General features: G+C 35.3%; 1 long non-coding RNA gene across 4 annotated transcripts; it reads left to right on the top strand.

Moving 5' to 3' along the window:
• The first annotated feature begins 25,033 nt into the window (after positions 1 to 25,033).
• Positions 25,034 to 26,916, top strand: LOC123679134. Of its 4 annotated transcripts, none has more exons than XR_006747356.1 (5): positions 25,038 to 25,257; positions 25,361 to 25,486; positions 25,549 to 25,789; positions 25,893 to 26,527; positions 26,611 to 26,916. It is a non-coding gene; the product is annotated as an uncharacterized LOC123679134 (long non-coding RNA). The 4 variants fall into 4 exon arrangements; XR_006747357.1 differs by having other exon boundaries at positions 25,041 to 25,257; positions 25,893 to 26,375; positions 26,418 to 26,916; XR_006747355.1 differs by having other exon boundaries at positions 25,042 to 25,257; positions 25,893 to 26,375; positions 26,432 to 26,916.
• The last annotated feature ends 36,470 nt before the right edge of the window (positions 26,917 to 63,386 follow it).

Here is a 63,386-nt window from a genome sequence, read left to right as displayed (position 1 = left end):
GGACAAATATTCACTTTTTCAGCTGTCACAGCTATACAGCACAAGAGAAAAATTCGCTTAATAAATGGGTCTACCACTGAGATATTTTTGACATCTTTGTCCCAAGTGGATTGGAACATACTTTCAATCGACTTTTCTACTGATGTGGACTCCTTATGGAATAAGTTTCACACAACCTTTAAACGAATATTTGATGATTCATTTCCACATATTTCAATTAAAAATAACAACAAAATTAAAATTCCTATCACGCCTAAGGTTCAACAGCTCCGTAATTATTTGAACACTTTATTTGTTTTTTCTCAACAAAATTCGAATTATAATAGTCATTATAAAAAGCTGAAATTTCGATATGACAAGGAGTTACAGAAAATGAACCAGGACTATTTCAGAAAACTGATTTCGGAGAGTGAAAATAAGTGTAAAACATCTTGGAGTATACTTCGTAGGCTAACTGGTAAAGATGTGACCAAGGGAGATGTCCTGAAACATATTGGCAACCCAGAGGTCCTTGCGAATAACTTTAATATCTATTTCGCCAGCGCGCATTCGGAATATTCACATAATTTGAATAATATATCAGATGGTACATATGGTCAATATCGCAATAATAAATCCTTTTATTATTTTCCCGTAGATGAAAGTGAGGTAATTAGTGTGGTCAATAAAATGAAGAGTAAAACCGCTTGTGGCTATGATGATATACCTATAACTGTTATCAAAAACTCGATTCATATAATTGCCACACCTCTATCACATATTATCAATCGAGCTTTTACGGAGGGTTTATTTCCATCGGCTCTCAAATCAGCTGTAATCAAACCTCTATATAAAAAAGGAGATTCAAATGATATTCACAACTATCGTCCTATCAGCTTGTTGACTGCATTTTCAAAAATTTTCGAAAAAATCCTAGTGAACCGGTTATTGAACTTCTTTCATAAATTTGGGATATTTTCAAAAAATCAACATGGTTACTTGCGCGGTAAAGGCACCACCACGGCTCTCTATGAACTAACATCGGGTATTATTGAGGCAATTGAACAAGGTGAGATGCCCATCGGACTTTTTATAGATCTCTCTAAGGCTTTTGATTGTGTGAATCACCAGAGACTTCTGAATAAATTGGAATTTTATGGTGTTCGTGACAACCAACTTGATCTGCTGCGTAGTTACCTAACTAATAGAACGCAAAGAGTTTCTGTTGGCACGGGCGACAAAGTTCACATATCCAAAGAAGAAGTGGTTAATGTAGGTGTACCGCAAGGGAGTGTTTTGGGACCCCTTCTTTTTCTTCTTTATATTAATGATCTGCCTTCATCTATATCTTCTTTACAATCAATTATCAATATACTTTTATTTGTTGACGATGCAAATGCACTCATTAAAAATAAAGACCTCAAAACTTGCATCGAACAGACGAAAACAGCTTATGATCTAATGAATATTTGGTGTAGTCAGAACGGGCTCCATCTTAATGTTGATAAAACTGAATGCGTCATGTTTAGGACTAACAGATCTAAAGAGAATTTCCCAAAGACAATAATGTTCGGCAATACCGAAGTAAAAATATCACAAACCACTAAATTTTTGGGAGTTTATGTGGACAATCAATTGAATTGGTGCGAACATATTCATCATCTATGTAAAAGACTAAATCGGGCTATTTATATGATAAGGGTGTTATCTCGACGGGCAACTTTTAAGATCCATTTATTTTGCGAATTTTGATTCTATACTCAGGTACGGAATCGTGATTTGGGGTAGTGGTTCCGATTGTAGTAAATTGTTTGTACTTCAAAAGTCTGCTTTAAGATCTATGATTGGTCTAAAATATAGAGAATCATGCAGAGGGCACTTCAGACAAAATAGAATTCTCACTTTCTTTGGGATGTTTGTTTTAGAGTGCGTTCTTTTTGTGAAAACAAGTCCCCATTATTTCGATGATCTCAAAAATATTAATAACACAAGACGTACCATTCCCTTTCACATTCCGATACATAAAATGTCATTAACTGAAAAAGGTACCAAGTATATGTGTGTTAAATTTTATAATAATCTACCCAAAAATGTATTAGACATAGTTGATATTAGAAAATTCAAGAAAAATCTCACAGACTTGATTATCAATGTGGAACCTTATTCTATTTCGGAATTTTTGAATTATTGTGGTGTAAATTCTAGGATATAGTTTGATTTTTTTCTGATATTGACGGTTTTCCATTTCTTTGTATATTTGTGTACAGGATTCAGGAAATAAAGCTATTGTTATTGTTATTGTTATTGTTACTTTATGAGCACACACAAAACTATTGTATTTTTGTCAATCCTGTACCAATTTAAATCAACATGTGATACATTTTTGGAATCAGCTCAGCTAGAATAATCGGAAAATTGAGACAAAATGGGGGTGTTCCATTTAAAAAAAAATGACTGTGACGTCATTACTCGAAAGTAATTCACCCTGTATATTAGATTATTATTTCAAAATACGGTATATTAAAATAAAAAATCGACGTGTTTCAGGATTATTTTCTCAAAATGGTCTCTTTAGCTAAAAATGAATATGTTCCATACTTTACGGACACAGTGTATGTATGAAGCATTGATCCTCGAGAGTGTAATTGACGCATGAATGAACTAACGCTCAAAAGCTCCCGAAACGTCATTTTTTGGCATATCATAGTTATTATTATATGAACATGAAATATCTTGTAAACAACATATAAAGGGTGTTTTTTTTTGAGCTATAGAACTTTAAATTGCAATAAAACAACGATGGATTATTCGATTGAAATGAATTTTATTTATCCGCAGGATAATCTTGTGGCATTACATTTTAAATATGATTTCTGGCATATGACCGCCACGGCTGGCTCGGATGTAGTCCAATCTGGACGTGCAATTTTCGATGACTTTTTCCAAAATTTGTGGCCGTATATCAGCAATAACACGGCTAATGTTGTCTTCCAAATGGTCAAGGGTTTGTGGCTCATCCGCATAGATAAATGACTTTACATAGCCCCACAGAAAGTAGTCTAGTGGTGTTAAATCACAAGATCTTGGAGGCCAAATCACAGGTCTAAAACGTGAAATTAGGCGGTCACCAAACGTGTCTTTCAATAAATCGATTGTGGCACGAGCTGTGTGACATGTTACGCCGTCTTGTTGGAACCACAGCTCCTGGACATCATGGTTGTTCAATTCAGGAATGAAAAAGTTAGTAATCATGGCTCTATACCGATCACCATTGACTGTAACGTTCTGGCCATCATCGTTTTTGAAGAAGTACGGACCAATGATTCCACCAGCCCATAAAGCACACTAAACAGTAAGTTTTTCTGGATGTAACGGTGTTTTGACATACACTAGAGGATTAGCTTCACTCCTAATGCGGCAGTTTTGTTTGTTGACGTAGCCATTCAACCAGAAGTGCGCTTCATCGCTAATGGACGTAGTGCGCAATACGTATTCCGCACAGAACCATTATTTTCGAAATGAAATTGCACTATTTGCAAGCGTTGTTCAGGCATGAGTCTATTCATGATGGATTGCCAAACCAAACTGAGAATAAATCACTTGACAGCTGTTAAATCGGTCGCCATCTTGAACATAATGCCAACTTAAAGTTATATACCTCGAAAAAAAAACACCCTATATAAAATCATTGACGCATGAATGAACGAACGCTCAAAAGCTCCCGGCACGCCATTTTTTGGCATATCATAGTGATTATGAACATGAAATATCTCGTTAACAACACATACAAAGATTTTGTGAGACTAGACCCATCTATGCAAATCTAACCTCACTTTTCGCCAAATTCACATAACGTGCATTTCTCTTGAAGAATTCCAAAGTTGCGTAAGGTCATGCTGTGTTCGAAAATGACTGTGTCGTGCCCTTATTAGCATAATTGTATTCCGTGTAGTCTGCAAAAATTCGAGGGCGTTTCCTTCTTGTTTCCTTTGTACCAGCAACACACCATACTGTTTTATTATTGTTGAGCCCGATGAGGTTCCCTGTTCTCTTACCCAAAGATAAGACCCACAAGAGCATGGCGTGTATCAGATAGAGGTGTGTTTGTGGTTAAAATTTGTAATAGCGTGCCGTGAGATGAAATCATCTATCCTTTAAAGTTCATTAAAAGAGTAGGAGTTACACCATTGTGTCACGTTGGTTGCGGGGCTGTGGGACAATCGGAGAAATAGATTTAGATATACAGAGTGTTCAGTTTTGATATTAGGTGTAGGAAAAAGAAATCCATTATTTTTCCAATAGATGGCTTTAGTTATCTGTTTTTTGCGTTGTATAAGTCTGATCGGGTTCTTCTATAGGTTGTGTTTTTTCGAGGTATATAACTTTAAGTTAGCATTACTGTTCAAGATGGCGACCGATTTAACAACTGTCAAATGATATATTCTCAGTTTAGTTTGGCAATTCATCGAAGGGCGCGTTTGGATTTTGCGAGAGAGCATATCCATTGGAAAGAGGCTGACTGGGAAAGAGTTCTCTTCACAGATGAGTCTAGATTCTGCCTCTACCATTGTGATCGACGTTCCCTTATATACAGACGTGCACATGAAAGATATACTCAGTGCACCCTTTCCCAATCAGCCTCTTCCCAATGGATATGCTCTCTCGCAAAATCCAAACGCGCCCTTCGATGGGCTGGGGTAAGAGCTGGGCCTCTTGCCGCGACACGAGGCCTTAAATCATATTTCTTATTGTCTGAGTGCTAATTTGCACCCCATGAGTTTGCTCAAGCTGATTTTGAAGGAGGCGAGCGGTTGCAAACCGTTGTCTCAACGAAGAAACTCTCAAGTAACGTTCTTGAATGGCAGTTGTTACCCGTGGTCTACCCTGTCCTGGTCTTCGGACATTCATACCTGTCTTCCCGAATCGCTGCAACATTCTGGACACACTCCAAACCTTTCTGCAATTCTTGTGTATGTCCTTCCTTCTTCTCGCAAAACTACCGCTTGGGCACATTCCTCTTGGGTCAAATTGCGTGTTTCGCGTTGCATAGCGATCGAGTGTAGAAAATCAAACGAAAGAAAAACTATTGATCACTAGAATTGATCGAGAACAACTGATTTCAGAATGGAGCCAGTACATTCAAAATCTGATAATCTCATCTTTTTTTTATTCTTGCTGGGAAAAAACATCTGTATTGAAGAAAAACGTTGAAAGTGGATAACATATGCATGCATAATTCTGATAAAAATAATTATCATTGAGAACACCTTCAGTTGTAGAATAAATTTGAGATTTCCATAATGTGCGTTAATTCTATTGCGCAGTGTATATACAAATAAATGCCTCGAAGAGTTGAAGTCCTCCGCAACGAAATTTTCTACCTCTTTATCCCTTATTGATATTCCATCTCTATACAAATATCGAATATTTTCGGCCACTTCACAATTAGGTTCCTTGTATCCGCCTGTTAGCGGCCAAGAAAAAATTTCAGCCAATGGTGATATACCCGAGATAATTTAAGAGACCCCAAAACTGGACCGGTTTTGTCCCAATAATTATAATATTGGAGACTTTCGAAACGCAATACTGTAATTTGAGATTTTCAAGTGCATAATTGAGACAGAATACGCCGGCCACGTCAGTTGTAACCTAAGGGCACAAATTATTTTCGAATAAAATATGGGCAATATTCAATAAAGGCCCGGATGAACGTTAAGTGCTCTTCTGTTAAAAGGAGTATTATTACCTTGTATTTTATTCAACTGACACGAATATGACACTGGTAATTGGCAAAATGCAGTGTATCTTGCATAAAATGCTGTTTGAGGGTTTGCTACTTGCATTTTCTGAAAAAGGGACGTGGTTAACATTCCTAAAGAATTATTTCGTCAATGAGAAAAATTCAATAAACTGCTTACTTCCTGCTATTCACTATGTATGTACAGGGTGGGCAAATTTTGATGTTTTAGCACTACAACTTTTAAACCAGAGGTGATAGATGAAATCTGATACCCTATTCTCGATCTCTTTTTCTGAGAAACTAATGAGGGTAGTATTCATTTTTGGCCACCTCATTTTGTTTTCGAGTTATAAGAGAAAATTGGAAAAATGGCGATATCGATACTAATTTATATCTCCGGTAATACTGATGATAGAGCTCTGAAATTAAAACATTATACAGGCACTTGTTTACGTAGAAACCAGTGGCTTGCTCATCTTTTAAAAAGGAATTTTAATTACGAAGCTATGACCCAAAGTTATGTTTTTTCAAATGGGAACACTAGATTTCTGTGCCATTTTTTGAAAGCTTAATTTTTCATGATTTCAAAAATATATAAGATCGTATGGTTTGTATCAATATAAATAATAGAAAATGGTCAGAAACTTTTCTCTCCTCAATATTTCTATTTGCCCACCCTGTACATTAGCGTAACTAGAGTTGACTCAGGGGGTAATCCCACTTTGAAAAAGCAAAATCTTTAAATTTTCATAGTCATAGTCATAGGCTTCGTACAAGAGGTCATATTCTACAACATATGAAAAATTCAGAAAAATTAACCGGTTATAATTTTTCCATTTTGCTGCTGTTTGTTCCTTCCATCAAAATTCGATAAAGAATCGTAGTAGTTTAAATTTTTTCAGCAGTGATAATTGAGCTTCCTCTACCTTCAGTTGCCTCGAAAGCAAAATATTGTTCGATTCATTTATATAAATAGTTATTTGAATTTTAAAATGAATTATTCATGAAGAATTATTTCATATCATTATGGCGTTTAAAAAAATCCAACTGTTAATACTGCTGACAGAGACGGAAACAAAAGTAGAAGAGAAATATTGCTCTATAATTAAAAGATTTATTTAACAATGCAACCTATTGCAAAAATCGTGATCGAACTATGCCACTAATAAAGCCGACGTAAAACTGGGCTTAAGGTCAAATAGAACAATATGACGAAGCAAAAAAAATCAGCAAAAATAAAGCATAATGACATTTCGTAAAAGTCGTCCGAGACCTTTTAACGGAACAATTACTGTTTCTAAATCAATTTTAAATTCATGGCTACACGAAATAAAAGAGCATAACATCATAACATTTTCGAGGTGAATATACCTTATGTTTGGTATGTTCAACTTGTGTATGATCAACATCTATTAGAAACAAAAAATTTGTCTGATATCAGGATTCAAATAATTTCGGGTAAAATTATATGATTGGATTTGAAATTTTCACTCAATGGATTCTAAAAAATTTCTCAAGGGGCTACTACCTACTCATTAATATGAACTAACTGACAAAGAAACTGCAACACCCAGAAAGAGCTTAAATTTTAATTTTTTTTTGTAAAACATAGATAGTAAAGCTAGGAATAAATGATTGAATTTGGAGGAAAAAATCTTGAAGGTTTTTTCATGTAAACAATTTTTGTTACTTAAATATTGTAGTCGTTTTTTGCAAGTTTTTAAATTTCACAACAGACTCTTTTCGAAGAGATCCTAAGTCGATGTTTAGTTGTTGTTAAAATGCATAGAGCACGTGTAAGCGGAATTTATATCCAGCAAAGTGAATTTGAAACAGGTCGAATTATTGTTTTACGGGAGGCGGGGTGTCATTTCGAGAAATCGCTAACAGTACGAACAAAAATCCAACTACTGTTATGAGATGTTGTCAAGCGTGGTTTGATAATGTCCGAAATCGAAAAACAGTACTCACCGGATGTCGAAGGGGCACAAATGAAGTTCAAGATCGACGTCTAAGACTTATGGCTATTAGAAACCGATTTGATACAACTCGATCTTTGGACGATGAGTGGTTAGGAGGACAAGGCCATCCTGTAACCCTCCGAATGGTTTACTGCCGGATAAGGTATTTTGGACTGCAGCATTATCGATCCCATCTTGTGTTACCTCTGACGGTTGAGCTTCAACGGCAACGATTACAGTGGTACAGAGAACGTCAACATTGGAATGTGGAATGGCATCAGGTCGTCTTTTCTGATGAATCTCGATTCTCCTTGGGTGTAAATGATGACCGAAGAAAGGTTAGACGACGTCGGGGAGAAAGACGTAAACCTCAGTTTGATGTTGTGCGTCATGTACACCGGACAGTAGGTGTTATGGTATGGGGTGCTATCGCACATGCAAGTAGGTCACCTTTAGTCTTTATTCGAGGTAACATGACAGCGCTGCGTTGCCTTCAAGAAATAGTGGAGCGATATGTTCTCCCTTACCTTTACCGGCTCGAGAATCAAATATTTCAGCAAAATAATGCCCGACCTCATGTTGCCAGAGTTAGTTTAAGCTTTTTCGAAGCGACACATGGGAATATTTTGCCATGGCCACCCAGATCCTCCGATCTTTCGCCTATAGAGCATGTTTGGAACATCATGGGTAGAAGGCTCCTACGGATTTTGGCGGCTCTGAGATATGAAAAACAAGTAGCTTGGGATAGTATCACTCAAGAAGGAATAGACCATCTTATTGCATCAATGCCGAGACATGTTGGGGAGTGTATAGATAATCGCGGTGGACAAACACAATATTAACAAATTAAAAAAAAACCCTTCCATTTTTTCACCAAATTTCAAACATTTAAAAATTAAAATTTAAACAGGTCCTTCTGGGTGTTGCTGTTTCTTTGTCAGTTAGTATAGTATGACAGTGTTAACTTTTATACCCTTTCAGGGAATATACATCAAATATTATACGATGAAATATCCTCATATGAAACAGAAGTATGCAAATGATTGGGTAATAATTTATCTCAATAAATGTGCTCATAGAAATTGCACATTGATAAAACCAATTAATTCCTTTGAATAAAGTCATGCAAGCGGAATGAGAGGCTTATAAATTCGCAACTGTTCATACTTCAATATTTAGAAAAGAGCATTAGAGCGCTTTCAAGGGATTGGGATGTTGTTTTTGCTCGAGGCATTCTGAGGATTAATTTTATTGAATGATTTACTGAGATGAATCCCATAATAAAATCCAGAGTTAATTTCTGTAGAAGACTTTCTGTCTGGATAGCAGAACTAACAGATCATTTGAATTGTAAACAACAAGAGAACAATTTCATTTATTACCAGTCAATAGCATACAGGAACTAACCTCACTAAGTCGAAGGGTTGAAATGTCGATCTTCAAGATGTTAGACCTAGAATAGGTACTTTTATACTGGATCAAGTATGTTCAAAAAGAGTCAGTATGTTTCCACTAATACGTAACTTAATAAAATAAAATAAATGGGGATGATAAATTTTGGCTTTTCAGTCAGCGTTAGCAAGAAAATTGAAGTACATATTGGGATTTTGAGAAATTGCAACTCATTTTTCTCTCTCTTTTGGAGAGAAGAATTATTTCACTCCTTTGGTCAGTGGAAAGCTGCTCTTCTACTGAACTACCCCAAACTGAGGCTATTACAATGTATAAATCAGTGAAAAATTGATGTTTGGCCAGTGAAAATTACTTAAGATGAATGGTTAGTTTAATTATGATCGAATAAAGTAGTTTCCGAAGAAACCGACATTTTATATCGTTAAAACACCTTATTAATGAAAATATAAATAATGAAGTTAATTACTCGTGCAACATTTAATTGTTATTAGACAGCAGATCAGTTCTTGTCAGTGTAGGTACCGCGCAAAACAAATAACGCAGAGGTGTTTCAAGAATTGTTCATATTCAATTCATCATTAACATAGGTGAACGACTGCATGATGATGGCATTCTTTGGCGTGAAATTTCATTTTGATTTAATTGCTAATGAATATTTTTACGAACAATTCATCTTATTCATAGTTGAAAGTTTGAATTCATCATTATATTATGAACCATAATCCATTAGAATTGAATTTTAATTGATAATTTGGTGAGTTGGTGTCTTTGCTCTGCTATCCTACTCTGTTTGGTCCACAGATTATCCGTAATCTGTGGTTTGGGCTTTGATGGTTGGTTAAACTTTTGGTGTTAGTTGTTGACAAAATTTCAAAATAAAAGCCCTGCAAATTTATCGAAAAGGTTTGTTATTGTAGGGCTGAGTTGGATTTCATTTGTAATTAATGTTGCAATAAAGCTAAAATTATAACAGGACAGGTCTACCATAGTAAAACACATTTTTTTGGCAAAATTCGGATATATTTATCAACACAGTTGCCTTCGAAGGCGATACAGCGATTATAGCGATCTTCCAACTTTTCGATACCATTTTTGTAGTACGATTTGTCTTTCGCTTCAAAATAGGCCTCAGTTTTGGCGATTACTTCTTCATTGGCGCTAAATTTCTTTCCAGCGAGCATTCTTTCGAGGTCTGAGAACAGGAAAAAGTCGCTGTGGTCCAGATCTGGCGAATACGGTGGATGCAGAAGCAACTCGAAGACCAATTCATGCAATTTTGCCATTGTTTTCATTGATTTGTGACACGGCGCATTGTCTCGATGAAACAGCACCTTTTTTTCTTCAAATGGGGCCATTCTTCAACGTTTTCATCCTTTAAACGATCCATCCAATAACACTTAATAATGAACGCTGTTGATGTTCTGGCTTTTTTGGAGGTAATCAATGAATATTATACCTTACAAATCTCAGAATACTGATGCCACAACCTTGCCAGCTGACTGTTGTGTTTTTCCTCGCTTTGGATTCGGTTCATCGTGTGCAGTCCACACACAAAAATTCTGGTTTATTGCACTTAAACAGCTTCAAACACTGCTCAGAATCATTAACACGTTGTTGCTTTTGATCGATTGTAAGCTCGCGCGACACCCATTTCGCACACAGCTTTCTCATGTACAAATATTCGTGAAATATATGATGTACACGTTCAGATGACATCTTCACAATGTCTGCTATCTCGATCAACTTCACTTTACGGTCATTCAAAATTATTTTGTGAACTTTTTTGATTTTTTCGTCGCTGACAGCCTCTTTTGGGTGTCCACTGCGTTCGCCGTCTTCGGTGCTCATTTCACCACGTTTAAACTTAGCATACCAATCAATGATGGTTGATTTTCCTGGTGCAGACCCCGGAAACCTTTCATCAAGCCTAGATTTTGCATTGACTGTATTTTTCCCTTCAAAAAGCAATATTTTATCAGCACACGAAATTCTTTTTTCTCCTTCTTTTTTCAAATAACAAAAGTAGCTACACTCACATCGCAATATCTCATGAACTAATGGTCGGACTGCTGTCAAATTTTGACATGTATCGTTTGAAGGTTTGTACTAACTAAAAATCATATGTATTTAATACTAAAAACCCCATCTGTGCATCAGACCCGGGACTTTTCAATTGGCCTAATACCATGATTTTACTTAACGAGTACGAAATATCCCCAGGATTATGATGACTAGAAGAAATTAATGTCGAAACCCGAAATGACGAAGTTGAATCCAACAAGAAGATCCCGTAACGATAATTACAACTCAAAAAACAATCAGTTTCGCTTGATTGACGTCTCTGTCACTCGTCAACACCTTCACAAATCAATTCCTGTATGTCAGAATAAACACAAGAAAGTTGGTACATGTAAATCACATAAACACCAAGCGCACACACCTATGTGGGTGGCGAATTCATTCAGCAAATTCTATTGTTAACGTTTGAATTTCATTACAGACCTCACTGATGATAGATGTTGTATTGTATTATAATGGTATGAGAATAGTTGGGTAATATCGGACCGGCATTAGATAATGTATGTTCCAATATTCTTGGTATCAAATTGAGTAAGGGTAAACTGAGGCAGACACATACCCAGCTTCTCGTGATCGCCTAGAGGTAGACTCATTTCTCAACTGTTTTTCGTGACCTTTCTTCTTTCGCTTCTAACACACAGTGAAAATATGGAGCAATCACAAGAGCGTTAACTTTTCTTTTCAATGGGAGCCATGGCCAGACCTTTGAACTCTGGATTATAGCTTATTTTTCGCAGCTCCATTTATTATTGGAATTGTATTGGTGACGTAATATATCTGCTTTCGATTATGTTGTCGTACTGTCCATTTGGATTTGCATATGTAGTATGTAGTAATAAAGAAATTGGGGTGTGTTCGGAAAAATTCTAGGACACGTCGATATAGCTGAGCATTTTTTTAATTTTTGTAGAGCGTGTTAGGTAAAGGGTGTTTTTTTTAGAGCTACAGAACTTTAAATTGCAATAAAACAACGATGGATTATTCGATTGACATGAATTTTATTTATCCGCAAGATAATCTTCTGGCATTACATTTTAAATATGATTTCTGGCATATGACCGCCACGGCTGGCTCGGATGTAGTCCAATCTGGACGTCCAATTTTCGATGATTTGTGGCTTATCCGCATAGACCAATGACTTTACATAGCCCTACAGAAAGTAGTCTAGCAGTGTTAAATCACAAGATCTTGGAGGCCAATTCTCAGGTCCAAAACGTGAAATTAGGCGGTCACCAAACGTGTCTTTCAAAAAATCGATTGTGGCACAAGCTGTGTGACATGTTGCGCCGTCTTGTTGGAACCACAGCTCCTGGACATCATGGTTGTTCAATTCAGGAATGAAAAAGTTAGTAATCATGGGTCTATACTGATCACCATTGACTGTAACGTTCTAGCCATCATCGTTTTTGAAGAAGTACGGACCAATGATTCCACCAGCCCATAAAGCGCACCAAACAGTGAGTTTTTCTGGATGTAACTGTATTTCGACATACACTTGAGGATTAGCTTCACTCCAAATGCGGCAGTTTTGTTTGTTGACGTAGCCATTCAACCAGAAGTACGCTTCATCGCTAAACAAAATAAAATGGACGCAGTGCGCGATACGTATGCCGCACAGAACTATTATTTTCGAAATAAAATTGCACTATTTGCAAGCGTTGTTCAGGCGTGATTCTATTCGTGATGAATTGCCGAACCAAACTGAGAATAAATCACTTGACAGATGTTAAATCGGTCTCCATCTTGAACAGAAATGCCAACTTAAAGTTATATACCTCGAAAAAAAAACACCCGTTACATGAAATTTGTCGATAAAAGTGGCCTACGTCAAAAATTCCAGAAATACAGGATGAAGAGTGGGGTATTTCGAAATCAGAATTTCATAATAATGAAAATTAGGCTCTCCCCAAAAAAGAAAAATAGGGTGCTATGTGTTTTAGCCTATAGGACCAGTCTGTAAAGTCAAAAATGATTTGAGCTTATACGCTTATCCTACTTTCGATTCCGTATAAATTTAAATCATTCTCCCAGCCCAACATTTTCAAGCGTTATCGACCAATCGAACTATTGTCTCATACCCTGTATACAAAAATAAATATAGACCTGAAATTTTAACTAACCTTGAATTTTTTTCATGTGTTTCTTCAAGGTTTGCCCCAAACGATGAAAAATTCTGCATTTCGAAATGCCAGGCAAGTCTCTCGAAGAATCGACGAAGATGTAACTTAAGATAAATCATCCAACATCTCTATCAAGTTGCAAAGTTCAGAAATTAAACTCTTGTAATCGGCATCCCAGATGTTAAGTCGTGACAATTTTTGCCTTCATACCCAAACTGAGGATTTATTATACGGAATTTTCACCTTTGGCTATAGAATTTACGGTCTATAAATTCACAACATTCATTATCTGAATGGTCTGATAAGTAATTTGAACAAAGATCTTCAGGTATTCGGATTGACTCGTAAACCCAGTAAAATTTATGGAGAACTGAGCCAGATTTTACGATGGAATTGATCTTCTTGTGAATTTCCCTTCGTAAAAAACTAGATTTGCAGTGATGGCTCACATCACGAATAGGTACCATTGAAGTAGAATAGGATGCATAAAAACAAAACTTGTCTGACATGAATTTAATTTTTTTATAGGTAGATTGACCTATTCGTTTGACGTTTGACGTTAGCTGAAAATATCAACTTTTTTTAAATAAAAACATAAATTGAATCACTATCAATCATAACTGAATGAAGAATAATGAAAAACTAACATTTCTTAATATTGAGAAACCTCCAGGATTTGTTTGATTTCATAATTTTCCATCCAGGATCTGAGAGACATGAGGCATCTTATATAGGGTGTTTTTTTTAGAGCTATAGAACTTTAAATTTCAATAAAACAACGATGGATTATTCGATTGACATGAATTTTATTTATCCGCAAGATAATCTTGTGGCATTACATTTTAAATATGATTTCTGACATATGACCGCCACGGCTGGCTCGGATGTAGACCAATCTGGACGTCCAATTTTCGATGACTTTTTCCAACATTTGTGGCCGTATATCGGCAATAACACGGCGAATGTTGTCTTCCAAATGGTCAAGGTTTGTGGCTTATCCGCATAGACCAATGACTTTACATAACCCCACAGAAAGTAGTCTAGCAGTGTTAAATCACAAGATCTTGGAGGCCAATTCACAGGTTCAAAACGTGAAACCAGGCGGTCACCAAACGTGTCTTTCAATAAATCGATTGTGGCACGAGCTCTGTGACATGTTAGTAATCATGGCTCTATACCGATCACCATTGACTGTAACGTTCTGGCCATCATCATTTTTGAAGAAGTACGGACCAATGATTCCACCAGCCCATAAAGCGCACCAAACAGTCAGTTTTCCTGGATGTAACGGTGTTTCGACATACACTTGAGGATTAGCTTCACTCCAAATGCGGCAGTTTTGTTTGTTGACGTAGCCATTCAACCAGAAGTGCGCTTCATCGCTAAACAAAATTCGCTTATGAAAATCGGGAACAACGGCAATATCATTTTGGGCCCATTCGACGAATCTACGCCTTACTTGATGATCGTTTGGCTATTTATAATGATATGCCAAACCAAACTGAGAATGAATCACTTAACAGCTTTTAAATCGGTCGCCATCTCGAACAGTAATGCCAACTTAAAGTTATATACCTCGAAAAAAAACACCCGTTAGATTTTTCGCCTAACCTATTGCGGGTTTTTGTAACAGTAAGAGCAGCTCTAGAAAATTGTCTTTAAACAGGAGCTGAAGATGCTGGCGTTGATAAAATATCCTTGGCCATTTTGGCCAAGTTTAGAAAGGTATTTCTGAAACTACCGAAATCTACCAATAGATTTCGTAGAAATGTGAGAAAACTACTAATAAAGTCACATTGGCGAATGCTTCAGTCTCTCGGTGCTCGAGGAATCCCCTTATTTAGTCTAAACGCGCACGAGATTGCAGAAATATATGCCTTGCGACGCGTGCACATTAAGTTTAAGTGATGTCGAGTAGTTTGATATCAAGTCAAGCAATAAATATTTAAAATCAAGTCAAGTCAAGCTCAAGTAAGTAATTTTTCACGAGCTTGATTTCCAAGTCAAGAAGTTGGTTAAAATGTCAAGATGCTTGGCTTGATGAATCCCTAACTTGATGTGCCATTTCAGATATGAAAGTAGTAAGTAGTCTGTTTCCGGTATAACCGGAAGTTGTGGAGATCTGAAGATATTTTAGGGAGAAAGATCCTTGTCTCGAACCCGATATGCAAATTTTCAGCACAAAATTATGATTAGTTTTCCATAAACGTCTAATAGGCCATCGCGGTGAATCACCCTGTATAGCTCATCCTGTTTACCCATACCATATTTCAATAAAATCGGATACGAATTGTAGAAGTTCTGACTGTTACAAGTATTTAAGTATTTTGGGACACACAGACCGACAAACAGACAGACAATTTTTTTCCACCCCCACCCTTCTATCTTAGTCAAACTCAGAATCAAAAATTATATTTTATCAATTACCTAATACCCAAATAAAATCCATTCTACATTGTGCAGATAAAAGCTGTTGTATCGGAATTAAACTCACTTGATTCCATTTCTACAGAAAAAAGCTTGTTTTCATTTTCCGAACATCTGTTTAAATCCAAGAATGAAAAATTATAAATCAGATATTACGTAAAAATCTGCCATATGTTTATAAGGATGCAGTTGGAAGACTTAAATTCATTTTTCAATCATCGCGCAGGTGGTTGTTTACGCGAATTAGTTGAAATTTTATGATCTTAGAAGTCTGTGCTTTACGTGTTTTGAACAAATTGCGCATTTCGGCCATTTTGAGTTAAGCGATAATTGCTTTTGTGCCTGATTGAAAGGGATTTTTTAACAACAATCTAAGTTTCATTGATCTTCAACTAGTGTAATAATGCGTATTTACCATATTTTTCGATTACTTTTCCCTATTATTCTTTACATTTCGTAGGTGATTGAAAACTGCTCAGAAATGTAGAATATAATTGTGAATTTTGGTAACCTGTATTTTGATGATTAGCTGAGGGTACCTACATATTCTGGGATTTGAAAATTTGACTTGAATTGTTCAATATATTTACATTACGTTAATATACAAATTGAAATAGAATTTATCTTAATGTTTGAATCGATATAAATCAAAATTTGACTAAGGTGGTTGTTGGAAATTTTTATTTCTGTGCTCATCCTAGAAGGAAATAATTCTCTATTAATGATTGTTTGACAAATATTCTGCTAGTGTTTCTCCGGCACAAAAATGTAAGTTTTATTGATTCTTAACTCGTGCAATAATGTGTATTTACTATATTTTTCGATTATTCTTCCCTTTTATTCATTACATTTCGTAGTTGATTGGAAACTGTTCAGAAATGTACAATATAACTGTGAATTTTGGTGACCTGTATTTTGATGGTCATACAACAGTATACCTACATAGTCTGAGATTTGAGAATTTGACTCGAATTGTTCATTATTTACATTACGTTAATATAAAAATTTAAAGAGAATTTATCTGAATGTTCGAATCGACTCAATTCAGAATTTGACTCAGGTGGTTGTTGGAAAATTTTATATCTGTGCGCATCTTGATAGGACAGCATTTCTATGTTGATAATGGCATGACAAATATTATTACGTCGTTCTTTCGTTTGTGGCAAATTGATTTGATCATTTCTATTCGTAAATTTTGATTGAGAGGTATTCCTGACATTGATTGAGTATTGAATAGATTTTTATAATTATTTATTTTTAGAAGTACCTAATAGATGATGGATATTTGTATTATGTTGGAATAGAAGTATTCAATTTTCACTGATCGCGATTCTCCCCTATTGAAAGAGTATGATAAAGAAGGAAAAGTCGAGATGGAAATGTTAAGTAAGATTCTCATACTGAATTCGAGAAGATTCTGCATGGTTGATACAATTTGAAGAAGAACTTAATGGAATATTTGCCAGTGTTTCTCTCGAAACAAGTTTCGGTGAGTTGAGTACTGAATCATCTTCGTTTAAGGATTAGTGAAGGATTAAACAAAAGTGGAAATTTTTTTACATTCCATAGAAATATGTCTCGATCTTTTCAGAAAAGGTGAAGGTAAGAAACTTACAAGTTTTCGAAACTTTCTCTAATGTTATAGTTATATAATCTTGGACTATATGTTTCTCAATTTCCGTGATCCTCTAACAAAAAGTGTGTAATTTTCGAATTTTGAGTTTGATCCGAGAAAGATCTCGAACGATTTGGTTCAATTCATGAAGACTAGTGAATTCTTGATATCCGGCCGCCGTATACACGATAACTCTCGAAAAGAAATTTTCAGGGTTGGTTAATGGTCAGAACATTTTGGTTAGTTTGTTTAAGAGCGGATTTCATTCTACGGTTCGAAAGCTTTGCATATAGGTACAAAATTTTTTTTTGGGTTCAGAGAAAATTCAATATTTGAAAATATAGATTTCAGATTTCAGCGATCAATATTTCCTCCAGTTCTTGAATTGATTTAAATATTTTTATTGCCTGGGTCTACTTGTCAATGAATATATTTTTGAACAAAAATGTACCTACTTAAGTTTTATTGATTCTCAACTCTTAACTAAAATCATGTGTCTTTATTATACAGGGTGATACAAAAGTCTAGGTTATATCTCTAGTGAGTGGTGGATGATGGAGTTGAATCAAATTTTTTTTCATTTATTTTTATGAATTCTAAACTAGTTGGAATAATGAACATTTGAATTTTGAAGGATATTGTACTCAGAAACGACGTGAAACAACCGATGACACTAGGAGAGCAATAGTTGCCAAACCCTGGATTTCAGCAGGTAGATACAGAAAATAATAAATATTCTGCTTATTATAAATTTGACAATTAGGAAATATATCGGATTCCAAATATCCAAATTTGCATATTCAATCGGGAATCACTCAAATAAATATATTTCATTCAATATAATATACATTCAAAACGATATAGTAAAATTGTGGATTTGAAAATATATCACAATCCGACAACGTAAACTAACCATGTTGGGGACATGTAAAAATTGCGTATACTCCTTCTATCTATGTTTATTACTCTATGAACCTTTCCAATCAAATTTTCGCATAGTGTTTACTTTTCGATTTGATTTCTTGAATTTTGAAATGCAATACATATATCTGTTCTTCAAAATTTCTAACTAACAATACCTACCTTGAAATAATTTGTAACTTCTGAATGAAATTGAAGGTATAAAGTTCTATAATAGACTGTTATTCATTTGGAGAGCAGGTTGTGAATTGTTTCTAAATTGAGCCATAATAATTAACACTTATATCTCATAGCTGTGAATTACTGATTGAATACGATCAAATTGCGTTACAGAATGCAGTAACAATTTTCAATAAGGCCTATTTCAATTGCGTGCGGTACAATAATAAGTAATAAACCCACTTAATCGAGTTTGATATATGAGATTTCTCCAGGCATTTATGAATGTGTATTTTACTCTACTTTTGGTACTTTATACTGTGAATATTTCAAACGTTTTTAGTAGTTAGTAGTAACTTTAAGGATATAATTTTTCTCAAAATTTATCGGAATATACTGCAACTTTCACAACATGGTTTTGCGCGTTTCTTTACAACACACCTGGATATATACAACTATAATGGGTATAAATTATTTGTTTCAAAATATAACAAACACTAAATAACGAGGGAGTAAAATTGTGGCTCCTGGGTGGCCATCTTCTTGATCTTCTATGAACTGATAAAAAATTGACTAATATATTATTAAGAGGGTAGAGTTATTATTATTATTATTATTTGAACTGGGGTCGTTTTGGTTAGGTAAGCCTTCCGGGAACTGCGACCATGCAGATCTTTTGTTCACTACCCTACTCATTCATAGAAACCCAGGGAGGTCGTCAACGACGTTAATAAAATTGACAACCTCCTTAGGGGCCTTGGCCGTTACCTCTCTGGTATCCAGGACCGGCTTACCCATGTGAATGTTTCTTAGGCCAGCCAGCTCCGGACACTTGCATAACAAGTGTTCGGCTGTTTCTGCTTCCGATCCACAGAGCCTGCAAATCTCGTCTGCTGACTTTCCCATACGGTAAAAATGATGTTTGTACCGACAGTGCCCCATCAGCAGTCCCACCATCACCCGAAGCTCTGCTCGCGACAGCTTCAGGAGCTTTTTGGCGTAGGTAGGTGAAATCTTCACGAATTTCTTTGCCTGAACAAGTCTAGGAGTGTTAGTCCAGTGGATTGTCTTACTGTTCAACTCCCATAGCTGGACCGCAGCTTTATATATTTTTTTCCTATCCCACAGAAAGGCTCAGGTCCAGCAGGTCTTAACCTTGATGCACTTTTTGCAAGTTCATCCGCTCTTTCATTTCCTTCAACCCCACAGTGCCCTGGTACCCATAGTAGAGTCACCTTATTTCCTCTGGCCAATTGCTTTATGGTGTTACGGCACTCCCACGTCAGCAAAGACCCCTGACAACACGATTCCAGGGATCTCAGCGTGGTTTGGCTGTCCGTGGTGATGTAGATATGCGCCCCTTTGAGGTTCATTTTGGGACGCTCCTGAGCGTATACATAAACAGCCATTATCTCGGTCTGTAGAATCGAGGGCTCACTTCCCAAGGCTTTAGAGATCCTCAGTTTAGGTCCATATATCCCAATGCCGGTGCCCTTCTCTGTTTTTGATCCATCTGTGAACCATATGGATGACTTTTTGTCCAGACGATTTACGAGACTTATTGCAGAGGGTAGAGTTTATTATAGAGAAATATTTTAGGAGATATACCGATTCTTGTATAGAAATTCAATTTTTACAGATTTTTTCGAAAATTTCGAGTTGAAATCTTCTCAAACTGTGACTCTACGAAAAATCGATGATCGATTCTAGAATGAACTGAACTGAACTCTAATTGACCGAATTATGAACTCACCTGAAAATTTTATATCGAAAAATTTTACTCAAATTTACCATACACAGACCTTAGAAAATTTGAAAGGATTCGTTCATACCCACTTATTTTCTCCTTCATATGTAGATGCTTCCGTTCTATTTCAGTACCCCTGGCACTCAATTTGAGCTCAACCTATTAGCGCAGTCTCTCCTGAAAAATCAGAAAATTACATCCCGCTACAATTCTATGGATAATCTATCGTGACGAAATTTTGTGTATAATACTTCGACTATCGAATTTCAATCATTTCCTCAGGACCAAAATGTCACCTGAGTGGCAAACACAATGATCTCACTCTCAACCCATATTAATACCTTCCTTAAGACAAGACAATGCGATCGTGATAACCGCGAGCTTTTTACTTCTTCTTATTATTTTAATTCCTGCAAATTTATGGAATTTCCCTCTGAATAATAGGTTACGGGCCCATTCGATATGCATTGATTCGTTTTTAACTGAATTTACATCTTACGCTTTCGGATGAATTTTATCACTCGGATAAACGAATTGAATCGAAGATGGAATGTTCACGCTATCCTTCTATGGCGTATGACAGGGGACGCCCTCATGTTGTCTCTGGCCTATTATGTCTAATATGGCCATTTTGCCGCGGGGCATCAGCAGATATAATTCAGTGCTTTTCCTGAATCGTCTTCCTTGATTAAAACCTACACGTTCAATGTGATATTGTCATCGCTAACAGTTGATAATCAATCCATTGTTGTTCGTGCTGTTGGTTCTTTGTCTCAAGAGGACCAACCAACCACCATAAGGAATGGCTTGCGGCGATGCGTGCCATTTATGGGTTGGAAGATTATAGATTGTTTTTAGAGTTCGGAACATCTTAAATGAATGTTTTGGTTACCGTGGCTTTTCTTATAACGGGTATTTTTTTTTCGAGGTATATAACTTCAAGTTGGCATTACTGTTCAAGATGGCGACCGATTTAACAGCTGTCAAGTGATTTATTCTCAGTTTGGTTTGGCAATTCATCATGAATAGACTCACGACTGAACAACGTTTGCAAATAGTGCAATTTTATTTCGAAAATAATGGTTCTGAACGGAATACGTATCGCGCATTACGTCCATTTTATTTTGTTTAGCGATGAAGCGCACTTCTGGTTGAATGGCTACGTCAACAAACAAAACTGCCGCATTTGGAGTGAAGCTAATCCTCAAGTTTATGTCGAAACACCGTTACATCCAGAAAAACTGGCTGTTTGGTGCGCTTTATGGGCTGGTGGAATCATTGGTCCGTACTTCTTCGAAAACGATGATGGCCAGAACGTTACAGTCAATGGTGATCGGTATAGAGCCATGATTACTGATTTTTTTAATTCCTGAATTGAACAACCATGATGTCCAGGAGCTGTGGTTCCAACAAGACGGCGCAACATGTCACACATCTCGTGCCACAATCGATTTATTGAAAGACACGTTTGGTGACCGCCTAATTTCACGTTTTGGACCTGTTAATTGGCCTCCAAGACCTTGTGATTTAACACTTTCTGTGGGGCTATGTAAAGTCATTGGTCTATGCGGATAAGCCACAAACCCTTGACCATTTGAAAGACAACATTCGCCGTGTTATTGCCGATATACGGCCACATATGTTGGAAAAAGTAATCGAAAATTAGACGTCCAGATTGGACTACATCCGAGCCAGCTGTGGCGGTCATATGCCAGAAATCATATTTAAAATGTAATGCCACAAGATTACCTTGTGGATAAATAAAATTCATGTCAATCGAATAATCCATCGTTGTTTTATTGCAATTTAAAGTTCTATAGCTTAAAGAAAACACTCTTTATGTATAGTTCTCGTTATAGGGTGAGTTGAAACCTCATCATCTCGATCTTTTAAAAGACCTTAGAAAAATTGGAAGAATTCTATTTGTGACAAATATTTGAGATATAAAGATATAGGTTAGAGATTCAATTTTTAATGATATTTCCCTAATTTCAAGATCGAATTTCTTGAACACTTAGGTACGAAAAATCGGTAAGCGTTGGTAGAATATGCGTACGAATGACGAGTGCTCAGAAAGCTCCAGACTTAAAGCCAGTGCTTTTCATTCTTGTACCTAATTCCAAAAAAAAAGAACAATTCTAGTCACTCGGTATATCAAATCTGATGGTCTGCCTGGATTTTCGTGCCAGAGACTAGGGAACTTTATAATCCTTTCTGTAAAATAATTATATTTCAAGAGGGTTGTACCTCCAATCGGAGTCACAATTTTTGCTGGCTTTGATTTTAAGCGTGAGAACAGAATAATCATGAAAAATCATCACCATCTGACAATATTCGAGAGTTAACCGATTAGAGAGCTGAAAAATTGTACAATCACTCATTGCTATTGATGTACACTCTGCTTCCTTCTACTCCTCCTCATGTCAGAGGAATAAATAAAATCCCTGAGATTTCTCATGGCGATTTGCTACTTATCGAAAGATCTTTTCATCTGTAGATTAACCGCTTTTTCTCAAAGATGATCGAGATGCTTCTGAAGAGATGTTTATTTGCAGAACTAATAACAGAGCACACTTGTCTCAAGAATGGCAATAATATCGAATAGTGATTTCAGTTATGTCTTCATGAACTTATTTATTCTGGAATGTTATTGATACGATATGGCTATATTATGTCCTATCGATGCTTCGAGATAATACATTTTTGAATCAGATTTTAAGCTGGTTAAATTATCGGATGAGTCTGTAGCAACAATTTCGACCTAGTTGAAATTTTTTATTTAAATATGAGATGACAATTATAAGTTTCATGCAAAATTTTAGGTGGGAACGTCATCAATTACGTAATTGTATATCCAAGCTGCTAAATTTCGTTTTGATTGTGAAAACACAAAAACCTCAACCTGATTCTTTTAATTTTATGGATGAATAATGCATTGGTCAAATTTAATGATGTATACTTTCTGATGAGACCATTGGTTAGATTTCTATCATAAATTTATCTTTTAGGAAAAAAGAAGAGGATTTCCTCATAAATAGACCACGTATTTGCTGTTCAATGTTTATTCACTCTACAATATTGGTTTTTATAAAGAAACTTTGATTGGATAGTCTCGCTACAGGGTCACCTCAAGTCAAATCAAAATGATCATAGATTAGTTAATTTTTCACCATAAAGCAATAAACATAGATAAAAGAAGTATACGCAATTTTTACATGTCTCCAACATGGTTAGATGACGTTGTCGGATTGTGATATATTTTCAAATTCACAATTTTACTATATCCTTATGAATGTATATTATATTGAATGAAATATTTATTCGAGTGATTCCCGGTTAAATATGCAAATTTAAATATTTGGAATCCGATATTTTTCCTAATTGTTGAATTTATAATAAGCAGAATATTTATTATTTTCTGTATCTACTTGCTGAAATCCAACGTTTGGCAACTTTTGCTCTCCTAGTGTCATCGGTTGTTTCACGTCGTTTTGCACGCTTGAAGTTTTTTTTCTGAATTTCTGATATATTTATGTATTTATTTCAATATAATTTGAGTTAATATGAAACCTTGATTCACCATGGGACATAAGAAGTGCGTTCTTTGTGGAGAAACTCGCGAATTGACTGAAATATCGTATAACTGATATGTTTTCATTCCCGCGCACCCTATGTCAACTTGGATAGTTCATGTTGGGGACAACATTTGCCTAGTGAAATTGACGTTTGCTCCTTCTATGTTTATTACTCTGAGCCTTAAGTCGAATCAAAATGGTCATAGATTAGTTAATTTTTCACTGACAACATTTCAGAAACCAAAATCGCTTTGACATCGCTGTCAAGTTGAATTTTGTGCCAGTAAAAAAGCGCATTCTCTACCAAACATTCCTAGATACACAATTTCAATCGAAAACAAATAATTGACTCTTTCAAGAAATAGAATCTCCCATATTATTCTTTTAGGAAAACCCCTTCGAACGTGCTGCCGATTTCACATGGAGATATTCTTTATTAGTATTGCCCAGTAGCAATCTGGATGTGCATCAATCTACTGCTAATTTGCACCTGACTATTCCAGCAGCACCGATAAATTCGAGGCTAAAGGTGTATGGTATTAATAACTATGGAATGGTAACTGTACATCTTATCTTATAAGGTAAGTTATTAGAACTATCTTCTTGGAAAGTGTACAATATACGATTGTGAGATAATAAATTACTTTTGTCGGATAGAATAGTGTGCAGAAAATGGGATGTGCCTGTTGCGCGCATCCGTGTTTAGCCGTAACGTAACACAGGTGGTCAGAAAATGACTACCATTGTGTCGAGTCTCGCTAATCAGACAATGGGCCAATAAAGTTTTATATTCAATTTGGTTTTATGCTCGAGATGTTTAAGTGGATCAGTTCACATCCGGTAAAACCATAGAGTGATAAACATAGATAGAGGAAGCAGACGCAATTTTTCATGTCCCCAACATGGTTAGGTTAGGTTGTCGGATTGTGATATATTTTCAAATCCATAATTTTACTATATCGTTATGAATGTATATTATATTGAATTAAATATATTTCTTTCAGTGAGATTCCCGATTGAATATGCGAATTTGAATATTTGGAATCCGATATTTTTCCTAATTGTCGAATTTATACTAAGCAGAATATTTATTATTTTCTGTATTTCCCTGCTGAAATCCAAGGTTTGGCAACTTTTGCTCTCTTAATGTCATCGGTTGTTTCACATCGTTTTGCGCGCTTGAAGTTTGTTTTCTGAATTTCTTATATATTTAGGTATTTATTTCAATATATTTTGAGTTAATATGAAACGTTGATTCACTAAGGGACATAAGAAGTGCGTTCTTTGTGGAGACCATAGACCTAATATCAAATGGACAGGCCCTTAGAGAGAAATTCTGGCATGACGCATATGAAAGAGAGAGATGGAGCTAGATGAGTCAACGTCAAAATCATATGATCAAAACATTGAACTCACATTCAGAAAATCGCTAATTTTTCTCTCATTCTGAATTGAACACATAGTTAATCTGATTGATTTGATTTGTAAAAGTGTTGAACATTCTAATAAAAGGAATTAGCGGTAAGTATTCCGTGAAATCTTTATCGGATTTCAATAAGTTCATGAAACTTATTGAAAGGCCGATTTCATCTTGAAAATTAATCGAAAGCTCATGTTTTTCTAGAATCCATCTGCTATTGCGAAATTCAAAGCACCAAAAGAACTAATTTTCGAATAAAATGCCTCACACTCGTGCAGCCTTCAATTGTACAGCGAGATTAGAAAAAAGCCAAAAGTTGAAATTTCATTCGTAAGTATTTATTTCTTTTAATGCCCTCTGATCTCTGAATTCATACATAAAGGAAATATCAGTTCACAGTTTTCCAAGGGATGACAAATTAAGGGAACAGTAGATTGAAGATGAAGAAGAATTGATTTCAACCCTTTTTCCTTGTTGAAAATATGCAGCAACCGTTTTCATCAACATGATTTATTAATATTCATGGTACAAAAACTCTGAAAAAAGATGTTATTCCTTCAGTTTTCAGTTTCTCCAATTATATGCCTGAGAGATTAAATTATGGAGATAAATGTCTTGAAGATAATATTGAAGGTACATTAATATTTTATTTTTTATGGATGTGAAATATCTATTTATTTTCCGTCCCTTATTTTATTCATTCATATAAATAATTATTGCAAAAGAAATCGAACAGGACCAGCCAGAGACAAAACAGCAAGAGATGGGGCAACCAGAGACGGTACAACTGTTTATAATATCAAAATCCTCTGCTGCTGCCATGGAAGATTTTCCCCCCAGATTGAATACTAATATTAGAAATACTAGAAATTAGAAACCTGGGAATGAGGATTTCCAAGAATGGAACACTAGACGAAGTAATATCTGAGAGAAACATCCAAAGAAAACCAATAATCTCAATGTTAAATAGGATATTATCGATTAAAAACATAAATGTGAATAATAAGAAAAAATGTACTCAATAGTTAGGAGCATAATAACATACAGCTCTGAAGTGAACAGCAGCTGGAAAATCTGAAAGGGACATGATACCAAATGATACAATAAGACATAGAATGGAAATAAGACATGATATTGATCTTGAGAACACAACAGTTGGTTTGGTACAGACAAGTCCATAAATACTTATGATACTAGGTGTGATTTAAACAATAATAATGTAAGTTCAATTCAAGAAAAACCAAATATGAAGATCAAATAGTTTGAAATTTTCAGTTTTTTAGATTGCCATACTAAATGAGGAACATATTCTGTGCCGTGGCTTAAAAATTCATCTTTAGAGAAGCTCATTCACTGAAAGGCTGAAAATGGGTATCTTAAATTGTTATTTAGTTGAAAATTACTTTTAACATATGTGAACAACAACTTATAACGTTATAATATGTATTTTTCAGGAAAAATGAATGTATCATATCTGATCCTTGGAGAGATAAGGAGAAGAAGATCCATAAATTTCAAGATTTGGAGGAGTTTAGAACTAAGAAGAGGAAGAGCTCAATCCTGATATTTTTCAATATCCTGGATATTAAATGATTGGAAGAGTGAATATCCTCCTTAGTGGAGAGTGAGAAATCCGACTGTGAATATGTTCTTCCTCATGCGCTGATAGGCTAGAGTCGGACCATTTTTTAAATCATTTATTGTAATAATGTATTTTGAACAGCAATAAAAACTTAATGAATAAAATTCTTCATAAACTCTCTTTTTTTTTATTGCCTGTGTTATCTGAAAACAATTTTTTGAAAGATTTTACCATTATCAAATTGATAAGTGACTTGAACTAAACTAGTTGGAAGTAATACAAAATTGAAGAATGAAATGTAATAGACATAACTGATTGTATTTAAACGATAAAATTGTTTGTAAAAATGATTTTTCATTCTACCATCAATATAATATTTGTACTTAGAATTTTGGTTGTCGAAAGCCAAAGTAATAAAATAGAACAACACAAATAGGTGATTACTAAGCAGTATACTATCATTTTGAATCTTTGAATGGTCATATTTAAGAATTAGTCTATATTGAATTGATTATTCCAACCCAACATTTGAAAGAATGATCATCTTCACTCAATAATAACATAATATAACGATTTTCACTTGATAAAAATATATGAAAATTATTCTCATTTTAAGTTGCGATATAATAAAAAATATATTTTTTCTACTATCTTAATAGAAAACTTCATTCTCGACCCTAAAGAAGGATGGAAAAATGTTTTCCTCCCGGCAGGAGTAGAAGTACCATTTTCCTCCCTGACTGATAAAAATGACGACCTTAAAAGTAGTAGAAAAGACTATATACAAACCTAAGGAAAAAATGCTTTCCTTTCTTGGTATATAAATAATAAAAATATTATTTATTATAGCTTTTTCCATAAATTCTCAAACAAAAATTAAACTTTTGATAGTCGAAAATAAATTAATATAAGAAAGATTTCAAGCAATTCTAACCCTCGTTTACATTGCTAGAATTCCAATATATCAAAATAACAATGAGTTTCATTCAGAATAAAAGAAAAATTCAAGATTTTCCAAACGTAAGTCCAATGTTTTGGTCATATGATTTTGACATTGACTCATCTAGCTGCATCTCTCTCTTTCATATTCAGCCTGACGCGAACTCTTCGTGAAAGTCTCGTTAGGGCCTGTCCATGTGATATAAGGTCTATGGTGGAGACTCTCGCGAATTGAGTGAAATATCGTATCACTGATATGTTTTCATTTCCGCGCGCTTCATGTCAAAATTGATAGTTCATCTTGGGGACACAATTTGCTTACTTAAAATGACATATGCTTCCTCTATCTATGTTTATTACTCTGAGGGTAAAACTTATTGAATTACTAATAAGGTAGCTGAGGCTTTATAAGATAAAAATTGTGCGTCGAACCTTGCCGTCAGTATATTAGGAATATATCATTGTTCATGTCAACCTAGCCTTTTAGCGATTACTCGTAGTCGAAATTTTGGTAGAAACGAAAGAGTATATATCGGAAAGTAATCTTCATTTTTATTTGTCAAAGGTCTGATGGAAATCAGTGCTTCTTTTGAATTTTCTTGAACAAGGTGTTCAAAATAGGAGGTATGAAGTTCTTAGGATAATTTTAAGAAAAAAGTCCTATTACTATTATGGGCCCGCAAACGCTTTGTTTTCGAGACACCGGGTGTTTCTTGTAGTCTTGTACTTTTTTGTGATGACTATACAAGTTTGATTGATTCAGTTAACAGGATGAGGATCAGTTTATGGAAAAAAAAACACTTTTTAAAACAACGCCGATATTTTATTTCCAAATATTCTCTGAGGATGATTTTTGTGAATTCTCAGCAACATTTAGAGTGTTTTCGGAAGTATGAAGATTTTGTGCGTCTATTCATTACTATGGATTTGCCAAGAAGGTGTAAGCCTCAGTTTTTGGATGAAAAAGGAATTTCGTTAGGGAATCACTTGAAAACTGGTAAAACAATGAATTCTGAATATTATTGTAACCTTTCAGACAACTGGAGGAAAAAAAACTCAAATTCGTGAGATTTCGTCCAATTCAATCTCCACAATTCAAAACAAAAAAAGCGGACATACATTTAACGAATTTGCTCTTTTCTTTCAAATGACAAAAACGAAATTGAATTTTATTCGCAACCGAATTACCTACAGTGGTCCTCTGATTGAAGGTCGAACGAACCGAAATTCCTGTGAGATCCAATCTGCCTCGGCCGATTATAAAACCCTTACATGGAGAAATTGCTCCAAAAAACAACTTTTACTCGAATCAAAATTCGCCTGTGATTAATTACAGAACAAACATAAGGATACGACGTATATAATGAACATCGGTTGTTTCGAAACACCCTGCAATTTTAAAGCAATCTTGCCAACGAAAAAACTCACAACCTAATATTGTGAATCTCTCCTTGAATTGTCTTGTATTTTGTCGAAACGAATGAAGCATTCCGTTTTACAATTGGAGCTCGCCTTTTGTTTCCGTTTCAGATGATGAATGAATTGAATTTCTACCAGTTAATCAGTTTTTTGCAAATTTCGAATATCGCAATATTGAAAAAAATCGGTGAGAGCTACGTCAGATTTTTGATGTTATTTATTATGTTGGAGAAAATAAAAGAAACAGAATGTTTTTACTTGGTACCTTTATGAAGGGTGTTTTTTTTTAGAGCTATAGAACTTTAAATTGCAATGAAACAACGATGGATTATTCGATTGACATGAATTTTATTTATCCGCCAGATAATCTTGTGGCATTACATTTTAAATATGATTTCTGGCATACGACTGCCACGACTGGCTAGGATGTAGTCCAATCTGGACGTCCAAGTTTCGATGACTTTTTCCAACATTTGTGGCCGTATATCGGCAATAACACGGCGAATGTTGTCTTCCAAATGGTCAAGGGTTTGTGGCTTTACGCATAGACCAATGACTTTACATTGCCCCACAAAAAGTAGTCTAGCGGTGTTAAATCACAAGATCTTTTAGGCCAATTCACAGGTCCAAAACGTGAAATTAGGCGGTCGACAAACGTGTCTTTCAATAAATCGATTGTGGCACGAGCTGTGTTACATGTTGCGCCGTCTTGTTTGGAACCACAGCTCCTGGACATCATGGTTATTCAATTCAAGAATGAAAAAGTTAGTAATCATGGCTCTATACCGATCACCATTGATTGTAACGTTCTGGCCATCATCTTTTTTGAAGAAGTACTGACCAATGATTCCACCAGCCCATAAAGCGCACCAAACAGTCAGTTTTTCTGGATGTAACGGTGTTTCGACATACACGTGAGGATTAGCTTCACTCCAAATGCGGCAGTTTTGTTTGTTGACGTAACCATTCAACCAGAAGTGCGCTTCATCGCTAAACAAAATAAAATGGACGTAGTGCGCGATACGTATTCCGCACAGAACCATTCTTTTCGGAATAAAATTGCACTATTTACAAGCGTTGTTCAGGCGTGAGTCTATTCATGATGAATTGCCAAACCAAACTGAGAATAAATCACTTGACAGCTGTTAAATCGGTCGCCATCTTGAACAGTAATGCCAACTTAAAGTTATATACCTCGAAAAAAAAAACCCGTTATATGGTACTCCATACCATACTCCACGGTTTTCGATATCCCTGTAGTGTCCCTCTAAATAGTTCTAACCCTGTATATACTTCAAAGATATTCAAGGAGAATAATATTATTATTACATACAATTTTTCATTCATACGTATTAAATGTGCAGAATCCTTTTCCAAAGTTTATTCAGAAATTCAGAAAGCTGTTGATTTTTATCGATAACCTACAAGAACAGGAAACATGCATCAATATCGCATCTTATAATTAATTTGGTTTCAAAACTATGAGAGAAATCGTAAACGATATAATCATGCCAAATAATACAATATTCCATACACTTCTCACGTAACATACACGAGGTGTGAGTTTGACCAGAATGAATGCATTTATCATGATTAATTATGCTAATTTACTTACATGTTCATTCTGAATGTCGTTTTTAATGCAGTACACGCGAGATTTGATCACTGATTTAATTCAAATTACTGTTCAGTTTGATCCTTGCATATTTATATTTTCGATTCAGTAGGTTTCGGAATTTCAAGTCGGTTCATCTTTTTTTTTTTTGGTATTGCACGTGTTCATAAAAATTCATAGGGAAGTTACCTCACTAGATGATATTTCTGTCTTTTTTTTAGTCCTCTTTGGAGAATGTGCGCTCAAAATTCAAGAAATTATCAAAATATATGTAATCATGACAGTTGTTCTGAGTATTTAGTGGGTCTATTTTGGAATAACTCAACTATAGGTGTACAACTGTACAACTTTGCTTCCGCCGTTTTGCAATAAATTTGTTGTAGCGGTAGGTACTCGAAATGAATAGATCGTAGATGCCATACAATAAGCTTAGGTATTTGAAAACATAACGCCATCGAAATATTAGTCGATTTGTGTATGCATCATAGAGTTATTCTCGATTAAACATGTCAGCTTACGAGCCAAATTCTCGTCATTTGTGGAAGGTTTTAATTTACTGCTTCAATATGTAGAAATCTGCGGCTGAGGCTCATCGACTGCTCTCAAATATCTATGGTGAAGCCACTATTAGTGAAAGAACGTGCTGAGAGTGCTATCAACGCTTCAAGAACGGTGATTTTGACGTCGAACACCGGGTGCAAGATAGAATGTTCTTGAAGATCTAGAATTGGAGGCATTACTTGATCAAGACTCGTGTCAAACGCAACAATAATTGGAAGGATCATTGGGAGTGGGAGGGGCCAGCGATGGATAATACTTAGAATCATAAAAGTATAAACAGTTTTTTACAAATAAGCCGCGAATTTCGGAAAAAAACGGAGGAAGCAAAGTTGTACGCCTATGTAATTATATTGAGAGCTCTCATTTGTTTTTCGACGAAATAATTAGAGGATATTAGATTCAGAACACTAGTAAACGACTAATTTTTTCAACTTTCTTAAACTATCATACAATTCTATTTCGTTGCTCTGATCTTGTCATCGTTTGACAATTCATCAGTATCATTTTTTGTTCTCTAGCACCTCTCAGAGATGTATTTGTTAAATTGAAGTTCAATATGACACAACGGTATGAACAGAACATTATTATTATTATTAGTATGAAATCACAGATGTCAAGAGTTCAATTGTGTGGTGAATTGTTTGTGTAATTCTATTGCGAATAATTTCGCAGAAGGATTTCCAGATGACAAGTTGAAAGAATTCCAATTATACTTTGAAGAATTCAATGCACTTTTTGGCTCAAGGTCTCAACAATGCAATTTTCCCGCTTCTGTCAGCAACTGTCATGAATTACTTCAGCACTGAGCAGTCGTAAAGATTTATTTTTTCAGGCATCTCTTAATTTGAATTCGAAATCGATTATTTTTATCTTGGCCCATAAAACAATAAAACGTTAGTTTCGCTCTAGTTCAGAACCGACCAAGTTGTGCAAGCAAGAAAATGTCGTTAAACAAATTGAAATGTCTAGATGATAAGTTATCGGACTAGATCTTAATAGGCCAGTTTTGTTTGAACCGAAAAGGTGAGGTTTACCTTGAAATCCGTTCGTCAAATTCTTCTTGTTTTGGAATTATCTCGTTGAAGATGCTTCAACGCCAATGTAACAGAATACCTGGGAAAAGGTACATACAGAATTTCATTTCGAATAGCCCGCCATCCATTCAGTTCTCCTAAAATATACTCGTTTTTTTATTTTCAAAATAACACCTCTTACCGGAAAACCCTTTATTTGTGAATTTGAGTTTCCTTATCTTTTATGTTTATGAGAAGTGATCTTCAACAGTGACAAATTCAAGAGCTTTATGCTCAAAGCATTTCAGATAAACTGAAGAAAAAACTGTGAAGGTTATTTTATTATGTCCTTTTCTGACCTAAATGAACAAAATATGAATAGATATCAATTGAAATAAAGAACTGAAGAAGAATAATTGAGGTCATATACCTACCGATATTTGTAAAGGGTGTTTTTTTTTAGAGCTATAGAACTTTAAATTGCAATTAAACAACGATGGATTATTCGATTGACATGAATTTTATTTATCCGCAAGATAATCTTGTGACATTACATTTTAAATATGATCTCTGGCATATGACCGCCACGGCTGGCTCGGATGTAGTCCAATCTGGACGTCCAATTTTCGATGACTTTTTCCAACATTTGTGGCCGTATATCGGCAATAACACGGCGAATGTAGTCTTCCGAATGGTCAAGGGTTTGTGTCTTTTCCGCATAAACCAATGACTTTACATAGCCCCACAGAAAGTAGTCTAGCGGTGTTAAATCACAAGATCTTGGAGGCCAATTCACAGGTCCAAAACGTGAAATTAGGCGGTCACCAAACGTGTCTTTCAATAAATCGATTGTGGCACGAGCTGTGCGACATGTTGCGCCGTCTTGTTGGAACCACTGCTTCTGGACATCATGGTTGTTCAATTCAGGAATGAAAAAGTTAGTAATCATGGCTCTATACCGATCACCATTGACTGTAACGTTCTGGTCATCATCGTTTTTGAAGAAGTACGGACTAATGATTCCACCAGCCCATAAAGCGCACCAAACAGTCAGTTTTTCTGGATGTAATGGTGTTTCGACATACACTTGAGGATTAGCTTCACTCCAAATGCGGCAGTTTTGTTTGTTGATGAAGCCATTCAACCAGAAGTGCGCTTCATCGCTAAACAAAAAATGGACGTAGTGCTCGATACGTATTCCGCACAGAACCAATATTTTCGAAATGAAATTGCAAATATGCAAGCGTTATTCAGGTGTGAGTCTATTTATGATGAATTGCCAAACCAAACTGAGAATAAATCACTTGACAGCTGTTAAATCGGTCGCCATCTTGAACAGTAATGCCAACTTAAAGTTATATACCTCAAAAAAAACACCCGTAACTAAATTCAATCCAACTATCTACAACTGCGAAAATTTGAGGGCTAGTTAAATTTTTTTTTCGTAGAATTACAAAAGTTTCTTATTGGAGTTAATTACTGAAAGCTGAACTTGATTAAAAATAAATTGTTTACAATGAGATATGCATACGATAAGTTTAATTAGCTAGTGAGAAATAGGTAATTTAAATGAGAAGCAGCCACAATAATTTTTGCAATTGTCAACCGACATATATTTTTGAATTGATCAACATTGTTTAATTATGTGTATCATTCAGTATCCATTTCTACCTACATGATTAAATACATATTATGGCTGATAATGATTAGACGATTTCCATTAATATGCAATCACAATCCAGCATGCTAATTGGCATTATTCAATTCTGATCAATTATGATGATTATTGATGAACCAGTTTGTTTTATTGAAATTTACTCCACCGAATTGAACACAACATCTGCAAAATCGAATAATTCACTTATCGTTATCGCTTATAGGTTTTAACATTTTGAACTCTCACAAGATTTCACTCAGTAAAATAACCGATACAGTTGAAATACATTTTATCGATCATAGCCGAAAATCTTTTCGTAATAGCACTTCGATAAGACGATAAAAACCGAATATGCCTGCTTTCTACTCTAAATAGGCAATACGCCAATTCAATTCGCGTTTTTGGGTATATGAAACAAATAAATAAATTTGTATGTTCGAGGAATTCACGAGTATATGTCAAACATTTAAAATTTCATATCCTCACTTACCATTCGATGTGTCGAAGAGCACCTTTATGGTGTGAAAGAGTGTTATTAAAGCGCTATTAGTTTGTGCGAAAAATTTGGATACTTACAAGTCTTGATGTTTTTTTTATGGAAATATTTCCACTACGACGTACTAGAATGAAATGTTGGAATGTTTTATAACTTTCCACCATCTGCATATAAATTGTGAAATTAGTCTGTTTAGTTGTGAGAATAGATGTACTTAGACTGATCTAACGAATTAATAGTTAATTAATTAATTTTTGGTGTCTATACTCATTGAAAAATTAAGTCTGGACAGATCTAAATTTTTCTGTCGATATACTTTATTCAATCATATGAATATTTTGGATGGAAGTTTCTAGATCAAAAAGCAACTGTATGTAGACAAGCTAGCTTATACAAGGTTTCCCAAAATTCACTTTTCAATTTCCTGTTCAAGACATAATATAATAGTATATTTACTGTTATTATATCTCGAACAGGATATTCCGAAAAAATACTAATAGTTTTGGTGCATGAATTCAAAATTCATTTTTATATCCTGTATCTTCAGAAGCTCCAATGTTTCATTGAAGGAAATTAAAACCAGTTAATTATCAGTTGGAGTTAACTTTCACGCCTACGAGAAGAGTCCAATCACTTTTTTTTTCACCTTTCAGCGAACGTATACAGTAATTAAAATGTTTTAGTATATTTAGTTCATGTCGATAAGAAATTTATTCTCAAGTATTAATGGGGTAATTAGCAGTTGCATTCCTGAATTCCTGATTGAAGAATTCGCGTACCAATAATTTAGTCTAAGTTATGATGTGGTTAATATTTTGAAATGATGCTGGAGTTTACGTAAGTTTTAAGAGAATTTGAGCGATAAGGTAGCATGCAATGTGTAAAAGTTGATCAGAATTGTGTTAGCTGATAAGAAATACAAGTCCTGAAGAAATTTAAAAAAAATGAGAGCATTGATGTGAAGTCAGGAATAGGGATTCATCAAGCCAAGTAGTAACCAACTCTTGACTCGAAAATGAAACTCGTGAAAAATTACATACTTGAGCTTGACTTGACTTGATTTCAGGTATTTATTGCTTGACTTCATATCAAACTACTTGATATTACTTGAGCTTGATATGCACGCGTAGGACGGCATATATTTCTGCAATCTCGTGCCTAAATAAGGGGATTCCTCGAGCGCCGAGAGATTGAAACATTCGCCAGTGTGACTTTATTAGTAGTTTTCTCACATTTCTATGGAATCTATTGGTAGATTTTGGTAGTTTCAGGAATATCTTTCCTAACTTGGCCAAAATGGCCAAGGTTTTTTATCAACGCCAGCATCTTCAGCTCCTTTTGAAAGACAATTTTCTAGAGCTGCTTTACAAAAACCCGCAATATGTTAGGCGACAAATGTATAAGATGCCTCATATGCCTTAGATGTGTCTATATAAAATTTTTACTCTTGATTGCTGAAACAAGCTCAAAAAATTCGAATAAACTGCTCCAGCGCATATAATTGCGATGATTTGTCGAGAGTTGTCAGGTTGAAAAATATGTTGCCTGAAAAGAAACGAACAATAACACTTTGAATAGATTAACTTTTTTGACGTTCTGAAACCTAAATCAGCCTTCTTCATCAGACAAACTCTCAAAATATTCAGAATTTATCAATTGGCATTTGTCAACACAAAGAGTCGTTGGTCTATTTCATTATGAAATTTTCTATTGTCAATTCATTTTTCAGTAAATTAATCACATATGTGTACGATGTAGTCCTACTATAGGGAACAAATATCACTATTCTTCACCTCTATAACTTCTTCATTTGGTTTACTTCTATATCTCATTACCTTTGTAAGTCGAATTTAATCAAGAATGACCTGTAAAGGGCGTTTGTTTTTAGAGCTATAGGACTTTAAATTGCAATAAAACAACGGTGGATTATTCGATTGACATGAATTTTATTTATCCGCAAGATAATCTTGTGGCATTACATTTTAAATATGATTTCTGGCATATGACCGCCACGGCTGGCTCGGATGTAGTCCAATCTGGACGTCCAATTTTCGATGACTTTTTCCAACATTTGTGGCCGTATATCGGCAATAACACGGCGAATGTTGTCTTCCAAATGGTCAAGCGTTTGTGGCTTATCCGCATTGACCAATGACTTTAAATAGCACCACAGAAAGTAGTCTAGCGGTGTTAAATCACAAGATCTTGGAGGCCAATTCACAGGTCCAAAACGTGAAATTAGGCGGTCACCAAACGTGTATTTCAATAAATCGATTGTGGCACGAGCTGCGTGACATGTTGTGCCGTCTTGTTGGAACCACAGCTCCTGGACATCATGGTTGTTCAATTCAGGAATGAAAAAGTTAGTAATCATGGCTCTATATCGATCACCATTGACTGTAACGTTCTGGCCATCATCGTTTTTGATGAAGTACGGACCAATGATTCCACCAGCTCATACAGCGCACCAAACAGTTAGTTTTTCTGGATGTAACGGTGTTTCGACATACACTTGAGGATTAGCTTCACTCCGAATGCGGCAGTTTTGTTTGTTGACGTAGCCATTCAACCAGAAGTGCGCTTCATCGCTAAACAAAATAAAATGGACGTAGTGCGCGATACGTATTCCGCACAGAACCATTATTTTCGAAATGAAATTGCACTATTTGCAAGCGTAGTTCAGACGTGAGTCTAGTCGTGATGAATTGCCAAACTAAACTGAGAATAAATCACTTGACAGCTGTTAAATCGGTCGCCATCTTGAACAGTAATGCCAACTTAAAGTTATATACCTCGAAAAAAAAACACCCGTTATAAGTCGAACTACGCCTATGTCAAACTATACGTGACTCGAAGAAAAATCTTGGTCTCGTGGTGTTTCATGTTGAAAAGAGTCTACTGTCCAATATTTTTTGAGTTTATATGAAACTTTGATTCAACAGCATTATTGTTAACATAGAGTGAAGGCTTGATCTTTAATTCTGTCCTCCAAAGATGTTTGAGTATATATTATCTGAATAGATATTGCAAACCAAGTAGAGTAGAGATACTTTATGATTATCTACTATGACTAGTGAGCCACCCTGCATAGAATACCTAGAATCATCGAAAATAACCGCGTAATAACTTTCAGTACCACAAGAAGAAAGCTGCATCGTAACAACACCATCACTCTTCCTAATATATCGTCTTCTCCTTGCCCAAAATTATACCAACCATTGTTCTACGCATTCCACTGTCAAACTGGGTGCCCGAAAAAACAGCGCTGATTTACAAGAACTGTGCGAAATCGCCCAAGACGGCGCAAAACAAAGGCCAAACACGCGGTGAAAACGTCTCACGCGGGGAATAAGACATCACTCCCAGAACTGACTAATCGAGAGAAAGAGATAATGGGCGGCAACGAAAAAAATCCACAACAGATCGTTAAGGAGTACGTAAAAACATAATGACCCAATTTTTTCACGTGGAAATTAACAGACACGTAAATCCTGAGTCTGCAATTCACCGTGAGGTCATGAATCCGAGGATGGCCTAGGGTGTGAGGTGTTGCATTTTCGGCGACGCCGTAATGAGGACCTTGCTTTGGCGTTTTGGCGTGCTGGTTCGAGAAGTGCATGATGACTCTGTTAGTCTGCGAAGAAATTTGCTTTTCGCCACGGTTCCGAAGGATGGGTTAATTGAAGAAGCACCTGGGTGTACTTTAATCGAGATGCCGACTGAGAACGGTGAGGCAGTTGATTGATTGTCAGGAGATTTAAATTAATTTTTTCTGGTGTGTTTCTGCATGGACGCAGCTTGGAGATTGTGAGTGAGCATCGAAGATGCATTATATTGATGGTAGCAATAAGCTGAATGGCAGTATTGAAAGATTCAAGACATGATGGTCTCAGAGAATTATACATGCTAAAAGGATATTTGAATATGACTCTATTTCTATTTTTGGATGGTGATTCACCACGATGACATATTAGACGTTTCCCTATTTCAGTATCGTAATGAGTTCATTATAGTACTGAAAACAGTGCTGTAATGGACTCATTACAGCATTGTTTTCAGTTATATTTTTCGTTTTGTGGTTGTCTATACTGACCTCCGATCAACACACGTCAATTGTCAATATAATTTGGATATAGTGAAATAATATGCAACATTGTGAGCAATTCCTCTTGATTCTGGTGGTGTTTGAACGTTTTTCTCAGACATAATTCACTAATTCAATACGTAATTGTAAATTATGTCTAAATTCGAAACATACGATACATATTCAAATTCCGTAATCTGTCAATTTTTGTAACAGTCACACCAACTGCCAACATACAATACAAAAATCACTAGGATATATAATCTGAATTTTTCATTGAATTTCGACAATATTTCACAAAACTTGACTGAAATAGAGAAAATATCGTCTAATACTCGTTGCAGAAAGCAATTCCAACACTCATGCGTTCGAAAACTCGCTCTTTCGTCGCTCGTTTTCGAATTTCATATTCGTTTTGGAATAGGAGCCCATTCTGCAACTTGTTTTAGAATATACCATTATGGAAAACCAATCATAATTTTGTGCTGAAAATTCTCATGTTGGGTTTTGAGACGATTATATTTCTTCCTTAAATCATTTCAGACCTTTACAACTTCAGAAGGGAGTAGTATTCTATTACGAAAAAATATATGGATTGAGATTTTCGGCGATGATCAATAAAATGTATTTTAACTGTATCGAAGTATTCGGTTGAATTACTGAGTGAACTCTTTTGAGTGTTTAGAAAGTTAAAACCTATAAGTGATAACGATAAGTGAATTATTCGATTTTGCAGATGTTGTGTTCAATTCGGTGGAGTAAATTTCAATAAAACAAACTGGTTCATCAATAATTATTATAATTGATCAGAATTGAATAATGCCAATTAGCATGCTGGATTGTGATTGCATATTAATGCAAATCGTCTAATTACCATCCGCCATAATATATAAATATTTAAAATCATTTCAGACCTATACAACCTCAGGAGGGAGTAGTATTCTGTCTCCGAGAAAATCTGAGGTGATATCAGAAACAGAATACTCCTTTTTTATTTCAAATGAACACCCAGTATATATTATTGTATCATTAGATAGCTTATTTGATGAAAGCATCAACAATAATATGCCTCAGTTAATAGGATTCATAAAAAGGAAATGGTGGCAACGATAACTTTTATTTTTTTGAAAAAACCTTTTCATTTTCGAATCTGATATGTACTATTATAAGACTGCTCGCGGTTCAGACTGAAAATGTACAAGGTGTTTATGAGATCATGGACAACTTAAATTCATCAAAACTACAGATTTTCAAATTACAACCTATATTTTTTATTGTTCCAGTCAATTTCAATATCTTGAGAAAGAAAATATTCAATAGTTTCCTGAATAAGTTCGATGAAAATGAAATTGTTGAAAAAGCGACATTGCTCGTTTTGCTCTTCCTTTATGTATCTAGAATTTCTAACTGTTATAACCATCAACATAATGTGTCTCTATATTCCTGCCTCATCAGAAGGCACGAGTCCATAAAATCTTTCATAACATACTACTTCTACACAAGGCAGGGACGGCTCAGTTGAATGCTGAGATGTCGAATGGTTTTGTGCTTCGGTTAAGTCTCAGAAGCTCAGACCTTCTGAAGAACGAGGTGTATAGGCTTAGTTACTGTACCCCACAGCAATCTCAGTTGCAGCAATATAAATTTTTTACTGTCACTCAGAGAGCCTTTTGTACAGGGTTTCTCTACCTCATAGAAAAATTATTTTGATCTGTGTTTGACTCAGCAAGTCCATAATTGAAGTGATGGCTCTTTGATAGAAGTATAAGATCAGTTTTTCCAACTGACCCTTACTCAAGTAAATACTAGCTTGCAATTGTTAAGGAATTGTCTCCTATTGACTTTGGGAGTCAACTAGGTTGCTGTAACACGATTCTTGAAGTTCTACCACCACATGTAAGCTTCTATGCGAGGCTATCTCAAGGAAATGGTTGAGACAAATCGTCCTAGCAATTGAGCAAGATAATCTCGAAATTGACACTTACAAGCTAGAAACAATGATGGAGAATTCTGAGAATGTGTATCAGCTATTTTTATTTTGTTAATCAGCCCTTTGAAATGGGAAAGATCTAATCATTACACCATGTAATGAACAATATGTTGATATTTCGAAAAGAGAAGACAATTTCAGAAACAGAAAAAGAAGGAATAGTTTATGAACTAAACAATTCCAATTCTTATTATACATCAACCATAGTAGAATGAAATATTTTGAAATACGGTCCTGTGGGTGAACGATTATATGAATTTCTTGCAGGAAACTATCGATTATTTACAATGATAACGTTATTATAATTATATAAGGAATTTACATATTTTATTTGTATTCCCATAAGAAGTAGGAAATTTGCTCTATTTAACATTTTGCACTCAGACTTTTTAGGATTAATAAGATTGATCCTATAACACTTTTTTTCTCCATTCAACAAGCTGGTGGATATTCTATTTTTCTTTCTTGAACTGAGGCAACTCATTCAATGATATCCTTGCTATAATTTGATCTATCTGCGAATTCTCATCTTTAATAGCTAAAAAAGAGAAAGAATCACCATAAAAATTCCATTACTATTGGAACGATTGAGTGCAGAAATTGAACAAAAACTTTCTCAAATACAAAAACAAACAGAGTGCCCTTCTTCACAAATCGATGAACTGGTCTAATTGAAGGAATTGCGTTTCCAACTGCTTGACCACCCAGTTTATTCACCAGATATGCCCTCCAGTGATTACAGACTTTGAAGACCTTAATAGAATGCTCTAGGGAAAAAATTTGGCTCTAATGAAGAATTTATTGCCAAGGTTGGAAGCTGCTTGGGAAGCTAAGACGAATCTTCCCACACAAAAATTATTAGAGGGTTGTTGGAGAACATGTATCGATCTTGAAGGTGACAAATGTGTATGTACCGATTAAAACCAGGACTTGTGTTATAACGGGTGTTTTTTCGAGGTATATAACTTTAAGTTGGCATTACTGTTCAAGATAGCGACCGATTTAACAGCTATCAAGTGATTTATTCTCAGTTTGGTTTGGCAATTCATCATGAATAGACTCAAGCCTGAACAACGCTTGCAAATAGTGCAATTTCATTTCGAAAATAATAGTTCTGTGCGGAATACGTATCGCGCACTACGTAAATTTTATTTTGTTTAGCGATGAAGCGCACTTCTGGTTGAATGACTACGTCAACAAACGAAACTGCCGCATTTGGAGTGAAGCTAATCCTCAAGTGTATGTCGAAACACCGTTACATCCAGAAAAACTGACTGTTTGGTGCGCTTTATGGGCTGGTGGAATTATTGGTCCGTACTTCTTCAAAAACGATGATGGCCAGAACGTTACAATCAATGATGATCGGTATAGAGCCATGATTACTAACTTTTTCATTCCTGAATTGAACAACCATGATGTCCAGGAGCTGTGGTTCCAACAAGACGGCGCAACATGTCACACAGCTCGTGCCACAATCGATTTATTGAGAGACACGTTTGGTGACCACCTAATTTCACGTTTTGGACCTGTGACTTGGGCTCCAAGATCTGTGATTTAACACCGCTAGACTACTTTCTGTGGGACTATGTAAAGTCATTGGTCTATGCGGATAAGCCACAAACCCTTGACCATTTGGAAGACAACATTCGCCGTGTTATTGCCGATATACGGCCACAAATGTTGAAAAAAGTCATCGAAAATTGGACGTCCAGATTGGACTGCATCCGAGCCAGCCGTAGCGGTCATATGCCAGAAATCATATTTAAAATGTAATGCCACAAGATTATCTTGCGGATAAATAAAATTCATGTCAATCGAATAATCCATCGTTGTTTTATTGCAATTTAATGTTCTATACCTCTAAAAAAAACACCCTTTATTTGCTTCTTAACCCAATATTTTGATTCGCATATCCTGTTTTCTCCAGACTTACCGGTCTGAAAATCTCAGTCTCCCCATATATTATAAATAATTAATAAGGACTTCATTACTTATACCATAAACGACTAATATGTAGAACTGACCGTACTGAACAGTTCTTATTATTCAGGTCCCACATCCTATTTTCAACATCAAAGTAGCGCCGATGGTACGATTTACTACCTCTAGAAGTAACGACTACTCTAATTATTTAATTACCCGAAAACGGCTGTTAAGCCTTGATTGTTTTAGGACCCATTAACGGTAACTATCGAAGGCAGAACAGTAGATTAATCACTTTATGTTATTCAGTGCGAGTTCTTCAATTAGGAATCTCTTTTGTCTTGTTCGGAGGTCCTCAGTCATTGAATAATAACGGACACAGAATCAGAAATTATAATAGGATGTGACTCGAGAAGATCCTTCTTCCAAGCCACCTTGAGAACAAGTTATGTGCTACTGTCCGGTGGTAGAATTGCTGAGAATATTTTCCTATAGTTCACATTTGACATCATTCGATAAAAATATGCTGCTGGTAAAATCATATTTGCCTGAAGAATCACCTGAAATCAGGAATTTGTGTATTTGGGTAGAAAAAGATATGCAGTACGTTCTTTGAGATGTGAAATGTAAGCGTTTAAGATGAGGTCAAATTTACATACTGAGCTTACTAATGCAAGTACTAGCTTGCAGTTTTTTTAGCAACTACTGCCTGCTGACTTTGGGAGTTTGAACCAATACATTTCTTGAAATCCTGGAAATGTTCACAAAAATCATTGTAGGACTCTTGAAAATATCAACAGCAATTGAGGAGGAAAATCATTCGATAAATTGATATTGGAAAAATCATATTCACCTGAAGCATCATTCCAAGGTCTCTGAGAGACATTTCTGAAGCTTAGAACTAGGAGAACCGTTAGTGTTCTATGTAGGCTTTGTTACTGTGTCCATCGCCACTTTAGCCATAGCACTGTGAATTTTAACCTGAAAGCTAATGGTTGGATGGTGTCAAGTAACCAAAAAACTTTTTCTCCGGCCAGGGAATCGAACTATCAACTTTCGGAGAACGAGGTCTAATATCATGTATAAATATCCATAATGAATATTGAATTTAATTCCCATTCAAGAAACGCATATTGATCAGAATTCCAATCAACATTTTCCGATCACACTTGCATTGACACGAATATTCAATCTACATAAAATGTATTTTGATTACATCTTTGCGTAACACGTGTAGGAATTTCATTGAATCTTGGGAATTTATGTACACATGGTCGTCCTGAACGATATTTGTACGTGAAGTATAAATAACACAATGAAAAACAAGGAAGTTGGATGCCGTACCAGTTGAAGCCGAGAGATGTTGAACGGCGTTTGTTTCCTTGTGAACAGCTACTTGCAAGGCAAAGACAGAAGGGATTTCTGCATCGCATTGTGTCTGGAGACGAAAAATGGGTTCATTACGATAATCCCAAGCGCAGCAAATCATGGGGATATCCCGGCTATGCTTCGACGTCAACGGCCAAACCGAATATTTACGGTCCCTATGTCATACTCAGTATTTGGTGGGACCAGCTTGGTGTAGTGTATTATGAGTTGTTAAAACCGACTGAAAGAATCACATGTGATCGTTATCGAACGCAATTAATGCGTGTGAGCCGAGCATTGAAAGATAAACGGCCGCAATAGAATGAGAGACATAATAAAGTTATTTTACAGCATGAAAATGCTCGACTTTATGTTGCGAAAGTGGTCTAGACATACTTGGAAACGTTGAAATGGGAAGTCTTACTCCACCCGCCGTATTCTCCAGACGTTGCTCCTTCGGACTATCTCTTGTTTCGCACAAGGCCTGGCTGACTAGCACTTCCGGTCTTATGAAGAAGTGAAAAATTGGTTCGATTCGTGGATCGCTTCATAAGATGACCAGTTTGTTCAACGCGGGATTCGTACGCTGCCCGAAAGATGGGAGAAAGTAGTGGCCACCGATTGACAATACTTTGAATCATAAACATATAACCAGTTTTTCACAATAAAGCCTCGAATTCCGGAAAAAAACGGCGGAAGCAGAGTTGTACATCTATGTTTATTCATAAAATGTTGTATTCAATTCGATTGATGTGAATTGCATAGTTCATGCAAAATATATTTTTTAATTTTCAATCTTTGAAATTCGCGGATCAATTTGGTATTGAAATTAAATTTATGACAAAAAACTTCTAGAAAAGCTTAGTACGTCGTATGGTGGACCAATAAACTACAAATAGATGCAACTAGCAGCTATTCCATGCGTTATAATGTACAATATCGTATATCCATTCTTCATACCCATAAGCATCACGTCCTCTCGCATCAATCCAATGAAACATCACAGTCTTCAACACCTGCTGTCTACATTACCATTCAACACGTCTCGTAGCAGATAAGAATAAAACAGATGAAATCCTATCTTTCCTCTATGAAAGCTATAATAAGTACTGTTTAAGTGGAAATTTGAAATTTCATTGAATTTCGTGAGTTTGTTTTACACGTTCTCCTTTAAACGTGAGTGTTCAGCTATGAAGACAAGTGAAACGTAAAAACGACAAATGGTAATCATGCAGTAATTGTATGTATTCAGGCGGATCATTCGAATTTCCAGTTTGCCAACCGATCCTGATTATAGAGTGACTTGGAGAAAAGCGAAACTTCTAGAATGGCGCACTGTCTGATATTTCCTCATTATCGTCATTAATTCGATTGAAATTGGTATCTGTGCAGTTGTTTCTTAGACCATTGCATTCCAGAAATTCTATCAGAGACGTATGATTCTTAATGGATCAACTATAATGTCATAGTTTCTTTGAAAAATATTCTGTGTATCAGGTAAAGGGTGTTTTTTTTAGAGCTATAGAACTTTAAATTGCAATAAAACAACGATGGATTATTCGATTGACATGAATTTTATTTATCCGCAAGATACTCTTGTGGCATTATATTTTATATATGAGTTCTGGCATATGACCGCCACGGCTGGCTCGGTGTAGTCCAATCTGGACGTCCAATTTTCGATGACTTTTTGTAACATTTATATTGGCAATAAAACGGCGAATGTTGTCTTCCAAATGGTCAAGGGTTTGTGGCTTATCCGCATAGACCAATGACTCTACATAGCCCCACAGAAAGTAGTCTACCGATGTTAAATCACAAGATCTTGGAGGCCAATTCACAGGTCCAAAACGTGAAATTAGGCGGTAACCAAACGTGTCTTTCAATAAATCGATTGTGGCACGAGCTGTGTAACATGTTGCGCCGTCTTGTTGGAACCACAGCTCCTGGACATCATGGTTGTTCAATTCAGGAATGAAAAAGGTAGTAATCGTGGCTCTATACCGATCACCATATACTGTAACGTTCTGGCCATCATCGTTTTTGAAGAAGTGCGGACCAATGATTCCACCAGCCCATAAAGAGCACCAAACAGTCAGTTTTTCTGGATAACGTTTAGAGTTTAGAGAGCTGCGAATTCACTGAATATTATGAGTCTTTCGGATAGTCCTAGCTACTCCATTGATTGTTCTTAATGAATAATTAGTAGATAGTGTACATAGATGTTCAACCTTTTGAACAACATTTTTCATCTCGTTATAAATCAAAAGTTTGTCTCCGAAACTAAATGAAATATTAAAAATCAGAATGAACTTCTATGTATGATAATTGCAGATCACACTCATACCCTAAATGTATATTTTACGACTGGCCACCCTCGAATTAAATCCAATTTGTGCCTCGTTACGAAAACTTTCGTATAGTTCTGAACGAGGTAGAATACAATCCTGCCCAGCTGTGAATTCGATATGATTCATATTACACTGAATACATTCATTTCGAGCAGAGCTAAAGCTCATCAAGTTGAAATTAAACCGAATAATAGGGATTGCTTTGTTATAACCATAACAACCAATTTTTTCCCAAATTTCGAGTTCAAATTCCCCAAAACCGGGAGCTGAAAAACCTGAAAAATTTTTTGTCCAAAAATTTTCGTAAAATTTTCTATACCTGACCCTTAAAAATTTTTTGAAAAATAAAAGTTCCTTCAAGGGAATATTATATCATTTTATTGATTGATTCGACTATGTAGATTACGAAAATGCTTGCAGTTGGACGGTCAGTACATTATTTCATAAATTATAGGCAAAAATCTGAAACTTTCAAAGAAAAAATTGATAATTTTCCCGAAGCTGCCACTTCTTCTGGACATGGGCTACGCACTTGAAACCTCACTATGTTTTAGAGCGGAACTTGAAGTTTGGAAACGTTTTTATTTGAATGGTCTGTGACGAATGATTCAGGAGATATAACGATTTTTAGAGGCAAATTCAATTTTTTCCCAAATTTCGAGTTCAAATTCCCCCAAAACCGGGAGCTCTACGAAGAATCGGTGAGCGATGCCATAATGTACGATCTCTGATTAGCCGAATTTCGATCTCACCTGAAAAATTTTTTGTCCAAAAATTTTCGTAAAATTTTCTATACCTGACCCTTAAAAATTTTTTGAAAAATAAAAGTTCCTTCATGGGAATATTGTATCATTTTATTGATTGATTCGACTATGTAGATTACGAAAATGCTTGCAGTTGGGCGGTCAGTACATTATTTCATAAATTATAGGCAAAAATCTGAAACTTTCAAAGAAAAAATTGATAATTTTCCCGAAGCTGCCACTTCTTCTGGACATGGGCTACGCAATTGAAACCTCACTATGTTTTAGAGCGGAACTTGAAGTTTGGAAACGTTTTTATTTGAATGGTCTGTGACGAATGATTCAGGAGATATAACGATTTTTAGAGGCAAATTCAATTTTTTCCCAAATTTCGAGTTCAAATTCCCCCAAAACCGGGAGCTCTACGAAGAATCGGTGAGCGATGCCATAATGTACGATCTCTGATTAGCCGAATTTCGATCTCACCTGAAAAATTTTTTGTCCAAAAATTTTCGTAAAATTTTCTATACCTGACCCTTAAAAATTTTTGGAAAAATAAAAGTTCCTTCATGGGAATATTGTATCATTTTATTGATTGATTCGACTATGTAGATTACGAAAATGCTTGCAGTTGGGCGGTCAGTACATTATTTCATAAATTATAGGCAAAAATCTGAAACTTTCAAAGAAAAAATTGATAATTTTCCCGAAGCTGCCACTTCTTCTGGACATGGGCTACGCACTTGAAACCTCACTATGTTTTAGAGCGAAACTTGAAGTTTGGAAACGTTTTTATTTGAATGGTCTGTGACGAATGATTCAGGAGATATAACGATTTTTAGAGGCAAATTCAATTTTTTCCCAAATTTCGAGTTCAAATTCCCCCAAAACCGGGAGCTCTACGAAGAATCGGTGAGCGATGCCATAATGTACGATCTCTGATTAGCCGAATTTCGATCTCACCTGAAAAATTTTTTGTCCAAAAATTTTCGTAAAATTTTCTATACCTGACCCTTAAAAATTTTTGGAAAAATAAAAGTTCCTTCATGGGAATATTGTATCATTTTATTGATTGATTCGACTATGTAGATTACGAAAATGCTTGCAGTTGGGCGGTCAGTACATTATTTCATAAATTATAGGCAAAAATCTGAAACTTTCAAAGAAAAAATTGATAATTTTCCCGAAGCTGCCACTTCTTCTGGACATGGGCTACGCACTTGAAACCTCACTATGTTTTAGAGCGAAACTTGAAGTTTGGAAACGTTTTTATTTGAATGGTCTGTGACGAATGATTCAGGAGATATAACGATTTTTAGAGGCAAATTCAATTTTTTCCCAAATTTCGAGTTCAAATTCCCCCAAAACCGGGAGCTCTACGAAGAATCGGTGAGCGATGCCATAATGTACGATCTCTGATTAGCCGAATTTCGATCTCACCTGAAAAATTTTTTGTCCAAAAATTTTCGTAAAATTTTCTATACCTGACCCTTAAAAATTTTTTGAAAAATAAAAGTTCCTTCATGGGAATATTGTATCATTTTATTGATTGATTCGACTATGTAGATTACGAAAATGCTTGCAGTTGGGCGGTCAGTACATGATTTCATAAATTATAGGCAAAAATCTGTAATTTTTAAAGACAAAATTGATAATTTTCCCGAAGCTGCCACTTCTTCTAGACATGGGCTACGCACTTGAAACCTCACTATGTTTTAGAGCGGAACTTGAAGTTTGGAAGCGTTTTTATTTGAATGGTCTGTGACGAATGATTCAGGAGATATAACGATTTTTAGAGGCAAATTCAATTTTTTCCCAAATTTCGAGTTCAAATTCCCCCAAAACCGAGAGCTCTACGAAGAATCGGTGAGCGATGCCATAATGTACGATCTCTGATTAGCCGAATTTCGATCTCACCTGAAAATCTTTTTGTCCAAAAATTTTCGTAAAATTTTCTATACCTGACCCTTAAAAATTTTTTGAGAAATAAAAGTTCCTTCATGGAAATATTGTATCATTTTATTGATTGATTCGACTATGTAGATTACGAAAATGCTTGCAGTTGGGCGGTCAGTACATTATTTCATAAATTATAGGCAAAAATCTGAAACTTTCAAAGAAAAAATTGATAATTTTCCCGAAGCTGCCACTTCTTCTGGACATGGGCTACGCACTTGAAACCTCACTATGTTTTAGAGCGGAACTTGAAGTTTGGAAACGTTTTTATTTGAATGGTCTGTGACGAATGATTCAGGAGATATAACGATTTTTAGAGGCAAATTCAATTTTTTCCCAAATTTCGAGTTCAAATTCCCCCAAAACCGGGAGCTCTACGAAGAATCGGTGAGCGATGCTATAATGTACGATCTCTGATTAGCCGAATTTCGATCTCACCTGAAAAATTTTTTGTCCAAAACTTTTCGTAAAATTTTCTATACCTGACCCTTAAAAATTTTTTGAAAAATAAAAGTTCCTTCATGGAAATATTGTATCATTTTATTGATTGATTCGACTACGTAGATTACGAAAATGCTTGCAGTTGGGCGGTCAGTACATTATTTCATAAATTATAGGCAAAAATCTGAAACTTTCAAAGGAAAAATTGATAATTTTCCCGAAGCTGCCACTTCTTCTGGACATGGGCTACGCACTTGAAACTCCACTATGTTTTAGAGCGGAACTTGAAGTTTGAAAACGTTTTTATTTGAGGGGTCTGTGACGAATAATTCAGGAGATATAACGATTTTTAGAGGCAAATTCAATTTTTTCCCAAATTTCGAGTTCAAATTCCCCCAAAACCGGGAGCTCTACGAAGAATCGGTGAGCGATGCCATAATGTACGATCTCTGATTAGCCGAATTTCGATCTCACCTGAAAAACTTTTTGTCCAAAAATTTTCGTAAAATTTTCTATACCTGACCCTTAAAAATTTTTTGAGAAATAAAAGCTCCTTCATAGAAATATTGTATCATTTTATTGATTGATTCGACTATGTAGATTACGAAAATGCTTGCAGTTGGGCGGTCAGTACATTATTTCATAAATTATAGGCAAAAATCTGAAACTTTCAAAGAAAAAATTGATAATTTTCCCGAAGCTGCCACTTCTTCTGGACATGGGCTACGCACTTGAAACTCCACTATGTTTTAGAGCGGAACTTGAAGTTTGAAAACGTTTTTATTTGAGGGGTCTGTGACGAATAATTCAGGAGATATAACGATTTTTAGAGGCAAATTCAATTTTTTCCCAAATTTCGAGTTCAAATTCCCCCAAAACCGGGAGCTCTACGAAGAATCGGTGAGCGATGCCATAATGTACGATCTCTGATTAGCCGAATTTCGATCTCACCTGAAAAATTTTTTGTCCAAAAATTTTCGTAAAATTTTCTATACCTGACCCTTAAAAATTTTTTGAAAAATAAAAGTTCCTTCATGGGAATATTGTATCATTTTATTGATTGGTTCGACTATGTAGATTACGAAAATGCTTGCAGTTGGGCGGTCAGTACATTATTTCATAAATTATAGGCAAAAATCTGAAACTTTCAAAGAAAAAATTGATAATTTTCCCGAAGCTGCCACTTCTTCTGGACATGGGCTACGCACTTGAAACTCCACTATGTTTTAGAGCGGAACTTGAAGTTTGAAAACGTTTTTATTTGAGGGGTCTGTGACGAATAATTCAGGAGATATAACGATTTTTAGAGGCAAATTCAATTTTTTCCCAAATTTCGAGTTCAAATTCCCCCAAAACCGGGAGCTCTACGAAGAATCGGTGAGCGATGCCATAATGTACGATCTCTGATTAGCCGAATTTCGATCTCACCTGAAAATCTTTTTGTCCAAAAATTTTCGTAAAATTTTCTATACCTGACCCTTAAAAATTTTTTGAAAAATAAAAGTTCCTTCATGGGAATATTGTATCATTTTATTGATTGATTCGACTATGTAGATTACGAAAATGCTTGCAGTTGGGCGGTCAGTACATTATTTCATAAATTATAGGCAAAAATCTGAAACTTTCAAAGGAAAAATTGATAATTTTCCCGAAGCTGCCACTTCTTCTGGACATGGGCTACGCACTTGAAACCTCACTATGTTTTAGAGCGGAACTTGAAGTTTGGAAACGTTTTTATTTGAATGGCCTGTGACGAATGATTCAGGAGATATAACGATTTTTAGAGGCAAATTCAATTTTTTCCCAAATTTCGAGTTCAAATTCCCCCAAAACCGGGAGCTCTACGAAGAATCGGTGAGCGATGCCATAATGTACGATCTCTGATTAGCCGAATTTCGATCTCACCTGAAAAACTTTTTGTCCAAAAATTTTCGTAAAATTTTCTATACCTGACCCTTAAAAATTTTTTGAGAAATAAAAGTTCCTTCATGGAAATATTGTATCATTTTATTGATTGATTCGACTATGTAGATTACGAAAATGCTTGCAGTTGGGCGGTCAGTACATTATTTCATAAATTATAGGCAAAAATCTGAAACTTTCAAAGAAAAAATTGATAATTTTCCCAAAGCTGCCACTTCTTCTGGACATGGGCTACGCACTTGAAACTCCACTATGTTTTAGAGCGGAACTTGAAGTTTGAAAACGTTTTTATTTGAGGGGTCTGTGACGAATAATTCAGGAGCTATAACGATTTTTAGAGGCAAATTCAATTTTTTTCCAAATTTCGAGTTCAAATTCCCCCAAAACCGGGAGCTCTACGAAGAATCGGTGAGCGATGCCATAATGTACGATCTCTGATTAGCCGAATTTCGATCTCACCTGAAAATCTTTTTGTCCAAAAATTTTCGTAAAATTTTCTATACCTGACCCTTAAAAATTTTTTGAAAAATAAAAGTTCCTTCATGGGAATATTGTATCATTTTATTGATTGATTCGACTATGTAGATTACGAAAATGCTTGCAGTTGGGCGGTCAGTACATTATTTCATAAATTATAGGCAAAAATCTGAAACTTTCAAAGAAAAAATTGATAATTTTCCCGAAGCTGCCACTTCTTCTGGACATGGGCTACGCACTTGAAACTCCACTATGTTTTAGAGCGGAACTTGAAGTTTGAAAACGTTTTTATTTGAGGGGTCTGTGACGAATAATTCAGGAGATATAACGATTTTTAGAGGCAAATTCAATTTTTTCCCAAATTTCGAGTTCAAATTCCCCCAAAACCGGGAGCTCTACGAAGAATCGGTGAGCGATGCCATAATGTACTATCTCTGATTAGCCGAATTTCGATCTCACCTGAAAAACTTTTTGTCCAAAAATTTTCGTAAAATTTTCTATACCTGACCCTTAAAAAATTTTTGAAAAATAAAAGTTCCTTCATGGAAATATTGTATCATTTTATTGATTGATTCGACTATGTAGATTACTAAAATGCTTGCAGTTGGGCGGTCAGTACATTATTTCATAAATTATAGGCAAAAATCTGAAACTTTCAAAGAAAAAATTGATAATTTTCCCGAAGCTGCCACTTCTTCTGGACATGGGCTACGCACTTGAAACCTCACTATGTTTTAGAGCGGAACTTGAAGTTTGGAAACGTTTTTATTTGAATGGTCTGTGACGAATGATTCAGGAGATATAACGATTTTTAGAGGCAAATTCAATTTTTTCCCAAATTTCGAGTTCAAATTCCCCCAAAACCGGGAGCTCTACGAAGAATCGGTGAGCGATGCCATAATGTACGATCTCTGATTAGCCGAATTACGATCTCACCTGAAAAATTTTTTGTCTAAAAATTTTCGTAAAATTTTCTATACCTGACCCTTAAAAATTTTTTGAAAAATAAAAGTTCCTTCATGGAAATATTGTATCATTTTATTGATTGATTCGACTATGTAGATTACGAAAATGCTTGCAGTTGGGCGGTCAGTACATTATTTCATAAATTATAGGCAAAAATCTGAAACTTTCAAAGAGAAAATTGATAATTTTCCCGAAGCTGCAACTTCTTCTGGACATGGGCTACGCACTTGAAACTCCACTATGTTTTAGAGCGGAACTTGAAGTTTGAAAACGTTTTTATTTGAGGGGTCTGTGACGAATAATTCAGGAGATATAACGATTTTTAGAGGCAAATTCAATTTTTTCCCAAATTTCGAGTTCAAATTCCCCCAAAACCGGGAGCTCTACGAAGAATCGGTGAGCGATGCCATAATGTACGATCTCTGATTAGCCGAATTTCGATCTCACCTGAAAAACTTTTTGTCCAAAAATTTTCGTAAAATTTTCTATACCTGACCCTTAAAAATTTTTTGAGAAATAAAAGTTCCTTCATGGAAATATTGTATCATTTTATTGCTTGATTCGACTATGTAGATTACGAAAATGCTTGCAGTTGGGCGGTCAGTACATTATTTCATAAATTATAGGCAAAAATCTGAAATTTTCAAAGAAAAAATTGATAATTTTCCCGAAGCTGCCACTTCTTCTGGACATGGGCTACGCACTTGAAACTCCACTATGTTTTAGAGCGGAACTTGAAGTTTGAAAACGTTTTTATTTGAGGGGTCTGTGACGAATAATTCAGGAGATATAACGATTTTTAGAGGCAAATTCAATTTTTTCCCAAATTTCGAGTTCAAATTCCCCCAAAACCGGGAGCTCTACGAAGAATCGGTGAGCGATGCCATAATGTACGATCTCTGATTAGCCGAATTTCGATCTCACCTGAAAATCTTTTTGTCCAAAAATTTTCGTAAAATTTTCTATACCTGACCCTTAAAAATTTTTTGAAAAATAAAAGTTCCTTCATGGGAATATTGTATCATTTTATTGATTGATTCGACTATGTAGATTACGAAAATGCTTGCAGTTGGGCGGTCAGTACATTATTTCATAAATTATAGGCAAAAATCTGAAACTTTCAAAGAAAAAATTGATAATTTTCCCGAAGCTGCCACTTCTTCTGGACATGGGCTACGCACTTGAAACTCCACTATGTTTTAGAGCGGAACTTGAAGTTTGAAAACGTTTTTATTTGAGGGGTCTGTGACGAATAATTCAGGAGATATAACGATTTTTAGAGGCAAATTCAATTTTTTCCCAAATTTCGAGTTCAAATTCCCCCAAAACCGGGAGCTCTACGAAGAATCGGTGAGCGATGCCATAATGTACTATCTCTGATTAGCCGAATTTCGATCTCACCTGAAAAACTTTTTGTCCAAAAATTTTCGTAAAATTTTCTATACCTGACCCTTAAAAAATTTTTGAAAAATAAAAGTTCCTTCATGGAAATATTGTATCATTTTATTGATTGATTCGACTATGTAGATTACTAAAATGCTTGCAGTTGGGCGGTCAGTACATTATTTCATAAATTATAGGCAAAAATCTGAAACTTTCAAAGAAAAAATTTATAATTTTCCCGAAGCTGCCACTTCTTCTGGACATGGGCTACGCACTTGAAACCTCACTATGTTTTAGAGCGGAACTTGAAGTTTGGAAACGTTTTTATTTGAATGGTCTGTGACGAATGATTCAGGAGATATAACGATTTTTAGAGGCAAATTCAATTTTTTCCCAAATTTCGAGTTCAAATTCCCCCAAAACCGGGAGCTCTACGAAGAATCGGTGAGCGATGCCATAATGTACGATCTCTGATTAGCCGAATTACGATCTCACCTGAAAAATTTTTTGTCTAAAAATTTTCGTAAAATTTTCTATACCTGACCCTTAAAAATTTTTTGAAAAATAAAAGTTCCTTCATGGAAATATTGTATCATTTTATTGATTGATTCGACTATGTAGATTACGAAAATGCTTGCAGTTGGGCGGTCAGTACATTATTTCATAAATTATAGGCAAAAATCTGAAACTTTCAAAGAGAAAATTGATAATTTTCCCGAAGCTGCCACTTCTTCTGGACATGGGCTACGCACTTGAAACTCCACTATGTTTTAGAGCGGAACTTGAAGTTTGAAAACGTTTTTATTTGAGGGGTCTGTGACGAATAATTCAGGAGATATAACGATTTTTAGAGGCAAATTCAATTTTTTCCCAAATTTCGAGTTCAAATTCCCCCAAAACCGGGAGCTCTACGAAGAATCGGTGAGCGATGCCATAATGTACGATCTCTGATTAGCCGAATTTCGATCTCACCTGAAAAACTTTTTGTCCAAAAATTTTCGTAAAATTTTCTATACCTGACCCTTAAAAATTTTTTGAGAAATAAAAGTTCCTTCATGGAAATATTGTATCATTTTATTGCTTGATTCGACTATGTAGATTACGAAAATGCTTGCAGTTGGGCGGTCAGTACATTATTTCATAAATTATAGGCAAAAATCTGAAATTTTCAAAGAAAAAATTGATAATTTTCCCGAAGCTGCCACTTCTTCTGGACATGGGCTACGCACTTGAAACTCCACTATGTTTTAGAGCGGAACTTGAAGTTTGAAAACGTTTTTATTTGAGGGGTCTGTGACGAATAATTCAGGAGATATAACGATTTTTAGAGGCAAATTCAATTTTTTCCCAAATTTCGAGTTCAAATTCCCCCAAAACCGGGAGCTCTACGAAGAATCGGTGAGCGATGCCATAATGTACGATCTCTGATTAGCCGAATTTCGATCTCACCTGAAAATCTTTTTGTCCAAAAATTTTCGTAAAATTTTCTATACCTGACCCTTAAAAATTTTTTGAAAAATAAAAGTTCCTTCATGGGAATATTGTATCATTTTATTGATTGATTCGACTATGTAGATTACGAAAATGCTTGCAGTTGGGCGGTCAGTACATTATTTAATAAATTATAGGCAAAAATCTGAAACTTTCAAAGAAAAAATTGATAATTTTCCCGAAGCTGCCACTTCTTCTGGACATGGGCTACGCACTTGAAACTCCACTATGTTTTAGAGCGGAACTTGAAGTTTGAAAACGTTTTTATTTGAGGGGTCTGTGACGAATAATTCAGGAGATATAACGATTTTTAGAGGCAAATTCAATTTTTTCCCAAATTTCGAGTTCAAATTCCCCCAAAACCGGGAGCTCTACGAAGAATCGGTGAGCGATGCCATAATGTACGATCTCTGATTAGCCGAATTTCGATCTCACCTGAAAAACTTTTTGTCCAAAAATTTTCGTAAAATTTTCTATACCTGACCCTTAAAAATTTTTTGAGAAATAAAAGTTCCTTCATGGAAATATTGTATCATTTTATTGATTGATTCGACTATGTAGATTACGAAAATGCTTGCAGTTGGGCGGTCAGTACATTATTTCATAAATTATAGGCAAAAATCTGAAACTTTCAAAGAAAAAATTGATAATTTTCCCGAAGCTGCCACTTCTTCTGGACATGGGCTACGCACTTGAAACTCCACTATGTTTCAGAGCGGAACTTGAAGTTTGAAAACGTTTTTATTTGAGGGGTCTGTGACGAATAATTCAGGAGATATAACGATTTTTAGAGGCAAATTCAATTTTTTCCCAAATTTCGAGTTCAAATTCCCCCAAAACCGGGAGCTCTACGAACAATCGGTGAGCGATGCCATAATGTACGATCTCTGATTAGCCGAATTTCGATCTCACCTGAAAATCTTTTTGTCCAAAAATTTTCGTAAAATTTTCTATACCTGACCCTTAAAAATTTTTTGAAAAATAAAAGTTCCTTCATGGGAATATTGTATCATTTTATTGATTGATTCGACTATGTAGATTACGAAAATGCTTGCAGTTGGGCGGTCAGTACATTATTTCATAAATTATAGGCAAAAATCTGAAACTTTCAAAGAAAAAATTGATAATTTTCCCGAAGCTGCCACTTCTTCTGGACATGGGCTACGCACTTGAAACTCCACTATGTTTTAGAGCGGAACTTGAAGTTTCAAAAAGTTTTTATTTGAGGGGTCTGTGACGAATAATTCAGGAGATATAACGATTTTTAGAGGCAAATTCAATTTTTTCCCAAATTTCGAATTCAAATTCCCCCAAAACCGGGAGCTCTACGAAGAATCGGTGAGCGATGCCATAATGTACGATCTCTGATTAGCCGAATTTCGATCTCACCTGAAAAACTTTTTGTCCAAAAATTTTCGTAAAATTTTCTATACCTGACCCTTAAAAATTTTTTGAGAAATAAAAGTTCCTTCATGGAAATATTGTATCATTTTATTCATTGATTCGACTATGTAGATTACGAAAATGCTTGCAGTTGGGCGGTCAGTACATTATTTCATAAATTATAGGCAAAAATCTGAAACTTTCAAAGAAAAAATTGATAATTTTCCCGAAGCTGCCACTTCTTCTGGACATGGGCTACGCACTTGAAACCTCACTATGTTTTAGAGCGGAACTTGAAGTTTGGAAACGTTTTTATTTGAATGGTCTGTGACGAATGATTCAGGAGATATAACGATTTTTAGAGGCAAATTCAATTTTTTTCCAAATTTCGAGTTCAAATTCCCCCAAAACCGGGAGCTCTACGAAGAATCGGTGAGCGATGCCATAATGTACGATCTCTGATTAGCCGAATTACGATCTCACCTGAAAAATTTTTTGTCCAAAAATTTTCGTAAAATTTTCTATACCTGACCCTTAAAAAATTTTTGAAAAATAAAAGTTCCTTCATGGAAATATTGTATCATTTTATTGATTGATTCGACTATGTAGATTACTAAAATGCTTGCAGTTGGGCGGTCAGTACATTATTTCATAAATTATAGGCAAAAATCTGAAACTTTCAAAGAAAAAATTGATAATTTTCCCGAAGCTGCCACTTCTTCTGGACATGGGCTACGCACTTGAAGCCTCACTATGTTTTAGAGCGGAACTTGAAGTTTGGAAACGTTTTTATTTGAATGGTCTGTGACGAATGATTCAGCAGATATAACGATTTTTAGAGGCAAATTCAATTTTTTCCCAAATTTCGAGTTCAAATTCCCCCAAAACCGGGAGCTCTACGAAGAATCGGTGAGCGATGCCATAATGTACGATCTCTGATTAGCCGAATTTCGATCTCACCTGAAAAATTTTTTGTCCAAAAATTTTCGTAAAATTTTCTATACCTGACCCTTAAAAATTTTTTGAAAAATAAAAGTTCCTTCATGGGAATATTGTATCATTTTATTGATTGATTCGACTATGTATATTACGAAAATGCTTGCAGTTGGGCGGTCAGTACATTATTTCATAAATTATAGGCAAAAATCTGAAACTTTCAAAGGAAAAATTGATAATTTTCCCGAAGCTGCCACTTCTTCTGGACATGGGCTACGCACTTGAAACTCCACTATGTTTTAGAGCGGAACTTGAAGTTTGAAAACGTTTTTATTTGAGGGGTCTGTGACGAATAATTCAGGAGATATAACGATTTTTAGAGGCAAATTCAATTTTTTCCCAAATTTCGAGTTCAAATTCCCCCAAAACCGGGAGCTCTACGAAGAATCGGTGAGCGATGCCATAATGTACGATCTATGATTAGCCGAATTTCGATCTCACCTGAAAAACTTTTTGTCCAAAAATTTTCGTAAAATTTTCTATACCTGACCCTTAAAAATTTTTTGAGAAATAAAAGTTCCTTCATGGAAATATTGTATCATTTTATTCATTGATTCGACTATGTAGATTACGAAAATGCTTGCAGTTGGGCGGTCAGTACATTATTTCATAAATTATAGGCAAAAATCTGAAACTTTCAAAGAAAAAATTGATAATTTTCCCGAAGCTGCCACTTCTTCTGGACATGGGCTACGCACTTGAAACTCCACTATGTTTTAGAGCGGAACTTGAAGTTTGAAAACGTTTTCATTTGAGGGGTCTGTGACGAATAATTCAGGAGATATAACGATTTTTAGAGGCAAATTCAATTTTTTCCCAAATTTCGAGTTCAAATTCCCCCAAAACCGGGAGCTCTACGAAGAATCGGTGAGCGATGCCATAATGTACGATCTCTGATTAGCCGAATTTCGATCTCACCTGAAAATCTTTTTGTCCAAAAATTTTCGTAAAATTTTCTATACCTGACCCTTAAAAATTTTTTGAAAAATAAAAGTTCCTTCATGGGAATATTGTATCATTTTATTGATTGATTCGACTATGTAGATTACGAAAATGCTTGCAGTTGGGCGGTCAGTACATTATTTCATAAATTATAGGCAAAAATCTGAAACTTTCAAAGGAAAAATTGATAATTTTCCCGAAGCTGCCACTTCTTCTGGACATGGGCTACGCACTTGAAACTCCACTATGTTTTAGAGCGGAACTTGAAGTTTCAAAAAGTTTTTATTTGAGGGGTCTGTGACGAATAATTCAGGAGATATAACGATTTTTAGAGGCAAATTCAATTTTTTCCCAAATTTCGAGTTCAAATTCCCCCAAAACCGGGAGCTCTACGAAGAATCGGTGAGCGATGCCATAATGTACGATCTCTGATTAGCCGAATTTCGATCTCACCTGAAAAACTTTTTGTCCAAAAATTTTCGTAAAATTTTCTATACCTGACCCTTAAAAATTTTTTGAGAAATAAAAGTTCCTTCATGGAAATATTGTATCATTTTATTCATTGATTCGACTATGTAGATTACGAAAATGCTTGCAGTTGGGCGGTCAGTACATTATTTCATAAATTATAGGCAAAAATCTGAAACTTTCAAAGAAAAAATTGATAATTTTCCCGAAGCTGCCACTTCTTCTGGACATGGGCTACGCACTTGAAACCTCACTATGTTTTAGAGCGGAACTTGAAGTTTGGAAACGTTTTTATTTGAATCGTCTGTGACGAATGATTCAGGAGATATAACGATTTTTAGAGGCAAATTCAATTTTTTCCCAAATTTCGAGTTCAAATTCCCCCAAAACCGGGAGCTCTACGAAGAATCGGTGAGCGATGCCATAATGTACGATCTCTGATTAGCCGAATTACGATCTCACCTGAAAAATTTTTTGTCCAAAAATTTTCGTAAAATTTTCTATACCTGACCCTTAAAAAATTTTTGAAAAATAAAAGTTCCTTCATGGAAATATTGTATCATTTTATTGATTGATTCGACTATGTAGATTACTAAAATGCTTGCAGTTGGGCGGTCAGTACATTATTTCATAAATTATAGGCAAAAATCTGAAACTTTCAAAGAAAAAATTGATAATTTTCCCGAAGCTGCCACTTCTTCTGGACATGGGCTACGCACTTGAAACCTCACTATGTTTTAGAGCGGAACTTGAAGTTTGGAAACGTTTTTATTTGAATGGTCTGTGACGAATGATTCAGCAGATATAACGATTTTTAGAGGCAAATTCATTTTTTTCCCAAATTTCGAGTTCAAATTCCCCCAAAACCGGGAGCTCTACGAAGAATCGGTGAGCGATGCCATAATGTACGATCTCTGATTAGCCGAATTTCGATCTCACCTGAAAAATTTTTTGTCCAAAAATTTTCGTAAAATTTTCTATACCTGACCCTTAAAAATTTTTTGAAAAATAAAAGTTCCTTCATGGGAATATTGTATCATTTTATTGATTGATTCGACTATGTAGATTACGAAAATGCTTGCAGTTGGGCGGTCAGTACATTATTTAATAAATTATAGGCAAAAATCTGAAACTTTCAAAGAAAAAATTGATAATTTTCCCGAAGCTGCCACTTCTTCTGGACATGGGCTACGCACTTGAAACTCCACTATGTTTTAGAGCGGAACTTGAAGTTTGGAAACGTTTTTATTTGAATGGTCTGTGACGAATGATTCAGGAGATATAACGATTTTTAGAGGCAAATTCAATTTTTTCCCAAATTTCGAGTTCAAATTCCCCCAAAACCGGGAGCTCTACGAAGAATCGGTGAGCGATGCCATAATGTACGATCTCTGATTAGCCGAATTTCGATCTCACCTGAAAAATTTTTTGTCCAAAAATTTTCGTAAAATTTTCTATACCTGACCCTTAAAAATTTTTTGAAAAATAAAAGTTCCTTCATGGGAATATTGTATCATTTTATTGATTGATTCGACTATGTAGATTACGAAAATGCTTGCAGTTGGGCGGTCAGTACATTATTTCATAAATTATAGGCAAAAATCTGAAACTTTCAAAGAAAAAATTGATAATTTTCCCGAAGCTGCCACTTCTTCTGGACATGGGCTACGCACTTGAAACTCCACTATGTTTTAGAGCGGAACTTGAAGTTTGAAAACGTTTTTATTTGAGGGGTCTGTGACGAATAATTCAGGAGATATAACGATTTTTAGAGGCAAATTCAATTTTTTCCCAAATTTCGAGTTCAAATTCCCCCAAAACCGGGAGCTCTACGAAGAATCGGTGAGCGATGCCATAATGTACGATCTCTGATTAGCCGAATTTCGATCTCACCTGAAAATCTTTTTGTCCAAAAATTTTCGTAAAATTTTCTATACCTGACCCTTAAAAATTTTTTGAAAAATAAAAGTTCCTTCATGGGAATATTGTATCATTTTATTGATTGATTCGACTATGTAGATTACGAAAATGCTTGCAGTTGGGCGGTCAGTACATTATTTAATAAATTATAGGCAAAAATCTGAAACTTTCAAAGAAAAAATTGATAATTTTCCCGAAGCTGCCACTTCTTCTGGACATGGGCTACGCACTTGAAACTCCACTATGTTTTAGAGCGGAACTTGAAGTTTGGAAACGTTTTTATTTGAATGGTCTGTGACGAATGATTCAGGAGATATAACGATTTTTAGAGGCAAATTCAATTTTTTCCCAAATTTCGAATTCAAATTCCCCCAAAACCGGGAGCTCTACGAAGAATCGGTGAACGATGCCATAATGTACGATCTCTGATTAGCCGAATTACGATCTCACCTGAAAAATTTTTTGTCCAAAAATTTTCGTAAAATTTTCTATACCTGACCCTTAAAAAATTTTTGAAAAATAAAAGTTCCTTCATGGAAATATTGTATCATTTTATTGATTGATTCGACTATGTAGATTACTAAAATGCTTGCAGTTGGGCGGTCAGTACATTATTTCATAAATTATAGGCAAAAATCTGAAACTTTCAAAGAAAAAATTGATAATTTTCCCGAAGCTGCCACTTCTTCTGGACATGGGCTACGCACTTGAAACCTCACTATGTTTTAGAGCGGAACTTGAAGTTTGGAAACGTTTTTATTTGAATGGTCTGTGACGAATGATTCAGCAGATATAACGATTTTTAGAGGCAAATTCAATTTTTTCCCAAATTTCGAGTTCAAATTCCCCCAAAACCGGGAGCTCTACGAAGAATCGGTGAGCGATGCTATAATGTACGATCTCTGATTAGCCGAATTTCGATCTCACCTGAAAAATTTTTTGTCCAAAAATTTTCGTAAAATTTTCTATACCTGACCCTTAAAAATTTTTTGAAAAATAAAAGTTCCTTCATGGGAATATTGTATCATTTTATTGATTGATTCGACTATGTAGATTACGAAAATGCTTGCTGTTGGGCGGTCAGTACATTATTTCATAAATTATAGGCAAAAATCTGAAACTTTCAAAGAAAAAATTGATAATTTTCCCGAAGCTGCCACTTCTTCTGGACATGGGCTACGCACTTGAAACTCCACTATGTTTTAGAGCGGAACTTGAAGTTTGAAAACGTTTTTATTTGAGGGGTCTGTGACGAATAATTCAGGAGATATAACGATTTTTAGAGGCAAATTCAATTTTTTCCCAAATTTCGAGTTCAAATTCCCCCAAAACCGGGAGCTCTACGAAGAATCGGTGAGCGATGCCATAATGTACGATCTCTGATTAGCCGAATTTCGATCTCACCTGAAAATCTTTTTGTCCAAAAATTTTCGTAAAATTTTCTATACCTGACCCTTAAAAATTTTTTGAAAAATAAAAGTTCCTTCATTTGAATTTTGTATCATTTTATTGATTGATTCGACTATGTAGATTACGAAAATGCTTGCAGTTGGGCGGTCAGTACATTATTTAATAAATTATAGGCAAAAATCTGAAACTTTCAAAGAAAAAATTGATAATTTTCCCGAAGCTGCCACTTCTTCTGGACATGGGCTACGCACTTGAAACTCCACTATGTTTTAGAGCGGAACTTGAAGTTTGGAAACGTTTTTATTTGAATGGTCTGTGACGAATGATTCAGGAGATATAACGATTTTTAGAGGCAAATTCAATTTTTTCCCAAATTTCGAGTTCAAATTCCCCCAAAACCGGGAGCTCTACGAAGAATCGGTGAGCGATGCCATAATGTACGATCTCTGATTAGCCGAATTTCGATCTCACCTGAAAAATTTTTTGTCCAAAAATTTTCGTAAAATTTTCTATACCTGACCCTTAAAAATTTTTTGAAAAATAAAAGTTCCTTCATGGAAATATTGTATCATTTTATTGATTGATTCGACTATGTAGATTACGAAAATGCTTGCAGTTGGGCGGTCAGTACATTATTTCATAAATTATAGGCAAAACTCTGAAACTTTCAAAGGAAAAATTGATAATTTTCCCGAAGCTGCCACTTCTTCTGGACATGGGCTACGCACTTGAA

The sequence above is a fragment of the Harmonia axyridis genome, chromosome 4 (genome assembly GCF_914767665.1).
Source record: "Harmonia axyridis chromosome 4, icHarAxyr1.1, whole genome shotgun sequence".
NCBI lineage: Eukaryota > Metazoa > Arthropoda > Insecta > Coleoptera > Coccinellidae > Harmonia > Harmonia axyridis.
Note: the sequence above shows the minus strand (reverse complement) of the source record. Positions and strands in the feature narration are given on the sequence as shown.